Source organism: Thamnophis sirtalis, unplaced genomic scaffold (genome assembly GCF_051295495.1).
Source record: "Thamnophis sirtalis isolate CommonGarterSnake01/CBP01778 unplaced genomic scaffold, rThaSir2_p1.2 scaffold_4, whole genome shotgun sequence".
Classification (NCBI taxonomy): Eukaryota; Metazoa; Chordata; class Lepidosauria; order Squamata; family Natricidae; genus Thamnophis; species Thamnophis sirtalis.
In genome coordinates, this window is record NW_028261384.1 from 77927416 (window position 1) to 77999504 (window position 72089).

A 72089-nucleotide genomic window follows, 5' to 3' on the forward strand; every position below is an offset into this window, starting at 1 on the left:
TCCGGAGGACTAAAAAGGACCCTCTGAGCAAACCGGAAGTCACTTAAGCTCGGAGGGTCCTTTTTAGTTCTCCGGAGGCTTCAGGGAAGCCTCCTGAAGGCCCCTGAAGCCTGCAGAGGGCTTAAACCGACCCTCCAAGCAAACTGGAAGTCCAGAGGGTCTCCGGGGGGGGAGGCTGTTTTCACCCTCCCCAGGCTCTTATAATGCCTCTGGAGCCTAAGGAGGGCAAAAAAAGCATGGAAAAATGGGGGGGGGGACTCATGCATGCACACTGGGGGATCGCACATTGCAGTATGGGTTTAGGTTTAGGTTTTAGGTTTTATTAGGATTTGTATGCCGCCCACTCCCTAGAGACTCTGGGCGGCTTACAGATAAAAATGGGGGGGGGGGAACATATAAAAATTAAAAAGAACAAACATTAAAATTTCACAACATGCATACAGCTTAGAGTGGGGCTGGATAAACTCAACAGCCCCAGGCCTGCCGGAACAGCCAAGTCTTAATCGCTTTGCGGAAGGCCGGAAGAGTAGTAAGGGTCTGGATCTCCACGGGGAGATCGTTCCATAGGGCTGGAGCAGCTACAGAGAAGGCCCTCCCCCGGGGAGTCGCCAGCCGACATTGACCGGCAGATGGAATCCGGAGGAGGCCTAATCTATGTGACCTTATTGGTCTCTGGGAGGTAAATGGCAGGAGGCGGTCTCTCAGGTAGCCAGGTCCTAAACCATGTAGGGCTTTAAAAGTAACGACTAACACCTTGAAGCGTGTCCGGAAACCAATGGGGAGCCAGTGCAGCTCGCGGAGGATAGGTGTAACGTGGGTGTACCTAAGCACCCCCACTATCACTCGCGTGGCTGCATTCTGGACCAACTGCAGTCTTTGAACACTCTTCAAGGGCAGCCCCATGTAGAGCGCGTTACAGTAATCCAGTCTTGAGGTGACGAGGGCGTGAATGACCATCCAAAGGGCCTCCCGGTCCAGATAGGATCACAACTGGTGCACCAGGCGAACCTGGGCAAAGGCCCCCCTGGTCACAGCCGACAGATGATGTTCTAATGTCAGCTGTGGATCCAGGAGGACACCCAAGTTGCGAACCCTCTCGGACAGGTCACACCGACTGCAATCTGTCCAAGAGGTAGGAGGAGAACCACCGTAAAATGGTGCCTCCCACTCCCACCTCCCATAACCGTCGCAGAAGGATACCATGGTCAATGGTATCGAAGACCACTGAGAGGTCAAGAAGCTCTGGCTCGCCAGAGAGCATCGATCAGCGCGACCAAAGCAGTTTCCGTGCTGTAACCAGCCTGAAACCCGACTGAAAAGGATCCAGATAATCTGCTTCATCCAAGGTCCGTCAGAATTGCGAGGCCACCACCTTCTCCGCAACCTTCCCTATAAAAGGGAGGTTGGAGACTGGATGGTAGTTGTTCAAAATGGCTGGGTCCAGGGACGGTTTTTTAAGGAGGGGTCTCACCACCGCATCCTTTAAGGGGTGCGGGAAGGATCCCTCCTGAAGAGAGGTGTTAACTATCCTCTGGAGCCAGCCACGTGTCACCTCCCTGCTGGTTGAGACCAGCCAGGAGGGGCACGGGTCAGGTATACAGGTGGAGGTACTCACCGCTCCCATGGTCTTGTCCACTTCCTCAGGAGTAACAAGTTGAAACTTGCTCCATAAAATCCGTTCAAGACCTTCCCCCGGTACCTCGGCTGGTACCGTCCAAGTGGAGTCCAGGTCCGTCTGAATCCGAGCAATTTTATCCGACAGAAACTGGACAAATTCCTCAGCTCTGCCATGTAAAAGGTCGTCCGCATCCCTCCCTTTCACGAGGGAGCGGACTATTCTAAACAGGGCGGCTGGGCGAGATTCTGCAGATGCAATAAGAGCGGAAAAATGCGCACATAAGTCCTAATGAAGGCTCTTAATTGTGTTCGGTCAGATTCAGAGTTACTGGCCCTCCACCGTCGCTCTAGGCGTCTCTTTTGGTGCTTCATCTCCCGGAGTTCCTCGGTGAACCAAGGAGCCCTCCTGGATCCACTGCCGCGGAGAGGCCATAAAGGCGCAATCCGGTCTAGAGCCTCCGCCGCCACCGAATTCCAAGCAGCGACCAAGGACTCCGCCGGACTGTGGACGTGAGAGTCAGGTATCTCCCCAAGTGCCGTCTGAAGTCCCATAGGGTCCATCAGACACCTGGGACGGAACCATCTAATAGGTTCCCCCTCCCTACAGTGGAGGATTGGTTTCCGAAAATCAAGCCTCAGTAGGAAGTGATCAGACCTTGACAAGGGCAAGGTCTTAATGCCCTTCAGACCTAGATCACGACTCCACTGCTCCGAGAGAAATACGAGGTCAAGCGTGTGACCTGCTGTATGAGTCGGACCCCGAATTACCTGAGTCAAGTCCATGGTTGTCATGGAAGCCATGAACTCCTGCGCCCCATCAGAACGTTCACCGAGCGAAGGTAGGTTGAAATCCCCCAGCACTATAAGCCTGGGGAACTCAATCGTCAGCTCGGCTATTCGAGGAGCACAGGGAGGGCTGTTGTAATGCTGTTGGGAGGTAGGTACATTAACAACAAACCCACTTGACCCCCAAGGTCCAACTTCACCAACAGGGACTCACACCCGACAAGCTCCGGAGCAGGGATCCTACGAGGAACTAATGACCTTCGGATGATGGCAGCCATTCCCCCACCCCTTCTCTGGTGTTGCGGCTGATGGAGCACCTGAAACCCTTCTGGGCACATTTCAGTGAGGGGGACTCCTCCCTCCTGGCCCAGCCAGGTTTCAATAATACATGCCAGGTCTGCCCCCTCGTCTAATATTAGGTCCCGGACGAGGGGAGTTTTGTAAACCACAGACCTGGCATTTAGCAACAGCAGCCTGAGACCAGGGCCCTGACAACTCTCGCCATCTGGTCCTGGAGTGGAGCTAACAGAGCCGGAAGGAGGAATCGCTGTGACATAGCGAACCCTCCTTCCCCGGTAATGGCTAGCCCTGAAGCTCCCGTCGTATCTGCCCCTCCCGTAATGCTCTGGCCCAACCCCGCGCCCGTAGACTCCCCTCTCTCTTCCAAAGCCCCCGTTCTCCTCGGCAGGCCATACAAATCATACACTCCGGACTGGGAGGCAGAGCCGGGCCCCCATCCACTTCTGCTTGTGCACTCAGTGGAGGGGGCACCAGGCTGCACTCTCAGTCCACTCATATACACCCCACAAACACTCTGTCAAGCATATCCCACTGTAATCATTAAAACATATAAAATACAGTAATACAATAATATAATTAAAATTAAAAGTGGGTACATTCATCTTCATTCGCACCAAACACACTCCATGCCCGTGCACTAACCCCCTGCGCTCCCCCCCCCTTATGGCACACCAGCCAAAAAAGGTTCGCCATCACTGGGCTATGACAATCCCCCGGAGGCCGGTACTGAAATTGAAAGTGAGGCTTTCTGCAGGCTTTCCTGAAGCCTGGGGAGGGTGAAAATGGTCTCCCCCAGCCCTCTGGAAGGTCGAAAATCAGTTGGCTGACTCATGCATGCCCGCTGGAGCTGATGGCTTGTGTGCCAGCAGATATGGCACATGTGCCATAGATTCACCATCACGGTTCTATACAAACCTGACTGCTGTTAACAGTTTTTCCTTTGATCTAATTCTACTATTCAGTATAGGGGGGAAATGTGCTAGCAAAGAAGTCCAATTTACGAATGAAGAATAACCAGTTATAGGAGCTGATGCAAGAATTCAGGAATTCTGCTTTTACTCACTCTATCACATCCCATTGACAAAAAGCTAAACTTTATAGGATGATGTTTATGAAAGGTAATCTTTATAGATTTGATATTGCAATAATGTTCAATCAGTTGATTTTCTGGGTAGTATCTGTGAAAATGGGATACTGTTTAAGGATAGTAGTACAATTATATAGGCGTACATAACTTTTGCAATCACAAAGAATTTAATATTTGCTGGCTTCATATATATTACAGTAAACAATGTATCACAGTATGTATCTTCTTTTTGGCTTTACTTACATTTACCTCCACTTTTAAATAAGGTCCTGAATAGTATCTACAAAGGGTTTGCTAGTTATTTGAGCAATTTAATAAAATCCAGATTGCACTATGTTTTTTGAACATCCAATTATTTTCCTTCTACTTTATGAATTTGTTGTTTCTAGAATATTTTACAAGACCTTTCATTCTGTGTAATAAAAGTTATAAAGTCACTAAATAATAGTTTTCCTTTACAGTGTCTGCTATATAGTGTTATCACTCATATTCTTAAATAATCCCTTGGAGGGTCTCTGGGCTGATATCTAATTCTTGACAGATATTAAAATACTTCTCTGCTATTGGATTTTTTTGCCTATTTATACAGATTAATAAAAGGATGTCCCTAAATTGATGTTTTTGTTTTCTTGTAAGACTAAACACAACATACTTTATAATGGCTTTTCTTCTGTTTTATTTAGCTATGGATTATGCTTATATGATTTCTTTTCCATAATTTAGCCAACTGTTGCTTGGCATGATACTTTAACAAGGTGAGCTTTAGAATAAATAACATATTGTTCCTTAAGTCATTCTGATTTGCAGCCTGAAGGAACAGATATATGAAAATGAACAAAATTCTCTCATGTTTAACACTTTTTATTATTATTGTTAGTTCTGTCACATTTCCACTTGTGTGGATTTTATCTCACTTTTTGTAAGAGTAGAGTTTATATTTCAATGTAATGTTTTTTTATTTTTCTAGGAAAAATAATCCAATTTTCCAAATTTGGTGTTGCTTGCTATTGCTTCGCAGATAAATGTTTTATTTTCAAATCATGAGAAAAATAAAAGTATATTGATTTCATTGATCGTCCACATATGATACTAACACAATATATATTTTATCTTTGTGTGTTCTGTGAATTCAGTCAATTGTGTGCTTTATTCAAACCACAGTTAAGCTAACACAGGCTTAATTTTATGTGTTTGTCATGTGACATGTAAATGCAATATTGTCTTGGTGGTTTGGACAATTAATTCCTTTTATACAATTAAAATACACCAATAAGTAAAGAGAAATTTTACATTTATTTTAGTTTCTTAACAACAGCCATTGATCTGTCCAATGGAGCAAGTACCAGCATTTAAAATCTCTGAAACCTTCTGAATATGTATAATATAAAATCATTATATGCACTAATGAACTAAAGTATTCATATCAAATGGAATGAAAGCTGTTAAAAAATAATGCAGAGTTTCTTTAACCACTATTCTTTGGCCTTAATTTTATATATGACTGATTCTTTTAATTATATGGGACCAAACACATATGGGTGTAAATTATTGTACAACCTGGGACCAGAAAAAAGTATTATTTCAGTTGCAATTGTTAATATAGGATTTTTATATCCTCTCTTTCAAAAATACATCCCTTAAACATGTAATTTTCTCTTAAACATGTAATTTTGCTTGAAATTCAAAACCTGAAGATAAAATGTATTCATTAACATGATCAAAGGAATGTTTATACTGTGTTTCCCAAAAAATAAGACCGGGACTTATTTTCTTTTGACTGCCGAAATAAGTGCTTGGATTTATTTTCAGGGAGGTCTTATTATTTTTGAGGTGTAGAAGGAGGTGAGCGTACTCACTTCATGGCTGCTGCTGTGTTGTAATATTTTCATGTAGGGCTTATTTTCAGGTGAGGCTTATTTTAAGCACATGCACTCAAAAGCCCAATTGGGCTTATCCAAGGTCTTATTTTGGGGGAAATAGGATAGAATTTGCAACTAGAAGCTTTCTGGGTTGGATAATAATATCATTCCTGTTTAAATATTAAAATTATAAATTTAAAAAAGAACTACTCCAGAAATCAAAAAAACTAAACCCAATTGTTTAGAGTATGTGATCTGGCTCATCAATTTTTAATATATATCTTATTATTAGGGCCTCTATTCACATTGATCCCAGTCATTACCAAAGAGAAAAGAATTCAGTATGTTAGATATATTTTATTTCAGCTGTGACAAAATTGTTTTTAATGCAAGTGAAATGAGATACATTTACCATTGTCTAGTCAAAATTTCTGAGCACTTGTTTCTACATCTAAGACAATCATAGAGCATTTTGAGTAGCAATCTCATTGAGCAAAACATCATAATCATGCAATGTAATGTGTATTAATATTGCAACAATCCATGCAAAATATAACATTAAACCACGATCTTGAGCACATTCAATATACTAATTATAATAGCATTTAAAATAATGGTTAGGATCTAAATAGTAGCTTTTATGGGAAAAACTGTTATCAGAACAATTTCTAGTTTGATCCATACTGTATACAACAATACTTTGCTCAATAGTTTCATTAGTATATCCCCTACAAGATGGATAATTAAACTGTAAGCACAGTATCCATTTGAGAGAAATTATTTCAGATACACAGTAGAATATCTCTTACTATCATTTCGCTCTTCTGTGTTATTAACTTTCAAAATTAAAAAAGATAAGATCTAAAGGTGCATACTTAAATATTAAGCAAGTTCTTGAGATACAATCTTCAATTATATCTTGCAATCTGAAAACAGAAGCACACCAAAAACAATAGTCATACATTTTAAATATATATTTGGAGTATATAGAGATGCTTTACTTGGTTTTAAACAATATAAATAAATATAGCAGTTTAATGTATTCAGTAGAAATTCTTCATTTGCTGAACAATATCACACTGCAAATTTACTCTTACTGCTGACAGATGGATAATGATACAAGAATAATCATCATCTCCGTGGTAACAGTGTAAAATATGTCAGAGGAATATTGCACATGGAGCTGTTGCTGCTTTTATTACAGTCCTGCCTCGGCTTCCTCAGTTGTATACTCTTTGCAAACCCAATATGCCCAGAGTACAAGTCAACTAAGGGCAATTTCAAGGCTGCAGACTTAAAAAGAACCAACAAATTAATTGTATCAAGTTCTAAAATTGCTGATTAAATAGGATATTGCCTACAAAAATGTAGATCACACAAGACACAATCTTGACTGTCTCGCAAACATCCATTGTTTTTCTTGTAGATCACTAGTTACCTTTTTAGAATTTTGAGGAAACATCTTTTTTCTTAAAAAAAAACAAACCTCTGTTGTGAGGTTGGAATTTGAACATTTTTTATAGAAAAAATCATGCTGTGATGCTTGTTCTCAATATCAACCTATGATTATAATTTTTTTACCTGCATTCTCAGCAGCAATAATTATTGAAATAAGTCCTCCCCCTGAAATAATATTACTATTTAAATACAGGTAATCCTCAACAGTTTGTTTAGTGCTATTCAAAATTACAACAGTACTGATAAATGTGACATGACCACTTTCCATAGTTACCTTTGCAGTATCCCCATGTTCATGTGATCAAAATTCAGATGCTTGGCAACTATGGTAGTTCATATTTATGACGGTTGCAGTGCCCCAAGGTCATGTCATCACCTTTTGCGACCTTCTGACAAGCAAAATCATTGGGAAAGCCAGATTCAGTTAACTTTCAGGTTACTAAATTATCAACTGCAGTGATTCACTTAATTGTGTCAAAAAAGTAGTAAAGCGGAACAAAAGTCACTTAACAAATAAGGTAAGCAAATACCTGTATTTTTCTTTAGAACACATAATTTTATTATCCCATTTTTCCAATCCACTTATGGCATCTCATTGCTAATTCCAGTATAAATAAGTCATGAGACAGACCATCTTCTAATGGTAGTGTAGCAGTGTCTAAGTTCACTGTAGTCATGTTTAAGTCACATTAATATATGCATTCTCAAATCATAGGAATTTAATAACCCCAATAACTGTTATGTGTTCAGAATTATGAATTTTGAACATATAACATGTGACTCTTGAATTTTTTTCCCATGCCAAACTTTACTGTCTAATGCTAGTTTTTGCAGGTATCTGCTCCAGCATGATATGTTTAGCCTTGAGATAAAATGATTGAGTAAATATAACAAACTCAGGAAGAACATCTAGATATATACAGAAGACAAAGACAGCATTTAAACTATAAGACTGGCTTCATGATGCTAATATGTATGATTAAATGGACACTGCAAAATTGTGATACTGCCCTTTTGGACTTGTGAACTTTTACACAAATACTAAAGAAGTGAATTTGTATCATGTTCCTTATCTCTGGTAGATGTTTGTATCATCATCATTGTGACCATTATCTATGCACTGCAGGATGGAGGCCTCTTCCTCTTGATTACAAACAACACGGCCCTGAGCTTTCTTTTGCCAATTGGGCCCGCAATACTTGCTATATACATGGCTATTAAACAGGGGTGGGTTGCTCCCGGTTCGCACTGGTACGCCAGAAGGGGTTCGTCAATTTTACAGTACCTTTTAGAACCCCTTCGTCTGGTGGGACAGTACCGGAACACTCCCTCTTGCCTGCTCCCCCTCGCTCACTCCCCCTGCCCGCCTGGTCACTGTTCGCTCTCTCGCTTGCCCTGCTCATCCACACAATGGTTGCCCTGCCTACCCACTTCCTTTGCCCGTCCAGCCAAGGCTCCGAGGCTGCAGGCTGCCGGGGAGGTGGGGGGGGGAGGAATGCTGCCTGTCTGCCTGCCCCTCCAGAAGAAACCGGGTGGGCCCTGGGACAGTCAGCAGGCCATGCGCCACTGCCATGTGACCGCTCTGGGGACGCAGCACCTGCTCGGACGTGGCTGCAGACAGCAACAGGACATGAAGGAGAGGCCATCTAGAATGTTCTGAGGTCAGTTTGGTTTATTAAATTATATGCCGCCATTCACCCAAGGACTCTCCTTCAGCACTCCTCCAGGCCAGGTATAAGAGAACACCTATAGCCGAACGCGTTTGTATATGTGGTAAAGGAGAAGTGGAAGATAATTCACATGTACTATTACACTGCGAGCTATACAGAGCTTGTAGATCTGCATATATTCTCCCCTTATTAGAGAGATTGCCAGGGAGGGCAGACAATTTTTATCTAGGCTTTCTCCTCCAGGACACTAACCCGGTTACCACGTATGCAGTGGCAAAGTTCTGTGCTGCTGCAATGTCCATAAGAAAAAAATTGGCTACAGTATAGTACCATCTTGTTATCTGGACATACCTTTAACAATCTTTGGACCATAATGTTATTATCCACTTTTAATGTAAATACTTTTAATTATATTTTAATGTTAGTATTTTTAATATAGTGTAAAGACAAATGTATATTGCTGGTCTTTGACCATAATAAGGATCTTACTTACACCCAAGGACTCAGGTTGTGCGGGACTGAAAGCAGCAGGAAGGCGGGACATCGAGGCCACCCTGGGTATCTGCAATGGGACGCAGCAGCTGCTGGGCGGCTGCTCCTTTGTGCCCTATTGCCAGCAACAGTTGGCTTTCTCCTGCCAATCCTTCCTCTCCGGGAGTCCAGGCGGGCCCTGAGTCGGCCCCCGCACCGCAACCATGTGATGCTCTGGGGTGCAACCAGGTAGGATTGCTAGGAGAATGCCAACTGCAGCTGGGAGTGTCCCCAGGTCGGTGGGTAGATTGCACGGGGCTGGACTGGAGGCAGCAGGAAGGCAGGGGTTAAGGCTACGCCCCTGTACCAGTGAGAAAAAGAATATCCTGCCATCCCGGAACTGCGCCGCGAGATAAGGGAAGCAGGTCTTGGGAGAGACCTTCCGTACCCCTCCAGAGAACTCATGCCAAAAGAGAGAAGGCGGGCTGGTTTGAATGTGGGCGAGTGGGCAGTTTGGTAGCCTGCTTTCTTTGCTAGTTTGGGCAGGTAGAGAAAGGAGGCATGCAATAGCCGAGGGCGAAGGTGCTCCCCTTCGTCCTTGGTGGCAGGGGTGCTTTATCACAAGCTTCCTTTCTTTCTCTGCTTGCCCGAATGAGTGAAGGAGGTGCTGGCCCCAAACCGCCCACTCCTCTGCATTCAAACCACCTGCCCCCTTTTCTCTCCTGGGATGGGCTCTCTGGAGGTGGAGGGAAGGTTCTTTCCAAAGACCAGCTTCTTTCCGGCGTGGCAGCGATGGCAAGAAGTGGCTGCCAGTGAAGTTCCCAGCGATGGCAAGAATCCTGCTGCCACGCTGGATTCAGCAAAAACGGCTCCAGCAACAATGGGACATGCTTGGGGAAGGGAGAGCTGGAACTGATTGCCTGGGATTGTTCTTCAGCCGCTGCTGTGAAAATGTCTGTTTTCCAGCTGCAGGAGGCAAGGAAAGAACCTTCCTTCCCCCTCCAGAGAGCCCATGCTGAAAGACAGGAGGGGGCGGGCTGGTTTGAATGCGGGTGACTGGATAGTTTAGTGGCCACCTTCTTTGCTCAGGCAGGCACAGAAAGAAAGGAGGCATATGATAGCCAAGAGCATGGGCTGTCTGGAGGGGGAGGGAAGGTTCTTTCCAAAGACCGGCTTCTTTCCTTCCCTCCTGCAGCTGGAAAACAGACATTTTCACAGCGGCGGCAGAAGCACAATCCTGGACAGTCAGTTATGGCTCTCCCTTCCCCAAGCATGACCCGTTGTGCTGGGGCCACTTTTGCTGAATCTGGTGTGGCGGCGATGGCAAGAAGCGGCTGCCAGAGAAGCTCTCAGCGATGGCAAGAGTCCTGCCGTCGCGCTGCATTCAGCAAAAACTACTCTAGCAACAACAGGAATTGGCTGTTTTCCACCCGCAGCAGGAAAGGAAAGAAGCCAGTCTTTGGAAAGAACCTTTCCTCGTCCTCCAGAGAGCTCATGCCCTTGGCTATTGCATGCCTTCTTTCTTTCTCCATTCACCTGAGCAAAGAAGGCGGGCCACTAAACCGCTTGCTCGCCCGCATTCAAACCAGCCCATCCCCTCCTGACTTTCGGCACGGGCTCTCTGGAGGGAAAGGGAAAGAGGAATTCTGGGAGTTGAAGTCCACAACACGACTTTCTGCCCAAAGCCTGTAATTTGACTGCTCGGGATTGTGTTTCAGTCGCCACAGCCACATCTGCTGCTGCAGTCACCACGTCGCTTTGTTTCGGGAAGCGAAAAAAAAGAACAGCTCCCCTCTCCCCTGTCACTTTCCTCAGCCTACGTGCTATTCGGGAGGTGGGGGAAAGTGGCCCTTGGTTCCCCTCCAGGAGGATCACCATGTATCCTCCACGGATGGGAGGTTGAAGGGGTGACCACAGGTGAAGCGCGCCGAGGGTTTTGTCGGAGCGAGAGAAAGACTTCAAGGTCAGTGGAGGTGGTGTGTTGCTGGTGTGCCTTGTTCTGACTTTCCCTGGGTGCAAAATGCTTTAAAAAATAAAGTTTTAGGGGTTTTGGGGGGGGGTTGTAAAGGGTTAGGGGTGCAAGGGTCTTGTAACTTGACAGCTTTAAGATTTGCGTGCTTCAAATGTCAGAGTTCCTCAGCCAACATGACTGGAGGAGGAATTCTGGGAGTTGAAGTCCACAAGTCTTAAAGCTGTCAAGTTTGAACATCCCAGGAGTTTTTTTCTTAAGGGTAGGGGTGCAAGGGTAACTTGGCAGTTTTAAGACTCGCACACTTCAAATGCCAGAGTTTCTGAGCCAACATTTTGGTTGCTAAGTAAGAACGTTGTTAAGTGAGTTTCACCACATTTTATAAGTTGGCCATGCCCACCCAATCACATGACCCCCAAGCCACTCCCACCTGGTCACATGACCCCCAAGCCACTCCCACAAAGCAGGCCACACCTACAGAATAGGTTCTAAAAAAATTGAAGCCCACCACTGCTATTAAACTTAAAATTAATCAGCTCCACAACAGAAGAAATATATAGGCCTGCTGCTTAACCTGATATAATCCTTTACTTTGAAACTGGAAAATTTGGCGATATCCATTAGGTAAGCCGTTTATAGAAACCTGGGAGTTGGGAGCCAGACTGCAGTTAAAGAGTCCCCGTTCCTCTTCTAAAATTCAATTCCATCCCAAGCAAACCCTAATAAAGAGTAACGCCGAGTTACAGTATCAAGATGCCCTTGATCTTATACAGACGACAATTATGATTCATCTTAATGCACGCTACCTTTCTGTTAGTTCAATATCTGCCCGGCATGCAAAGGAAAGTGCCTCCTTATCATTCTTCTTTGGAGCAGAATTTCAAAAAAATATGTTGTCAGCTTCACATTTCAAGATCCTAACTCGCTCTATCTCCTTGCTTACTTACTGCACACGCCAAAGAAAGACCCTCGCGCCCATTCCTTCACAGTCGAAAAAAACCCGCAAGGATGCTTTTACAGTAAAATATTTTAAAGGCCCGACCCACAGTGCTGCAATTGGAGCTTGAGTTCAGCTAATCGCAATGTAGAAGCGTAACTTGGTTCCACCAGATTGGTCCACAGCGCAGGGCTAAAGTGTAGGCAGCCTTTCATAGCTGCTGCCAATATCTTGAAAAGTGATTGACACCAACTTCTACCTTTCATAGAACTACTTTGACAAGCGGGCGGGACCAACTGTCCCAACCAGTGCTTCTGGGTGGTCCCAAGCGTGGAAGGTCGCTCCAGAGGAAGACGCTTCGGCAAAGTCGAGGAGGCGACCCCTGTGGTGGTCATGATTGGGTCACTTTGCCGGTTACCTGTAGCCTTGCGGCTGGCTGGACGCTCACGACCCTCGGGATATCTTGTGCAGCAGCTGAGTCAGGGGGGGCCGAGCTCCAGTGGCGGGGGCGATGGGTCGAAGGAGGCGGTTGAGCGACTGGTGCGCGCACATCCGGTGGTGGTGTTCATGAAGGGGAGCCCGGCCCAGCCCCAGTGCGGCTTCAGCAACGCGGTGGTGCAGATTCTGCGCCTTCATGGTGTTAATGATTATCGTGCTTACGATGTCCTCCAGGATCCCGACCTCCGGCAAGGTAGGCGTTGCCCTTGCTCAGCCTTCCTTTCCAACTGACTTGAGCCCCACAGAGCTCCAGATCTATTCAGCCATTGAGAGCCCCCCTTTTAGCCCCCTTCCTGCATTTCGTTAATAGTTTTTAGGTTACATGCATCACTTTTATTTTCCTCCTAAGCATTTGTTGTTTTCGCCTCCGGTCCAATCTTTTGTTTTTCCTCAGTTATCTTAAGAAGCAAGTTAGACTTACTTGATGACTGGACAGGGGACATCCATTCTTGCTGATCACACCAAGAATGTTAAATTGCAAACAGTTTTCTGTTGCAAGACTTAACCATGCAGGGAATGGGGAGTGGGGGATGTTGGACAATGGCAGTAATGGTCTCTGTTCAGGCCTGTCTTTTCACAAGAGAACATGCTCATTTGTGCTCCGCTTGCTTGCCTTCATCATGACTAAGACTATCAGAAGAAAAATGCAGACAACTGCTAGGTGAAGGCAGATACATTGCTACTATAGATGTAGCCCACATTTTGGGGGCTTAAATCTGAGATACAAAGCATTCTAGGCAGCTTGTGGTCTTTTCTGCCTGATTAAAACAATCATTTTTGTTCTCCTTTTTACCTAATTTTACACTAATTCAGAAAATAGAATCACATAAACAAAATAGCATCCATGCAATTTGGCTTACTAAATATTAGGACTCAGAAAGTGCATGCTATGTTCGATTTTGGTCTTTCTTAAATAGATCACCTCTCTCACCTCTCTCAGGCTTAAGCAGGCTGGAACAAGTGCCATCTCATTGCACTGGCAGATTGCCACTGCTACTGTTCTGGTGAGATTGTTAAAGTATTTTCTTGTTTTCTGAAGAGAGTGAGGGTTTGTTTGTGTGGGAGAGAATATATTAACACTTAAGCTTAGCAAGACAGATAACTCTGTTAGGTTGCTCAGGAAATTCCATTGGTGATTTGATATGGAATACTATCTATGAAAGGGTAGGTCTGCAACTTGAGAGTCCTCCTTTACTACCTGGAGCATATTATACCTGTTATATTACACCTTTACATTAGGTTTGTATAAGCTGCCAAGCCCAATTTAAAATGTGTAAATTTAAAAGGTTATTTATGATTTTGCAGTATGCTACCATGAGGACCATATTTGCTCATTTGAATTGGCCTGACCTTGCTGGAAAAAATAGCTATGGTTCCCTGTTTTGAGGGGAAAATATTAAAACATTGCTTTATAATTCCCTGGATTGGCTTCGCAGTACTCCCTTAACTATTCCCAAATTTACTTGCCTGAAGATGGAGTTCTTCCAGAAGATGCTTTAGAAACTCTATACAAGATCTGAATTGGCAAGTGATTTAAGGCATCTTTCATTTCATAAAATTATAAAGATTAGTTTATATAATTCAGGTTTACATTAATAAAGTAGAAACCTAAAATACAATCTGTCCTGTGCTAACTTAAATATGGTTTTGTTTTTACTTATGTGTATCAAAGAATTCTTCCTTGTTTGTTTTCTCCTCTCTGCTTTTTAGCATAATATCCAATTACACACATATACAGTGTGTGTACATGTATGTATGTACAACAAACACACATATATATGGTAACTACGAATTAAAGTTACACTGCATTATTTATAATTAATTTGTGAACTTATGGCATAGTACCATACTTAAGAGGTTTATAGTTAAGAATGCCATTTCTTGACTTTCTGTGCTTTGTGAAATGAGAAAAATTATGCCATACATACGTAACAAGCTACACCACACTGAACTATCCAGGACCTGTTAGAAAGAGATAAGAATTTGGATGAAAATAGATTGGCAAATAGAACTGAAGGCTTCAGCAGGGCATGGTGACAAAAAACACTCCTTTTGCAGCTTTTTTTAAATTAGTACATAGTGAAAAATTTTAGAGTTCCAGTGGGTACCATAATATTTAAATATTTCAAAATATTTAATGTAAAAACTTAGATTTAATTTTAAGATATAGATTTTTGAAAATGTTTTTTACACATAGCATGATTTTTTAAATAATTCTGTAGTTCTTTGACAAAGCAACTCTGCTGGAATTTTAATTGATAGCCAAATATTGTTTCTAAAATTAAGATCAGTTACGAATGTTAATAAGTTCATGCACCAGTAAATAGGGCAAATAGGTATTGTATTGGTTTTTTAAAAATGGGAGAGATCATACAAGGAATAAGAGTAGTAGATTATTGTGCTTGAACGAAATAGTTTGTGGAATCTAAAATAAAAATATTCTTTTTGGAAAGAGAAATACAGTAAAATATTTTATTAATCTTACTATTTGTATATTATTATTTAAAACCTAGATTTTTCATATGTGATTCCCAGTTTTAGAATTTTTTGAGTCTGTATATTACAACAAATGCTAAAAACAAAATGATTATTAGTGTGTAATGTAGCTGCTTGGAATGGGTACACCTTTGTTCAGACTGTAATTAACTATCTAACTGGTTTAGCCACTTTATACTGCCATCTTTCAGTATAACAGATGAAAAACATACTAATTGTTGTTTTATGAAATTATGTAAATTATAACAAAAAATATAATAAACAAGGGGGATAAAAGTGGGCATTCTTATTCTGCGCATGGAGATCTCTTCTCTTTTAGTTTTCCTACGTAAACATTTCCCCACTGTTAGACTCATAAATGTTTTGTTTTATATATACAATGTCAGCTCCTGTATTCTTACATTATCCATTTCCCTATGCTGCTTCCATTCTAATCTGAAGCTACTCTCTTTGCAACATATGTTATTTAACTTCCTTTTACTTTTTCATTTAGGAATTAAAAATTATTCCAACTGGCCTACTATTCCTCAAGTGTACCTCAATGGTGAATTTGTGGGAGGTTGCGACATACTACTACAGATGCATCAAAGTGGAGACCTAGTGGAAGAGCTTAAGAAATTAGGAATTCAATCTGCACTTCTGGAATCTGAAAAAGATCATGGCAAAAAATAAAATTACTGTGACTTTGACAAAGACATGTTTTGATAATTGGTACCAGAAAAGCCTTCTGTACTTTAGTTTTAAAAAAAAAAGGGGGGGGGGAGGTTGAATTAGTGAGGTTTATCATTAAGCATTCTGTTGTCTGTTGCATAGTATGATCAACTGATATATGAATATTTTTCTTTTTGCCACCCATTTACAATACTATCAAAGTAAAAAACTAATTCCCTTCTATTTGCACTGCTTCATATTTGATTAATCATATTTAATCCCCTTCGTGCTAAGAATTTATTCCAGAATAGCTGAGATCATTTGTCTTTTTTTAAAAAAAATTCTTTATGAAACATTTCCTTGGAATTAGTTCTGTGGACTTTAGGATCTTTAATTACATTTCTTTCACATTGCAGATAGTGTAACTTCTTCACAGAAACACCTGATAATAGTGGTGCTCTTCCAACTTGTTAAAGAAACAGTTTTTGACGTACACACAGTGATTCTTTGGGAGGCTAGGTTCTCTTCACTCATCTTAATTTTTCTTTATGTTAACATAATTATTCATATTAATATTGACATTGTTTCTATTAAGAGATAATGTACTAAAAGTTGATAGCAATATTTCAAATGAAAGGAAAACAGGCAATTTGTTAAGATTTCCAGAATCATCTAAAGAATAAAGAGTGCAGGTTAAGAGTACATTTTTTCATAAATATTTGAGTTTAACATTTGTTCCCTCGATACTTTTATCTGGTAGGTTGCTCTTTTCCTTGTATTATTCACTACTATTAAGAGTTATAGATTACCTCTTCATTTTGACAATAAAAAATATGTAGGTTTTAAAAACAGCTTTGAATGTTGTATTAATGTGCTGATTATAAGAGGAAAAAGTTAAAGATGTTAAAGATGAAAGTAAGAGAAAGCAACCTCTTTAAACTTCAAAACTTTAAGACTTTGCTAGCTTAGTTTTCCCTTTAAGAAAGTGAAGTGGAAAGAGAAAGAAATGTTTAGAATTCATTTTCATTCCAAGGGAAAGCATCCTTGAGACATTAAGTAAACTTAAGATAATAGTAGAGGCTTATCAATTATTTTACTGTTCTTATCCTAATTTTCTCTAGTTTGCTTAAACAGTGCTACCCAAAGAATAATTTATTGAACTCAGCATGGTTTTCCTGAATTAACACAAACAGGGATTATGGCTATTAGTGCCACAAATTCATTGATGTATTCTTGCCAATAAGAATTAAAAATGTAATGGTGAGAAACACTTCATTTTTTTAATTTGGAAAACTATTTGCTAAACATATATATTCTTTGATAAATATTTGAACTCTGTGTCTCTTAAATAACTGTAAAACTTTTATTCTGATAATCAGTCTGTTTATATATATATGCAATAACACTTGTATATATATAAAATTATTAACTCTTTATTTTGTTAGAAAATAACAAAACTATTATTTTGTTGCTCAAATGTTTTAATGGGAGTTGATTATTGTTGACAAGTTTTGAAATAAAAGCTTCTACCCAAAAGATTGCAAATAATCATGTTAAGCTTTACTTTTGTTTATTTTCATAAAATAAAATAAGAGGATTTGTTTTGGAATTAAAAAGTGTTGTATCTCTGAATTTCTGCATTAGTACACAAACCACTTGGATATCGGTTGCAAAATAGTTTTTAGTTTTAAGATTCTGAAATTGTGACAAAGACACATATAGAAACACGTTTTCAAACGCATCTATTCTCATTTTGCATTGATAGGCTAAACATATTTTAAAATAAAAGTTGGATACAAGGTCCACTGATTTTTTTACTTTACCCAAGTTTATGCACAGCCCTAAAGGTGCCCCACTTTTTGGTGTTCCATAGAAATTGAACATTGTGATTGATAATTTATTATACCTTCTATTATGTTTACTGTAAAGTTTATTGGTCAATATTATTTATATAAATATTCTCTTTTATAGACTATTATTTATTTGAACATGTTTTATGTAGTTTGTAACTCACTCAGATCAAGCTTATAATAATTATAATTAAAGATATAAACTATTCTTTAAAAATAATTTACTATGATGAAGATTTGACAGTAAGGATAGGCCTATGTTTTATCAGCATAAATTAATGTTTACAAAAAGTATAAAGTACCCATTTTATACAATGTGCCAGTTTAATGCATTCAAATGATTTAAAAAAATGTAAAGCATGTGTATCTGATCATGTCATTGATCATTGGAATTCAGTCATGCTATTTATGATCCTAATGGCAATATATAGCTAATGTGACCAATAATGTCAAGAAAAGATATTATGAAAGCCTTTTTATTTATTTATTTTGCATACCCTCTGATTCCCAAAGACACTCAGCATATAGAATAGAATAGAATAGAATAGAATAGAGTTCTTTATTGGCCAAGTGTGATTGGACACACGAGGAATTTGTCTTTGGTGCATATGCTCTCAGTTTACATAAAAAGAAAAATACATTCATCAAAAATCATAAGATACAACACTTAGTGATAGTCATGTTACTAAATAAGCAATCAAATCATATTAGGAAACAAACCAATATAAATCAGATACAAGGAACAAGATTATAGAGATACAAAAAACAAGGTATTTTTGGAACCTTGACAAGGAGTTAGGTAAGAAGAAGGATGAGAATAATAATAGTAATGCAGTAAATAGTTTGACAGTGTCGTGGGAATTGTTTAGCAGAATGATGGCATTTGGAGAAAAACTGTCTTTGTGTCTAGTTGTTCTGGTGTGCAGCTATAGTGTCATTTTGTGAGTAGAAGTTAAAATAATTTATTTTACTATCAAATTACAATAAAACTTTTTGAAAATGTGGCAAGCATATCTTGCAGCTCTTAATGGCTCTTCTAAACAATTCAAACGAGTTTCCTCAAAATTTCAGGGGGCACCTCATTTTTTAAAAGCAGGCTCTACTTTTTAGACAACTTCAGGAGCCTTGAGAGATCACAATGTACAATCAAAGGAAACGAGCATACAAATCATGCAGGATTAAATCAGTGTCATGTTTTGTCACTTTAAATTGTTTCAGTTTTCACAGCTGTGCACGGATAGTAAGTGATGTCTTTTTCTCCAAGGATTTAAAACATGGATGGGCTTATGCTGTCAACCACCAATGGTTCAGTAAACTAGGCATATTCCACACACATTTCAACGCATAGCTTATTTAATTTCTAACCACAGTATCTAAACATAACTAGTTGAACAAAGATAAAAGATTAGACGAATCTCCTTTCAAATTATGGTAGTTTTTTTTAATTTTTTACTTCAAAAATTAATAGCAAAAGACAAAATACAATTCCAAGTAAATAATTACACTTTTTTTTTTAAAATGGAAAAGGAAACATCTGAAAATTAAAGCTATCGAGTTTTTTAAGCTTGGATTTTTTCCTGCTTGAAGCAAAAGTCTTCCAGCCTATGCACAAAATATTGAATACTGTATGGTGCAGTATCGTCTACTCTTGTACAATAGTCTTGTTTCTATGGTAAAGGCAGTTCAGTGATACGCATAATTGTCCAGCGTGCAAAGTCATGTGCAAAGGTAAATTGCTTTATTCTTTCTAGGGAATGAAATGATCATAAACAATCAAGGATTCAGGTAGATAATCAGAATTTAACACATGATCTGAACAGAACAACAGGCTGTTAAAATTGTAGCAGTTTACAAGAAGTAAATCTTGAGATAAGATTACAAAATGTATTTTCCTTCACAAAGAAAAGCACAAACAACTTTATAATCAATAAGAAAATAAAAAAATCATGATAGCCTACAAAACTATCAAAGAAAGAAAAATACAATGTCCATTACGGGAATGTAAAGTACATAAACCTACACGTTATTTGAATTGCATATACAAATTCATACCTTCACCCTTTCTACCCTTCCCTTCAAAACATTGTGAAGCATTTTAGATAATCTAATTTTGCTCATAATTTCAACTGGCTTTATTAATGGCCTTTCCTATATTTCAGTGCTCATATAAGCTTTGATAAATATTTTAAGCCATTATGTAAATTGTATTTAGTTTAAATCCTGATCTTCTGCTTGTTATACGGAAATATGTCTAACAAGCAGGATGTGACTTGCTTTCAAATATATTAGGGCTGCTATCTGTCTTAATAGCTACATTAGCTATCCTATGTAACTGTACTTCAATGAAATATGCGAAACTGCTGCTTCACATTTGTATCAGGAAAAGTGAAATGGTGCACACCCAGCAGGTTTTTCTGATTCCGCTGGACAAGCCTAGTTTTTGATATTGCTTTATGTTTCCCTGGTTGTTTTATAAACTTTCTAAAACTTACTGTCCTATAGTTGCTATTTTGTAATTAAAATGTAAAGCTATTTTTTAAAAGATAGCATGTATAGTAAACTAATGTTATCAAAAGTATTAAAAGGAAACCATGAAATTAGAAAAATTGCATAGGATAGTTTGCTTCACAAAAGAAACTTTCATTGTCGGCAAAACTGACTAGTAACATTTGGAAGAGAATATGCAAATAAAGAGAAATCCAGAATATATTTTGGTAATAGCTCTTTTATAAGTTCTCTTGGAGTATTACACATGTAATAATGCAGAGTTTCAGGACTTATAGGCTTATACCATGCTTGCCGTTCTGGGAAATGTATAAAGGATGGTGCTTGTATTCTTTCAAGAACAAAATTGGCATCTTCTTCAAGTCTCCCATAGGATCCTATGAAATCATACTTTATAGCACAGGGTTGACACAGGTTGTAAATTGGCATCCAATGTTCATTCATTTTTTCTGTTTCTTCATCTATGAGATACTGGAGAAATTCAGAAAAGGTGACATCATCACCCATGCTTTTTCCAGAATTTTTCCTATACCTTTTGACTATTTCTATACCATATTTTAACTGATATTCTTTAATCTCACCAAATTTATTCCTATAAGCAGACAAAAGTCTTTCCATTGGGTCTCTGACAAACACAAATTTGAAATAGTGGTTTAATCGATAACGAATCTCATCTGGTTTCATGTCATTTAAAAAAACTAAGTCCTTTTTATGATCCATCTTAAGTTTAACATCTACATTCTCCAACACACCATCTAAAACTTTCAAAATTCGTTTCCAGTTGGAGCAAGCCACTTTGGGAACATAACAGTATAAAAAGCGATGTTTGTCACTAACCAGGATATGTTTGAGCACTGTCCTCCTCTGGCCTGCTGCTAGATCCCAAATGGTGCGAGGCATGTTTTTTTGTCTGCAAATGGTATGGATGGTCCTATTTCGGATGTCCTGCAGCACTTGATAATCCATATCTCCTGCTGTTCTCCTACTGCCAGTTCTCCAAAACATTTCTTTAGCAGAGGGGTGGAGGGGTGGAGGCTTCATCTCAGCCAAAATTCCCTTCTCAATCATAAGGAGTAAGCCACTAGATGCCACAATTACACCAAACATCAACATGGAAGGCAGCAGCATAGAGTTACTGGTACCACGAGAACGATTCTTGACAGACAAGGTCGTCCGACGCACTGAAGACACCATCTCTTTAGCTCTTGTCACTAAAGAAATAGGGGCTGTGGAAACATGACCTGGAATCTCAGTTGGTGGCAGCAGAAATTTGAGGCTGACTATGCTATTGCCACTGACGTTGCTTTGGATGGATTGGAGACAAAGGGTCCCGGCTTTATATCAATAATAGGGCTGTTGCCAACTGCCTTAATTAGTCTGGCCCAGTTCAGCTCAACAGATGTCTTTCATGGAGCAGCAGTAGGGCCCCAAAATTGTTGAGCTGGCATATTCCATGAGACAAAAGAAAGACAATGGGAAATTCTAGGCTTCTTTCTTTGCGCCTGCAGGGCAGCTGTCGAAAAAGATTGGATGGTCTTATTTTTTTTGCAATACCAGGAAGGGCGGCTGCCGGCAGTGACGGCTTCGTAGGGAGGACCTACTTCTGCAAACGGAGCCTCATTTACCCCTCCTCTTTCTCTTGTAGCTGCTGCATTTGCAGACTTCCTGGGGAGAACATTCAAAGAATGAGTGAGCAGGCAAAAGACAAACTCAAATAACTGCCTCCCTCCTTTCATATGCTTTCCTGCAGAATCTCTCTGGGCAGCAGAATGAGATGCCAATTCCAGTTTATTTTAGATTTTCCAGAGAAAAGAGAAAGAAAGAGGCAAAGATCAAAACAAGTTAATGTAGTCTCAGCACAATATCCACAATTTCCTATAAAAGATAATTCACGATAGGGAAGTACAATCATAAATGGGGACAATTTGCATTCCAGAAAGTATGCAACTCTTTTGCAAGGGGGAGAAACAAGAGTCACTATTAAATGAGTATTTCTTAATGCATACAAATTATCCTCAGCTTAATCTATATCCAAATTCAATCCTAACACCACCATCTTTTGGTGATAACATGCCTATGTGTTTAAAATTGCTTATTGTTACACAAATATAAATACAGTGTTTATATGATGGTATCTTGCTGCTAATGGGAAGTTAAGTTAAGTAGGATGTAATTGAGTGGCTTTCACTGACTTCCCAATAAACATTTGGAAATATACCATTATAGTTTATCTAACATAACCAGCTAGCAGTGTTCAACATAGGACAAATGGGACAAACTTTGAGCAAAAGGATTAATGAATAATTAAATTTTAAATGAGGACCAAAAACAAGACTATCAGAGCATTTCAACATCCTTGGATACTCCATAGACCTAGGAGTGATTGTATCATTAGTTTGCTGATAAGAGCAAGAACAGTGTTCTCGTGGAAGCCTTTTGAACAGTCTGCCTGAATGCTTGTAAAATTCTATTTTTCTTGTATCCGTTTTATCAGGATACCAAAATGGCAGAAATAAAGTGCTAAGTGGCAGAGAGAACAGAAGGAATCAAACACATGGGGAACAGCTGGATAAAGAAGTTACCAAAAACAAAAAAGCTACAGTGCAGAATCTTGGACTATAGGCTGCTGATAATAACAGGCATAATAAAACAACTGCCTCAATTCTTGGCATTTCTATAGTAATACACTTCTGAACATATTCCATAAATATTTTGAGATAAAATATGCTGGGCACTGCTGAAAAAAATTATAAGAATTTGAATATTTTAGATAATTATAATGCTATCATAAAGTCTGTACTGCTGGCTTTGAAAAAAATAGAAAAGGGCACAAAATAATCTGAATAACAGCCATCTGGGCAGAAAGAAGTTCTGGATTATCTAAGACTATTACTTCTTCAAGGAATTAAATGAATTTGAAAACCTAGGAACAAGGAAATGGAGCGTTATATTTTTCAGTGTGTGAAACAATGTGATAAAGAGCATTCTTGAATTCAATTCTTGGAAATAAGATTGCTCAAGATAAGAGTATTAAAATGTAGACTTATTTAAATGAATATTTGGTTTGATCAGAGATTTAGAGATTTATTAACATTTATAGGCCGCCCTTTTCCCTGAGGGGACTCAGGGCGGCTTACATAAAATCAAGGGAGGGGTATACAAACAATAACGCAGACAACATAAAATAAAATAATGAGCAACATTCATTCATCATTCGGGAGGGGTAATTATCTTTGTCCCCAGGCCTGACGGGCTAGCCAGGTCTTAAGGGCTATGCGGAAGGCCTGGACGGTGGTGAGAGTACGAATCTCCACGGGGAGATCGTTCCAAAGGGTCGGAGCTACTACTGAGAAGGCTCTCCTCCTTGTAATTGCCAGCCGGCACTGGCTGGCAGATGGAACTCGGAGGAGGCCCAATCTATGAGATCTAATTGGTCGCAGGGAGGTAATTGGCAGAAGGCGGTCTCTCAAGTACGCAGACCCACTACCATGGAGGGCTTTATGGGTGACTAGTAGCACCTTGAAGCGCACCCGGAGATCAACAGGTAGCCAGCGCAGCTCGCAGAGGATAGGTGTTATGTGGGTGAACCGAGGTGCACCCACGATCACTCGCGCGGCCGCGTTCTGGACTAGCTGAAGTTGCCGGATGCTCTTCAAGGGCAGCCCCATGTAGAGCACATTGCAGTATTCCAGCCTAGAGGTCACAAGGGCCCGAGTGACTGTTGTGAGAGCCTCCCGATTCAGGTAGGGTCGCAACTGGCGCACCAGGCGAACCTGGGCAAATGCCCCCCTGGTCACAGCCGTCAGATGGTGGTCAAAGGACAGCTGTGGATCCAGGAGGACCCCCAAGTTGCGAACCCTCTCTGAGGGGTGTAGAATTTTACCCCCCAGCCTGAGCGATGGAGTACTGGTCGAATTGTTGGGAGGAAAGCACAACAGCCACTCGGTCTTTTCCGGGTTGAGTACAAGCTTGTTAGCCCTCATCCAGTCCATAACGGCCTCAAGACCTCGGTTCATCACGTCCACCGCTTCATTGAGTTGGCACGGGGCGGACAGATACAACTGGGTATCGTCCGCATATTGATGGTATCTTATCCCGTGCCTGATCAAATGGCTTGATGGTATGATATCAACTGAAATCTGTGATTAAAAGTAATATTTGAATTTTAAAGAAACAGTCTAAGAATTCTGAAAAGGAATACAAATTACCAAGTTTGTTTAAGATAATAATTTGCTGAAAAATATATTTGTGTGATTTATCATCATGTTTATAAAAATTAGTCAGCTGAGGAAATTGCTTGAGGGAAATCTAGAAAGAAAATTGTATACTTTGTGGAAAGTTCTTTTGGTAAGAAAAATTCTTTTTATACTTTGTCCAATTAATATATATATATATACATTGTATACATCCATCATGACTGTTCTCCAGCCAAAGGAACATTAAAGCTCCAGAATACCTTGCTCCTGAAATGGAGACTCTACCATATTTTTGAACAAGTCTGCTTCCTTTATTTAGCTAACTGGCACAAAAAGGAGAAAGACCACTATGCGATTTCACTATATGATTTCACAATAAATTGAAAAAAGTTTTTTTTTAAAAAAAATGAAGAAAGGAAGTTCCTCACTTAGTACCTTGTCCCATCCCAACTTTTGTAGTGTGAAGTCACCCAGAGTCGCTTGACTGAGTTGGGAAGCATATAAATTAAATAACTAAGTCAAGAGTTCTGTGGCCTGGTCCTGGTATGATGACTGGCTTGGATGAGGTCATAAGCATAAATTCTAAAATCAATAATGATACAACTGAGGAGATTCCCCTCTCCCCATTTAGTGGCTACCCATATGGGCAGGAAAGAGTTAAGACTTTACCTTAAGTATGTCTATATGACTATTAGTTTACACTTGCTTTCTTTGTGCTAACATAATTTCTAGTATCTGTAAAACAATTATCTTATCAAAAGTCATGTCCTTAAATCTCTGGCTTTAAGTTCCAATATTGGAGTGGCGAAGCCTGAACATTCATATCTCTTGTTCCTCTTTTCAAAACACAGGGGTCTCTTCCTGTAAGCAGGGAGATTCTCAAGACACAAAACTAATATCTAACAATATAAATGTTTCCTTCATCAGCATCCAGCATCAGCTCAGATTTTGCTCCCTTCCTTCTGCTTACTTTTATCAACCCCCCCTCCTGCTTTCCAGACCCTCAAATGGAAGAATTTGTTGAGATAAAATTGTTGTGACCTATATAATGACAAAGAAAGGAAAAAATGGTGAGAATATAATCCAATAGTTTGAGGAACAAAGTTGAATTTAAAGTTTTGAGGAAGGCTATCCTACCTAATCCACAAGAATCTGGATGAGTATTGTATGGCAGCAAAGACAGAGAGAAAACTCTTAATGTATGTTGCCACTTAGTGGTCATCTGAATATTTGCCATCTGATATGGGAACTAGTTTTAGAAACCTGGTACTTAATACATTTACGGAAAAATGATAATGAACAGAAACCATACAAAAATTGCAGACTAATAAGAACTATGATGTCACAATTATTTCCGAGAGTATTTGGGAAGGAATACTTCAGTGTCACTTTTGTATTGCAGTGTTCAATTTTTATTTTTTGAAGTGAGATCTATATTTTAAACAATTTAAATGGCCATCTATTTCACTTCTTTGAGTGGGAAATAGAAGATTATATTCAGAAATAAAAATTATGCAATATATCAAAAAAGTATAATCCACAAATTATCATGTGCCAAAGGTCCAAACAAAATCATTCCATTTTACCAACCCCCAAAAATAATAACCACAATGCTTGCAATTCCTTTCATGCTAAAGTAGAAAATAACATTCCCATTGTTATTTTTTTAAGTTCAACATGGAACTGAAATGAATTTTAAAAATTGCTAAAAACAATTTTCCATTAATACACAAATCAGCGTGTATGTATTGTCTGGAACCATTTCTCAATTTGGACTTAGAACTTTATGACAATACACATTTTATTACCTTTAGCTCCTGCCTCCTCCTCACACAAATTGAGCTTTTAAAGCTCCTCAGCTATCAGCCTCTGTATCTTTTTCTTCTGTAAGATAGACCGGGAAAACTGGCTATTCAAGTCGACGCATATTTTCTACAGGATGTCACATCCGGAGGCTTCTAAAAAGGCAAGAGAAAAACCAAGCAATCATCAGATTCCCCAGCAAGCGACAAGACTTTTTTCCCTCTCGGGCTAATTGAGGGTTAATACCATAGATATGATCCTAAAGCACGTAGAAAGGGGAAGTCTGGGTAGAATAAAAAGTTTTAGATTGCAATTTGATAGGAAAAGAGCAAGGAAGGATAAAGAGAAACAACTTTCTGAAAACGTTGATCTATGCTGGAATGACACACCTCCAATAAGAAAAGAAACTTTTTTTGGAATATAAGAAAAATCCCGGCCAGACAATGGCGATAATTACATACCAAAAGCTTCCTTCCAAAATATCTTCTCAAAGATTGGTTTTCATTGCCCACGTGATCCAGCAGAGGCTTATGACTGGTTACTTTTTGCGCGGCTATGAAGACCATTCACAAAGGGCAAATGGGAGTGGGACAGACGGTTGGTTGAGGCGATAACGCTGAGAGACGCGCGGGGGGGGGATGAGGGTGGGAGACCGCCTGACTCAGAAAGTTCCCGCCTACAGTTGACTGCGGAATTGCGTTGTGGCCTTTGATTGGGTTTAGAAATGTCAGGATGTAATTGTATGTGAGTGACTGACAAAGATTAGAGCTGTCGCCATAGGAGTGGTTTGCATCGCCAGGAGTTTCGTTTCCTCTTGAAAACGACTCGGTTGTGGGCGAGAAACGGTAGGCGCCTTTTCATTTCCCTTTCTGATTGAGACAGGGGAACTCAAAGAGATTTCTTCCGTGCTGGCAGAAAGGGGTATCGTTTCGCTGTCAAAACTGGGATTCCACAAGAGTTGATAGTGGTAGGGTTCTGTGGAGCCGTTCATAAATTGCCTTTGTGTAAATACCTTTACCCGTTTTCTTTTTGAGATTAGCTCAGCAACACCGTATGTATGTGAGCTAAATACATGAGTCTAAACTAAAAAGATAGGTTGGCTTTCGTGATCCAGTTCTATCATAGGCGTGTACTCCAGAGGCCTGCCTTAATTTGGGTAACCCTGTCTGAATAAGCTTCATTGAATACAGTGCTTCTAAAGCTTCATTTTAATTCATAGGTGTATGATTTTCATTCCTACAACCCCTCTCATATTGCAGATATGACTGTACAAGTAGTCCTCGACTTATGACCACAATTGAGCCCAGAATTTCTGTTGCTAAGTGCAACATTCGTTAAGTGAATTTTGCCCCACTTTACGATCTTTCTTGCCACAGTTGTTAAGTGAATTATTGCAGTTGATAATTAGTAACTTGACTGATAAGTGAATCTAGCTTCCCATTGATTTTGCTTGTCCAAAGGTTTCAAAAGGTGATCAGATGCCCTGGGACACAGCACATGTCATAAGAATGAACCAATTGCCAAGCATCTGAATTTTGATCATGTGACCAAGAGGATGCGGCAATGGTTCATAAGTGTGAAAAACTAATGACATTAGTCAACTTTTTTTAGTGCGTTGTAACTTCAAACAATCACTAAATGAACTGTTGTAACTCAAAAACTATCTGTACTTGATTGTGTAATTATGTGTAGGATTGCATTATAAAATGTTATTCCTTTCAAAGTGATAATTCCTATAGTGAAACACTTTTTGTCTTAATGTGTGGATTTTTCTCCATCTAGGAATTTCCTTTTCAAAGTGAATGGTGTTTACATGGACTAATTATTAATTAATATGGCCTGTAGAAGAGAAGAAACTCAAGAACAGCTTCTCTCTTCCATCATTTCAACTATGAATTCTCATAATCATCCAGCATGTGCCAGTCAAGTTCATAGAATATGTATGGTGTCTGACTTTTTTTATCCAAACATGGGTGGAGTGGAAAGCCATATTTACCAGTTGTCACAGTGCCTAATTGAAAGAGGGCACAAAGTTATTGTAATCACCCATGCTTATGATGATCGCAAAGGCATTCGATACCTCACCAATGGACTAAAGGTCTATTATTTACCATTAAGAGTAATGTATAACCAATCTACAGCCACTACTCTTTTTCACAGTCTGCCTCTTCTCAGGTACATATTTATTCGAGAAAGAATCACCATTGTCCATGCACATAGTTCATTTTCTTCTATGGCTCATGATGCACTGTTTCACGCTAAGACAATGCAGCTACGGACAATTTTTACAGATCACTCACTTTTTGGATTTGCTGATGTCAGTTCGGTGCTTACAAATAAACTATTGACTGTATCACTATGTGATACAAACCACATAATATGTGTTTCTTACACAAGCAAAGAGAATACTGTATTGAGAGCAGCACTTAATCCAGAAATAGTTTCTGTCATCCCTAATGCTGTTGATCCTACTGACTTCACTCCAGATGCATCTGAACGTGACGACAACACAATAACTATTGTTGTGGTTAGCAGACTTGTATATAGAAAAGGTAATAAGGTTGGAAGGGTAAGATGTATTTAAATGCTTTTTTATGTGTATGGATCAGAAATTACTGATTTTGCATTTTAAATATAATTAAATATTTTGCATGACATAAGGAGTAATTTTTTTAAAGCCCTATGATGTTTCTATCTTGTCTGAACTTGATTTTAGACCCATGACTGATGTAATTTAATTCTGGATTAATATGTAATGTGACATGAATTGAATCTATAAACTGGATCAACTGTAACCAACTTGAGAGAGGGAGGAAAGAGATGGTGTTACTTGGCATGGTCTTTAAATTTTAAGCAAAGGTCTTAAATGTAATTTAAATGTAGGTGACCTCTGTGAAAGGGGAGGTAATATATCATCTGACTTACTGCTCCAGGATGCCATTGCCATTAACAGCTCTCATTAGTAGCTGGATGATGTAAGGAGTTGAGCCCCTGAATGGTACCTAAAATTTTTAGGAACTCCTGCCAAAATCACAAAATTCAGGACTCCACAATCTGAGATTGTTCTTTCTCACCATGCAGCTGGTAGACTTGCTGCATGAATAATTTAGCCAAAGTGCACACAGGAAATTCTTTGACATAATGTAAAGTGCACTTGCTTGTAAACCAAATTGATTATCACCCAAATTACCATATTACCTGAGCTTTTGGGCAGTTCTAAGATAGTCTATTGCTATATCTTTCCATGGGGTTTTAAGTACGGCTACTGGCTGGAGAAGCCCAGGTGTTTTTCCTTGGCAGAGGCACAAGTGGGGCTAACCACACAAGTCTCTATATCCTTTTTCAGTGATGGCCACCACTTGATTAGGTGCAGAGTTTTTATAAAACCAAAATGCCCCGCCATTTTTGAATCAGCTTTTTTGTAGAACCATTGGCTTTGTGGGACATATAGTTTGACTCCCACCAAGCTAGCTATACATTCCCCTTGTGGCTTTGGAATCACTTATCCTCCTCCAAAGCTGCTTTCAGGGCTCTCTTTAAATCATCAGCTTGTTGGGTTTTCATTTTGGCTTGTGCCTTTCTCTGCTATTTAAAATAAGATACAATAGCACTGGGCCTCTTCAGATCAAGCATTTATTTTAAAAAGCTTCATTTTGTTAAATTGTCTAGAATAATAATAAAGCAGTCTTTAAAAAATAAGTCTAATAATTTGAACATTCTATAGGCATTTATAGTTACTGACTTAACTCCTTGCAGCAAACAGCCTAATTAGCACAAGAAAAAAAAATCTGCCTCTGCCTCAGCAATTTGCCTCTGTGCAGCAACCAACAACTTTCACTTTCAATTTCAGCAGGGACCTCCCGATCATCAGCTATTTCAGGCTGCAGGGATTGCCATAGCCTATTGCCAATTCTACAAGCCCATTTTCCCTGTTTGTTGCAAGGAGGTAAATTGCTGGGAGGCAAAGGGTGGAGGTAGGTGGGTTGGGCTACATTTGGTATATAAGCCGCATCCAAATTTTCACCCTCTTTTAGCGGGGGGGGGGGAGTGTTTCTTATACTCTGAAAAATATGGTAATTAAAAGATGTCCACTAACTACTAACTTCCAAAATTAAAATGATCTCTTGCATGACATTCTTGATATTCAGTACATTTTAAGCGTTTAAATAATAAATGCTTTATTTCTTTTTAAATATAAGGCATAGTGGTGTTTTTACCTTAAAAATTGCCAGCCATTAATCTGAAGCTTTAGGATTTTTATTTAATTCTAAATGAAATGAAGAGTGTTATTGAAAATAAGATTGTTTTTTTATAAAAAGAGTAAGTTGTATACCCTTGACCTCAGAATTTTGCTCATACCTTGTTACAATTCAGCGGGTCACTGTGTTACTTGACTCAATTTTATTATGTTTTTACGATAGTTATAGAACAAACCACCTCAGTCATTAAGCAAATCATGTCATTAAACAAAATCAGCATATCTAATTAACATTTTATGCTGGAAAATAGAAGTTCCCATATTACACTCTCATGACACCAGGATATTACAACTGGTCATAATTGCAAGCTGGTTGTCAAGCACTGAAAATGCAATCACAACTGCAAGGGGTGGTGGTAGTATAAGAATCATAATTTTCAGAAGGGGTTGTAAGTAGTTTTTTCAAAAAATGCAATATTAATATAATATGGGTTAGTAAATTATTAAGGTATCTAATATTTGAAAAATTGTACTTTGGTTTTGAAATTCTAAGATTATTGCTTAATAAATCATTTTATTTAAAACTGAAAAAATATTTTTCCTTTAGGTATTGATTTACTTAGTGGTATAATTCCTGAGCTATGTCAGAAGTATCCAGATTTACATTTCTTAGTTGGAGGAGAAGGACCAAAAAGAATTGTATTAGAAGAAGTACGGGAAAGATATCAACTACATGAGAGGTATGGTATAGTATAATCTTTATTGTTGTATTATTAAATACAACAAAATTGGTATGTTTTCTGCATTGCATTTAATATCGCTAATCGAAGATTTAGCAGGGAAATGAAGAAAGAAATAGGATTTATGATTTTACACAATGGATAATATTGTTTTGTTTATGCATGTATACCTTTCATGTTATTTTATTCCATTTTAAAAATGTAGAAAAGGTATAAAAACTAGTAAATAAAAAAAACTTAAAACATGGAACAGAAAAGAAATTATGGCTAAATCTAGTTTATGTCAGTTGCATTTACAGCATGCCTTTCATACTCATCTTCGAAATATATTTTAGCTTTCTGCAATAATGCTGCCCTGAGATTATATCATTGATTATGGTAATTTTAAATAAACTAGTAAAGTGTTTTGATTGTTTTATAAATTTATATTTCTTTGGAGATGTCGCAGTATTTTCTGTGCATGAACCTGTGTGCTCATTGGTGTCAGTGTATGTCTGTATACTGTAATAAGTCTTATTGGAAAAAGTAGAGAAATTAACTGGATTATCCTTAAATATTCTGGCATTTGTTATTCATAAGCTACTTTTAATTGTTTTCTTATGATTATTTGGAGCAGCTTATCATGCCATGTTTCTTTTTTTTAGATCATTATAAATTATCTTCCTGTTCAGGATGATATCTTCTGAATACAGGTAGTCGTCGACTTACAATTCCCATTGAGCTCAAAACTTCTGTTATTAAATGAGACGTTTGTTGTGAGTTTTGCCCCATTTTATGACCTTTCTTGCCATAGTTAAATGAATCACTGCAGTTAATAAGTAAGTAATCCAATTGTTATGTGAATCTTGCTCCCTCATTGACTTTGTCAGAAGGTCACAAAAAGTGATCACGTGACCTTGGATGCAGCATTGGTCATAAGTATGAACCAGTTGTCAACCATCTGAATTTTGATCACATAATCATGGGGATACTGCACAGGTGGTAACTGTGAAAAATGGTCATAAATCACATTTTTCAGTGCTTTGAACGGTCACTAAATGAACTGTTGTAAGTCAAGGACTACCTATATTTTCAGTGTGAAACTGCAGATGGATATCAATCTAATACTGAAATAATTTTATAAATAACTCAGAAATAAAAACCATGAAGCATCAATAGAAATTATTTTAAATGAGAAAATGTCTGTTTCTCTTGATTATTTTTTCTATTTATTACTTAGAAAATAAAGCAAATATTATTGGTAAAAATATTAAGAATTGCAGTGACATGAGATGTTTAGATGAACTTAGAACTCGCTATTTTGTTTCTTTGTACTTGACTATTGAATAGTTGCAATATAGCTGAACCAATATTTAGCATTTTAGCCTTCTTTGAAGACAAGAGTTGGGAAAAATTGAGAATTGATTTAGCTACATTCCTTATGACATTAAACACTTTGAAAATTCATTGATACCAATAGCATTAGTAGTTTATTCATAATCCAGTTCTATTGGTTTCAGGTTTAGTTGCAAGTATTTATTTTGGATTGTGATTTTCTCAATTGATAAAAATACTTCTATCAATATTTTCTTTACCTGTTTCCCAAAACTTTATAGAGTTCGTCTTCTAGGAGCTTTAGAACACCAGGAAGTTAGAAACATCTTGGTTCAAGGTCATATTTTTCTTAACACCTCTCTCACAGAAGCGTTTTGTATGGCAATTGTGGAAGCTGCCAGTTGTGGTTTACAGGTAAGCTTATTGTTATTCAAAGAAATTAAATGGACCATGTTCTTAAGAATTTAATAAAACTACAATGATAGGAACAAAATCTACATAACACCTCTATGCTAAGACCTGCATTATTTGCCAGTTAGCTTCTGGACATAATTCAGAGTGCTGATTGTCACTTTTAAAGTCTTTTCACTTTTTCGTAGTAACATCTGTTGCTTGATATAGTATGGCAAGCTTTTTAAATATATCTTTGATTAGAGATTGCTATCTTTAGGGGCCAAGGAAGCATTGTCTTCTTAGTTACTCCTACTCCCCTCAACATGGCAGTTCTCGAGGAGTAAATTGCTCTGTTGAGGGTTTCTTTCTTCATGTTATCATTTGTATTATTATAATACATAATTTATTTTAAAGTTAATGTGTATTATTTTAAATCCCTATTTTATTTATGTTTATACACACACACACACACACACACACACACACACACACACAAACATACCATGCTTCCCTGAAAATAAGACAGGGTCTTATTTTCTTTACACAAAAAATATGGCTTGGGCCTTATTATGAGGGGAGGGTTTATTGTTTTGGGATTGCTGGGTGGCTGCTCTCTTGCGAGCGGGCTTCCAAAAAGCTGGGCACAGCCTCATGGGCGAATGGCTGTGTTGCGCTGTCACAGCAGCACAACTCAACAGCCATGAAACAACCACGCTCATGAGCAGCCACCCAGCAAACCCCCTTTCCAGCCAGGCACAGCGCCATTCACTGACCTGGGGGTATCGCCAAACCGTGTGAGTGCCTGTTCACCGCCGCCCGGCTCCCATGGCTTGGCACCTCTGAAATGCCAGTGAATGGCGCTCTGTATGGCTGGAGAGGAGGGTTGCGCGAGCGGTTGTTCCGCTCTTGCTCACACGCCTCCCAGCCTCACAATGTCCTGGCCCAGCTCTCCTTGCAGAGCCAGGACACCTCTGCTGCCACTGCCACCGCCATCCCAGCATGGCTTTTTCAGCGGCTTCCAAACCGAGTCTTTTGGCAGTGGCTGCTCTGGGCATACCCTCTATGGTTGTTTACAGCCATCCCACAACCATGGACCGTACGCCCAGAGCGGCCACTGCCGGAAGACTCAGTTTGGAAGCTGCCGAAAAAGCCATGCTGGGATGGCGGTGGCGGAAGTGCCCTGGCTCTGCAGGGAGAGCTCGGCCAGGGCATCGTGAGGCTAGGAAGCAAGTGAGTGGGAGCGGAACAGCCACTCGCGCAACCCCCTTCTCCAGCCATGCAGAGCGCCATTCACTGGCATTTTGAAGGCGCCAAGCCATGAGAGCTGGGCAGCGGTGAACAGGTGTTCACACGGCTTGGCGATACCCCTAGGTCAGTGAATGGCGCTGTGCCCGGCTGGAAAGGGGGTTTGCCGGGTGTCTGCTGTGCCCAGCTCTGGGAGTGGTATCCCGAAGGCACCAAGCAATGCGATTACCTTTGCCCCCTGGTTCCCGCAGCTTGGCACCTTCGGGATACCACTAGGTTGGTGAGTGGCGCTCTGCCTGGTTGGAGGTGGGAAGTTATCCAGGGGGTTTATTTGCAGGGGAAGGCTTATCTTTTTGCCCGCCAGAAAAATGTGGCATGGCCTTAATATCAGGACATGTCGTATTTTGGGGGAAACATGGTACACACACACACACACACACACACACACACACACACACACACACACACTCACAAACAAAATACCACTCATGCAGGATCATGAAATCTCCAGAACTGTAAAACCCACAAACTTGAAATTTGGCACATATGTTTCTCTTGGTTTCTCAATTCTTTGAGACTGTTAGGATCGAAAGTAGTCAATCAGCAGAGAGCTTTGGCTGACCAATCAAAAAGCACAGAGGCTAAATCTATGAGCCAATCAATGTTGTTATACTCTCTGACTATAAATAGGCATGAAAAGCAGTGAGAAATTTAATTTAGTTCTGGCTGCGGACAAGGATGAAGGCCTTTGATTTCACCAGTGCTAAGCAGCGGCATCACATCATTGTGGTTCATGAAGAGAGTTACTCCTGTACAGAAATAGCCAAGAGAGTGAAATCCCATCGCACCACAATGAGCAGAGTGGTTGAAAAATACCAAATAACTAGTTCAGTTGATGACAGGCTCTGCTCTGGAAGACCAAGAAAGTTGACAAAACAGCAAGATCAGGCTCTGCAATGCATTTCAATGGATGACAGGAAGCTCACCTCACCTCAGGTTATAAGAATTTGGAGTGAAACCTAATGTAAAAATGTGCACAAGCACACTTGCTCAAAGGCTGCAGAGCTCGAAGTAAACCTCACAGACGGTCACTGCTCTCCGTTGATGTGCATGGGCCAAGAAGTATGTCAGGTGGACCAACGAACAGTGGGCCAAGATCATCTTCAGTGACGAGAGCAATTTCTACTTGACTGGGAATCAGAGCAATAAGTATGTCAGAAGATTTCCAGCTGAAGAATTTTGGCCGTACTGCCTGAATTTATCTATGAAGCATCCATTGCATGTGATGATCTGGAGCTGTATCACTGCTTCTGGTATTGGTTGGATACAAATCGTGCAGGGAATCATGAATTCCAAGCAGTATGTTGAAGTCCTGAAAGACCATGCTTCCTTCAGCTCAGCAACTTTTAGGGAAGGACTTTTACTTCCAGGATGACAACGCTCCTTGTCATTGAGCCAAGTCCGTCCAGCAGAGGATGAAGAAGCATTGTGTTCAACTCCTGGATTGGCCAGCTCAGAACCCAGATTTGAACCCAATTGAGAACTTTTGGACCAAGTTTGGTTACAAAATAAGCAAGAAGCATCCTAAGACCAAGCAGGAGCTGATTGAATCCATTATTGCAGCCTGGCACCACATTGTCACCAAAGATCATGTGCAAAGGTTTATACAGTCTATGCTGAAGCGATGCTGCCTGGTGATAAGCAATAAGGGCTGGACAATTTCATATTAGTAACCCTATTTGGTTACCTAAACGGTCCTTTTCAGGGCCACAAACAATCAAAATGTTAACAACACACTAGCATCAGCCTTAGTAATTGCAACATGTATGCCACTGGGTATGCCTCAGTTAATCTGTTTTCATAGTCATTGTAATCTCCATTCAAACAGTACCAAATTGCAAAAAGCTTATGCTTTTCACTTAAAAACCACCAGTATTTATTTAAATATAACAATATTTGCATAGCAGTTAGCATAAAATATAAAATCAATTGCCTATCCAAGAAAGGTTATAAACCGTAAAGCGTGCAGGACTTTTTCACACAGCTGTAGTTAGCCAGTTGACTTTCATGTTTTCTTCTGCCAATTCTTTGATTGTTTTTAAATTTCCCTGTCCATTAATTAAGTCTCTGTATCTTATGACTTTATTAATATCTGTTAGTTTGGGTGCATCACCCTTTCTGTCGGGGATAGCCAATTCGGGATTTTCACATAGTGGGTTTTGAAAATTTTGAGCCAATTTTGCAATAGCGCATTTCTAATTAGATATTTTTGAAAGTATTTGTGGGTTTGTTTTTACTATCCCATAGGAACATGTGCCAACATACTTGCAGATCATAACCTCTAAGGTCAAGATTCTTTTATTTTTTAACTCCATCCAGTCCTTCAACCATGTTAGTGTTACTGCTTGTGCATATAACTCCCAATCTGGTAATGCTAAGCCTCCTATTTGCTGTCTTGCATTGACTTTAGTTTAATCCTCACTTTTCGTCCTTGCCAGATGAACCTAGATGTTAGTTTGTTTAGTTCCTGGAAGAAAGTTTTACCAAGATTTATAGGTGCAGCTTGCAACAAAAATAAAATTCTTGGTAAAATATTCATTTTAACTGTGGATATACAGTGGGGCAAAAAAGTATTTAGTCAGCCACCAATTGTGCAAGTTCTCCCATTTAAAAAGATGAGAGAGGCCTGTAATTGACATCATAGGTAGACCTCAACTATGAGAGACAAAACGAGAAAACAAATCCAGACAATCACATTGTCTGATTTGGAAAGAATTTTTTTGCAAATTATGGTGGAAAATAAGTATTTGGTCAATATCAAAAGTTCATCACAATACTTTGTTATATATCCTTTATTGGCAATGACAGAGGTCAAACGTTTTCTGTAAGTTTTCACAAGGTTGGCACACACTGTTGCTGATATTCCTCCATGCAGATCTCCTCTAGAGCAGTGATATTTTGGGGCTGTTGCTGGGCAACACGGACTTTCAACTCCAAAGGTTTTCTATGGGGTTAAGATCTGGAGACTGGCTAGGCCACTCCAGGACCTTGAAATGCTTCTTACGAAGCAACTCCTTCATTGCCCGGGTGGTGTGTTTGGGATCATCGTCATGCTGAAAGACCCAGCTACGTTTCATCTTCAATGCCCTTGCTGATGGAAGGAGGTTTGCACTCAAAATCTCACAATACATGGCCCCATTCATTCTTTCCTGTACATGGATCAGTCGTCCTGATCCCTTTGCAGAGAAACAGCCCCAAAGCATGATGTTGCCACCCCTGTGCTTCACAGTAGGTATGGTGTTCTTTGGATGCAACTCAACATTCTCTCTCCTCCAAACACGACGAGTTGTGTTTCTACCAAACAGTTCTACTTTGGTTTCATCTGACCATATGACAGTCTCCCAATCCCCTTCTGGATCATCCAAATGCTCTCTAGTAAACTTCAGATGGGCCCAAACATGTACTGGCTTAAGCAGGGGGACACGTCTGGCACTGCAGGATCTGAGTCCCTGGCGGGACTCAGTGTGTGTTACTGATGGTAGCCTTTATTACGTTGGTCCCAGCTTTCTGCAGGTCATTCACAAGGTCCCCCCATGTGGTTCTGGGATTTTTGCTCACCGTTCTTGTGATCATTTTGACCCCATGGGGTGAGATCTTGCGTGGAGCCCCAGATCGAGGGAGATTATCAGTGGTCTTGTATGTCTTCCATTTTCTAATTATTGCTCCCATGGTTGATTTCTTCACACCAAGCTGCTTGCCTATTGCAGATTCAGTCTTCCCAGCCTGGTGCAGGTCTACAATTTTGTTTCCGGTGTCCTTCAACAGCTCTTTGGTCTTCACTATAGTGGAGTTTGGAGTGTGACTGTTTGAGGTTGTAGACAGGTGTCTTTTATACTGCTAACAAGTTCAAACAGGTGCCATTAATACAGGTAATGAGTGGAAGACAGAGGAACCTCTTAAAGAAGAAGTTACAGGTCTGTGAGAGCCAGAAATCTTGCTTGTTTGTAGGTGACCAAATACTTATTTTCCACCATAATTTGCAAAAAAAATTCTTTCCAAATCAGACAATGTGATTGTCTGGATTTGTTTTCTCATTTTGTCTCTCATAGTTGAGATCTATCTATGAGGTCAATTACAGGCCTCTCTCATCTTTTTAAGTGGGAGAACTTGCACAATTGGTGGCTGGCTAAATACTTTTTTGCCCCACTGTATGCGCCATTAGAGATAACTGAATATTTTTCCAATTTTCTAAATCTTTATTTGTGTCATTAGTTTATTATAATTATCATCTTTAATTGTAAAACACTTTGCCGACACCCAAATCCCCAAGTATTTCACTTAATTGTTTGCATTTTAGTCACTAATTCCAATTTTTCTTCTTGTTTTTTTGTCATATTTTTAGTTATCATTTTCTTTTGCTTTTATTAATTTTTAATCCTGCTACCTCCCCATATTCTTCCAATTTTTGAATTAATTTTGGATTAGATTCTAATGGATTCTCTAAAACAAATACTAAATCATCAGCGTAAGCTTGGGTCTTATATTCTTTATTTTTAAGTCTTAAACCTTTTATTCCCTGGTCCTTCCTAATTTCATTTAACAATATTTCCAAAATTAATATAAGCAGCAAAGGAGACAGGACATCCCTGTTTAACTCATTTTTTAATTTCAATTTTATCTGTTAGGTCTCTGTTCATCAGAACTTTGACTGTCTGGGTGTTATACAGTTTTTCTATCATTTTTGTGAATTTTTCTCCGAATTTCATCCTGTCTAATTGAGTTGTTATAAACTTCCAGTTTACATTGTCAAATGCTTTTTGTGCATCAAAGAAAACCAGTACCAATTGTTTTTCTTGATGCATCTCATAATATTCTAATACATCTAAGATGACTCTCGTATTATTTTTAATGTGCCTGTAAGGTAAAAATCCATTTTGATCTGATGTATTCGTTCATTTAGCACTTGTTTAATTCTTCCTGCCATAATTGCTGCATATAATTTATAATCAGAATTCAATAGTGAAATTGGTCTATAGTTTTGAATTTCTTGTAAGTTAGCTTCTTCTTTGGGGATGAGCGATATTATTGCTTCCGCCCATGATTCGGGCATCTTGGCTTTTTCTAAAACTTCATTAAACATTTCCAATCCTAGTTTTTCCAATATTATTTGATTATATTTGTATAACTCCACCAGGATTCTGTCTGGTCCTATAGTTTATTCTTCTTCTGGTTTTTGAGGATTAATTCTACTTCTGCTGTTGTTATTGGTCTGTTTATTGCCTCCTTCGCGATTGGATTTATCTTTTCTGGGTTTAAATATTGTTTTATCTTAGTTTCCTCTATATTACCTTGCGCATATAATTTTGTGAAACATTTTGAATAATTTGCTTCTTTTCTTTCGGTTTATGTTGAATATTTCCTTCGTCATCTTTTAGTTGATACATCATTTTCTCTTTCATTTTTCAATCTATATGCCAGCCATTGTCCGGGTTTGTTGGCTTGTTCAAAGTAATTTTGTTTGGTCACTTTCATTTTCTGCGCTAATTCTTTTTGGGTTATTAAATTAATCTTATGTTTTATCATCTCCCCCCTTTTTTTAGTTTTATTCTTTGGGTCTTTCTATAATTCAGCTTCAGCTTCACTAAGTTCTTTTTGCATATGTTCTTGTTGATCTTTTTGTTTTCTGTTTTTTTCTTGCTATAGAGGCAATCGTGAGGCCTCTTATGTATGCTTTCATGGTATCCCAGAGATTTTGCATTGAGATGGCTTCTTTTTTGTTTGTTCTGAGAAATAACTTTAATTCTTTCTCTAGCATTTGAGTGTATTCTGTTTCTTTTACGATATCTGGGTTCATCATCTATCTTTTTCTTCTTTTTTGGCCTTTCCATTTTAATTTTATTGGGTTATGATCCGCCCACTCATTTGTTTCAATTTCGATTTCCTCTAATTGTTTACATAGTCCAGATGATGTCCAGACCATGTCTATTCTCGACCATGACTGATGCGGATTCGAATAGAAGGTATACTGCTTTCTTGTTTTGTGCATTTGTCTCCAAATATCGTGTAGTTTATATTCTGTTGACATCTCGAAAAAGGATTTAGGTAATGTATTTTTCTTTCTCTTGTTTTTTTTTTTTACTTTCATAGTCCATCTTTTTATCTGCTATTGCGTTATAATCCCCAATTAAGCAAATATTTTCATAATCTAATTCATTCATTTTATTGTGCAATTTCCTACAAAATTCCTCTTGTTTCTGATTTAGTGCATACATCACTATTAATAAGATCGGTTTTTGTATTGTTTCTAATTTAATCATTAGAATCCTGCCTTCTTCATCAGCATAGACTAATTTGGAATTTATTTTTTCTTTTATATGTTGTTATCCCTCTTTTTTATTTGCCAGTGCTGTATATAATTTACTAATTTTGTGTTTTCCAGTAAGTTAAAATGTTCCCTTTTAATGTGCACTTTCTGTATACAGATTATGTCTGCCTTCAGTTTCCTAAGTTTATTAAACATCTGTGCTCTTTTCTTTGGTACATTCAAGCCGTTCAAATATACCGAGATAATTGTTGTTTCTTGGTGCATCGTTAGTTGGGGTGTTTTTTATTACTTCTGGTTTGCATCTGACTTTTCCCTCTGATGTGTTCCCTTTCCTCTCTCTCTCTCTCTCTTTCTTGCTTCTATTCCTCTTCCTTTTTTCTTTCCTCCTCCTCCTCCTCCTCCTCCTCCTCCTCCTCCTCCTCCTCCTCCTCCTCCTCCTCTTCTTCTTCTTCTTCTTCTTCTTCTTCTTCTTCCTCTTCCTTTTTTCTTTCCTCCTCCTCCTCCTCCTCCTCCTCCTCCTCCTCCTCCTCCTCCTCCTCCTCCTCTTCTTCTCCTCCTCCTCCTCCTCCTCCTCCTCCTTCTTGACTTCTACTTTCTAGGTTCTCTTCTTTGTTGTTCTTCCCTTGTGAAATATTTTTTGCAGAATTCTTGAGCTTTTTCTATGTTATCTATTTTATATCCTTTTTCTTGCCAAGAGCCCAATAGTCAGATGCTACTTCATTTAATAATCAGGAAAGAAACCATTCAACTCCATTTGCTTGAAATTAAGTGTACTTTTACTAATTACAAACGAATAGTAGCGAAGCAAAGCTGAATCTGGTTAATTAGGCACGAAAGTAAAGAATATCATGTATAATTCAATCCCCTCCCCTTGCCACCCCAGTCCATAGTCCAATTATAATTCACCCAACTGTCAGGTGGGAGATATCTTTAAAAAACATCACCAGGATGGAATGCTAGACAATTAACCTTGGCGGGAAACTCCCTTCCTCCGCATGCACAATGAGATGGTCAGGCCAGCATCTAGAATCTTCCTCCAGCACATAATGATTCCCTTCCCAAATACCATGCCCCCCCTCCCCATTTCAATGGCAGCCGAAGCAGCAGCAAAGCAGAGCAAATCCCTTCCGGTACCAACCATCTGTGAATTATTCTGTTTTTATTTAACTGATTAGTTAAAAATTGGTACTGTCTTCTTTGTTCCCTGACTCTCCATGGTATCTGTTTAAGAGTAATCAAATCTTTTCCCTTGTATGTTATTGTTTTTCTCTGGGTTTTCTGTACACTTTGTCTCTGGTTGTTCTTTTGGCAAATCTTACATCTGCACTTCTTCCGGTATCTATGTCGTCTGGCATAATTGGTGTGTACATGGTAGACCTCATCAATGTCTCCTCTCATCACTTGTTCCTTTATCTGTAAAATTTCAGCAAAAATTTCGGTCATTTTTTCTTTCAGGTCTTCCTCTTTTTCTTCAATTATGTTTTGAAATCTTAGATAATATAAGGAAGATTATTGATTATTCTAATTCTTTATTAACCTGCGTATATTTCAAATCCATTTTTTCCATCCTCTGATCTGTATGCTCTATTTTTCTTTCAGTGTTCGTTGACTATTATGGCATTCTGCATCTTTTCAATTTTGTCATCCATGTTTTTGATATCTCCTTTCAATCCTCTCATTTCATTTTTAATTTCCTCATGGTTCCTCCCCATCTCTTTCTGATTTGTAGCTATCGCTTCTTGTGTTTTTGTCATTGCCTCTTGTATTTTTCCCCCCCCCCAAGATGGTGGCGCGCTTATACACTGCGGCTTTGAGCTCCTGGTGCCGCAGTAGAGTTAGGCAAAAACTAGTCTACACCCGCAGGGAGTTATTAAAGATTGGATCTTCTAGTCAACTAGATATTACCAGTGACTTCCAGCAGTCTCATAATATATCGAGTGATATAGTAAGACTTCCAGGTTCTCCATGGATCATTGTTGGGCCTAGGAGTCAGCGAAGAGAGCAAAAGGGATGCAGAGCTGGTTTGCTAGTTCGGTTATGGAAGCAGCCTCACAGACCAGCATTACCCAGCATTTTTCTAATCAACTCTAGATCCTTTGTCCACAAAACTGATGAACTAGAGCTATGGATGGCAGCGAATAAGCTCATTCGTGACTGCTGTGTGATGATCATCACAGAGACCTGGCTTCATCCACTTGTATCGGATGCGTCAGTGGAGCTAACTAACCACACCACACACCGCTTTGACAGAAACAGCAACTCTGGTAAAAGAAAGGTGGAGGACTTTGTATTTACACACATAATAACTGTTGTACTAACAGTAGAGTTGCTTATACATACTGTTCTACAGATGTGAAATTCTTAACTGTCATTTGTCAGCCATTTTATTTACCTAGAGAGATTTCTGTTATAGTTATAACTGCTGTCTATATTCCACCTTATGCAAATGTTAGTGCAGCGCTCTAAGTTACATGACGCCATCGAGAAGCAGCAGCAAACTTACCCTTAGGGCGCTTTATCATGACGGGGGATTTTAATCAAGCAGGTCTAAAATTCTCCCTAAATGTGTGCAGTATGTGCAGTGTACCACCAAAGGTAAGAATACTCTAGACCATATGTACTCAAACTTAAGACAGGCATATAGAGCAATCCCCCTCTCCCATGTGGTTATGTCTGACCACATCTCTCTGCTACTGTCCCCAAAGTATATCTCCTTTAGGAAAAGGATACAACCAGTCTTGAAAACTGTCAAAATCTGGCCGGAGGGAGCATTCTGCCAGACTACCGAATGGAGTATATTTAAACATTTGGAGCTGCAAGAATTCACTGACACTGTACTCTCATACATTAAAACATGCACATGCAATGTAACAGTGAATAAGCGCATCAGAGTTTACAGTAATTGTAAACCCTGGATGTCAGCAGAGGTACATTCACTTCTGAGAACCCGAAACTCCACCTTCAAGGCAGAAACAAAGACAAATACAATGAAGCCAGGGCAAACTTGAGAAGAGGCATTAAGGAGGCTAAACAGAAATACAAACAAAAGGTAGAGAAGTATCTGGAAGATAATAACTCAAGACAAGTATGGCAGGGGCTACAACATCTAACCAACTATAAGGGCAATATGAAAAAAATAGCCAATGCTAATGCCCTGCTAGTAAAGGAGCTAAATAGCTTCTTCACCCGCTTTGAGGTCAAAAGATCAGTCTCTGTGGCTCTAGCCCAAAGGCCCTCTGACCTCCAGCCACTCACCCTGGATGAACATGAAGTGAGAGCTGAGCTGAAGGCTGTAAATCCCAACAAGGTCCAGACAGGATGTTGGGCAAAGTGGTAAAAACCTGTGCTGACCAATTAACAGGGGTCATGACAAGGATTTTTAACCTCTCCCTGCAGCAGGTTAGAGTCCCATCATGCTTGAAAGCAGCCACAATTATCCCAGTTCGGAAGAAAGCAGTCATAAAAAGCTTGAATGACTATAGACCCATTGCACTGACGTCTATAGTGATGAAGTGCTTTGAAAGATTGGTCCTACAACACTTTAGGTCCTGTCTACCACCAAATTTTGATCAACACCAATTTGCTTATAGAAGCAACAAGTCAACAGGGGACGCCATCATCACTGCTCTACATATTGCGCTGAGCCACACTGAGAAATCTGGGAATTATGTCAGAATGCTTTTTATAGACTATAGCTTGGCCTTTAACACTATCTTCTTACCAGGCATTGTCATTGAAAAGTTGACTGACTTGAATTTCCCTCCCTCACTTGTGAATGGATCAGAGACTTCCTGACAGATCATCCAAAAACAGGGTTGGGTCCTTTACATCTTCCACGCTTAAGCTCAGCACAGGCTCCCCTCAGGGCTGTGTGCTCAGCCATACCTGTACTCACTGTATACATATGACTGCATATCCTCTGATATGTAGTAAAACAAAGGAGATTGTGCTAGATTTCTGGAAGCACAGAGTGGAACCTGCCCCATTATATCGAGGGTGGCTGTGTGGAGAGGGTTTATTCTTTTAAATTCTTGGGAGTGCATATTAGTCAAGATCTCACCTGGAAAAACAACACGTCTCTGGTGATTGGAAAGGCCCAACAGAGACTTCATTTCCTTAGAGTCCTGTGAAAAAATCAGGTGGAACAATGGCTGATGACCTCTTTCTATCGGTCCACTATAGAAAGTGTCCTCACATATTATATTACAGTACAGTAGGGTGGTTTAACAGCTGCGGACAGGAAGGCACTACAGAGAGTGATCAATTCGGCACAAGAAACTATTGGTTTCCCTCTGACACCACTGGATGACATCTCCAGATCTCGCTGCTTTAGCAGAGTTAGGAAGATACTCAGAGATGATTCACAACCTGGTCCGTGTCTCTTTGCACTTCTACCCTCACGCAGAAGACATCAAAGTATAGCCAGCCGAACAAACAGGTTTAAAGATAGTTTCTATCCTTGGGCTTTCAAACTTTTAAATACAACCACAATCACTCCATGCACACACTACTTTTTTTTCTTTTTCTTTCTTTTTTTGTTTCTGTTATAATTTTGCACCAGTGAGGTTAAAACCAATTTCATTATATTTAAGTACAATGACAATAAAGATTATACTTACTTACTTACTTGTATCATCTGTAGCATTACTTGCATACTTTGCATTGTTTGTGCCGGTCCTGCTGTTCCTGCCGCTGATCCACCTTTCTGCAGCCCCAATGCACGCTCGATAGATCTTTAGTTTGAGGGTGAGGATACTGCTGACGCAGGGTTGGATGTTGGTTTTTTCCCTGTCTTTGTTAAAGTAGTAATAGTTGCCATCTTTATCCCTCTGTTTATACTTGCTCATAGTTGCATACAAGTTTTACCTTATTTCTACCTTATCACAAATATCAGTAATTATCTATCTATCTATCTATCTATCTATCTATCTATCTATCTATCTATCTATCTATCAACAATTAACAATAATTAACATTGTTGTTTCTTTAATATTAAAGAAGTGAGTGGATTTGACAAAATAAAAATGAATTTGGGACAGATTGTATGACTAATTATGGAGAGTCAAAGGAGACTTACCTGTATTTTTTGGAGTATAAGATGCACTGGAGTATAAGACGCATCTTAATTTTGAGGGACTAAAACAAGAAAAAAAAGTTCTGCCTCTGCCTACCAGCATTCATTAGTATTAATCTGGCTAGCATCCTTGCAGCAAAGGGCCTGGTCAGCTTCAGCCCCTTATTGCAGCCTGATTCAGCAGGAACAGCTGATTGGTGGGTGTAAAACCCCCAATCAGCTGATCCAGGCTGCAGGAATTGCCACAGACTATCGCTGCCTTTGTGCCTTGCATTTCCAGTGGTTCGAGGCGGTGGGGATCTTCACTTCCACTCAGATTTTGTTAACTATCTTTTTATCCATTTAAAACAAACCCTATCATCCTAGACATATTTAACTGAATGGGGTGGGGTGGGGTATGATATTCATGGGGGCAGAAGAGGGACTTGGTACCGAAGTCTCCATTCCCGAGATGCCCTGTCTTCCTACCTATGTAGGAAGATGGGGTGTCTTGGGAGTGGAGCCTTCGGTGCTAAATCCCTCCCTCTGCCTCCATGAAAATCATACTCCACCCCACTCCCTCCAGTAAAATACGCGTGGGGTGATAGGTTTGTTTTAAATGGATTAAAAGCTCGTTATCAAAATCCAAGTGGAAGTGAGGATCTCCGCTTCCTGGAATCACCCAAAAATTCAATGAGCAGAGCAGGTGGGTGGTGCTACATTCTGAATATAAGACACACCCAGATTTTCACCCTCTTTGGGGGAAAAAGGTGCAATTTATACACCAAAAAATACGGTATTAAGGATAAAGAAAGGCAAAACAAAAAACAAATGGAGGAAGCCTGTAATTCAGACTTATTTGGTATGCTAGCAAATTTTAAGATTAAGAGTTAGCAGACAGAAATGCTTACAAAAATAAAGGATCAAACAAATGATAAAGAAAATTGGTTTTAGAATTGAGAAAAAAATAAAATATTTGTGTATCACTATCACAAATATTAATTATATGTTATTGCAAAATAAGTATGTAAGATATGGAATGAAATTAAAAGTACATGCTAATGTGGAAGAAAATAAATTTGTCATGATTGGGAAGAATTTGTATGATAAAAATAAATGTTTTGCCTGGAATGATTTTTTTCCCCAGACACTACCTGTTTTGGCAACTGATAGACCATTTAAATAAGACCTAAAAGGTATCTCTAAATTTGCATGCCAAGGAAAAAGCTATGTGTTAAATATGTTATGAAATGCTAAGAAAAGAAGAGGATTGAGTTTACCTAATCTGAAATTGAATTTTACAGTTCATTGTTTTGCTTGGGTATTGTTGAAAATTAAAGACTAAATAAAAAAGTTAGGAGGACATGACCTGATATTTGGCTGTATGGATATTTGTGATATGCCAAAGTCAATGCAGATTTCAAAAATCATTATGTTAGATCCGCTTATAGAGAATGTGGAATAGGTACAAATCCAGGTTGTTCCTGAAAACAGCATAAAGACTGTCAATACAAGTATTTTATGCAGAAGGAAAAATGGGCATTTATAACTACTGTGAAGAAATTGGTAGCAATATATTTACATTCTTCTTTATATTTTTTCTACTTCTACTAAAATATGAAAATTACATTTTAAAAAACGAAATGGGAACAAATGACAGTTGTATCCTTTTGTGTGTGTGTGTGCCTTCAAATCAGGGTTGACTCCCGGCAACTGCCTGGACTAGTTACTGCAGTTTTCTTGGGGGTTTTTTTGGTTTTTTTTTTTGAAAATGATTTAGCATTGCCTTTTTTTTAGGAATGAAAGAGAATGAATGGCTAAAGGTTCCCCAGCTGACTTTGCATATAAGTTGTGTCTAGAACTCGTGGTCTTCTAGTTTCTAGCCTGGTGCCTTAATCTTTACACAAACTGGTACTATTTTAAAGAATGGTAACGGTAAATCAATTGCTTTATTTTCTACTTTGGAGTGGCAGGACAATCTAAACAGACTTATTTAATGCAGGTCCCCATGTAAACGTTTTTCAAAGCACTGGGCTTTTAAATGATTGAAGGTAATAAGTATTTTACAAAGGAAGAGCGGATAAGCAGATTAAGAATGAATACAATACAGTCAAAGCAAGTAATGTGAAATATTTTAATAGAATAATAATAGGCAGAATTATTGAGATAAAGATTCCTACAAACAAATTAAAATAATGCTGGTTATTGTTAGGAAATAGTTCAGAAGTGAGATAAAGGTTTTATGATTATATTAAAAAATTTGTATAGTTGTCAGAAAAACAATAGACCTCTTTTTTACAAAACAAACTATTATATATTATCTGTATAGTATTTGTATTTTGGGGGCAAAAATTGCCTAGCAAAAGCATAATAATTTATCTGTTGTTTCAGGTGGTCAGTACAAGAGTTGGTGGGATTCCTGAAGTACTTCCAGATGATTTTATAATTTTGTGTGAACCTTCAGTGAAATCCCTTTGTAATGGATTGGAAAAGGCTATTAGTCAACTGAAGTCAGGATCATTATTGTCTCCAGAAATTATGCATGACAAAGTTAGAACATTCTACACTTGGAGAAATGTTGCAAAAAGAACTGAAAAAGTGGGTGGACTTTCTTGTTTGGAAACTCTACATTCATTGAAAACATCTTCATGTTTTCTAATAATTTATCTCATTGTGGAAATTTAGTTACGGTATATTGTTTTCTTTATGCACTTAACCTGTGGCCAGCTAGGATCTTACATATAGAGAATTTGGGGTGCCAGAATACGTATAGACAAGGGACTTATCTATTAATGGTGTACTAGTTCACATGGAAAATTTCTGCCTACAGCAGTTTGCAGATCCCTTCATATCCATCTGATAACCTCAGTCTCATTTTTGTGAGCTACTTGTCCAGTATATCTTACTTATTTTAAAAGCTGCTTGCTGTCCTATTAAGATTGGAGTTACTGCATATGGGTAGGAGAAATTTCTTCCATAACCCTTTGCTTTGGAAAAATAATCTTTGGGAGCCAACAATGTGGCACAAAACCATGACCAATTGATGCTGCTGTAAAAGTTATTTTTTTATGGGTTGTTTCTAACATCTGATTTTATATCCAGAGATTTGAGGAAAGAGTTATGATGGTCTGATTAATTCATTGTCCATATTCATTTGAAGATGTAATTATATTCTGTAATTATTTAATAATCATACACTTGTAATCTTAATCCAGTTTGGATTACATGCCCAAACCTACTATATTATGGATAGGAAATGTATAAAATTACTTGAATGACAAATTTTAGGAATCTAGATTATTCTAGGAAAACATCTGGAAAATTAGGGAAATAAATTCTTCTAGCTGACTCCTTTAGATATATCAAAGGATATTCCCTAGAGTATTCTAGTGTTTCATTTATAATATATTTATGATTAAGAATGAGTGTCTCTGAGTTAATACAATTTACATATTGCAAACAAATCTAATAACCTAATTTATGTATTTATCTTCCTGCAGGTGTACAACAGAGTGGCAAAGGAAACTGTGTTGCCAATGGGCAAACGACTTGAGAGACTTATCACTCATTGTGGCCCAGTGACTGGTTGCATTTTTACTCTTTTGGCTATGCTCAGCTTTCTTTTTTTGATATTTCTGAAATGGCTGATACCAGATGATTTTATTGATATTGCAATAGATGCCACGGGTCTAAATGGAGCATGGACTAGAAAATATTTCCACAATAAAAAGAAAAAAGAAAACATTACAAACTCTTAAAGTTGCTGAAAAAGATTTCATTCCCTTACTCGCCTTCACCATTATGCATTTTGCTGTTAAATTTACATTTATCAAGAAAAATTGCTTATATGTTATTGGACAGCTTTCAATAATGAATGGAAAGAAACTAAAATTAAGTTCTACCTCAACATAAATCTAAATTGGTTTGGGAAAGACATTTTCCCAAGATATGTTGTGAAATCTGTTTACATTTATTTCAGCTTGAAATAACCTTATAAATGGCATGGCATGGCATGTCAATTAATTAAAGAGTTCATCTGAGGAAATAAGGGGAAAATAGGTGAGTAGGTAGAAATTTTGTCTATTTTAGAGTTTTTTCTGTTTTTCTCTTCTACCATCATAATATGTTTAAAAATTATATGGAAAAGTAGCAGTATATGTTCCGATCCAGTATAATACAACAAAGAACGTGACCTTTTAAGTATAGATCCTAAGTGTGCTTGTTGAGATGTATGATAATTCAGTAGGTTGATATGATCAACTAAAATTGAGAAATGAAAAACTTCTAAAGTTGGAAGAATATTCTTTGTTTAGTAATCGAGTTATGACACTTAGAGACAGTTTGAAGTTTCAACATAACCTCTCCACCCAAGTACTTACGACACAGTCTCAAAGTTACAAATGTTGCAGCAGTTTTACGAATGATCGCAGAGGCACTGTAACATTTGCCCTGCCTATCCTGCCCCCCGACCAGGTCTCCACAGGCACTGAGTCTGTGGATACTCACCTTGTGAAAATCTAGTGAGCCTTTGGCTTCTTGGCTTGCTTCGGTGTGGTGCTTCAGGCCTTCGATGCATTTGCAAAGAATGGAGGCTTAAAATACCGAACCTTCCCTCCATTTATAAAGCCTTTTACCGTCTTTACAAAAAGCCTTTGCTGCTAAAAACAGAGCCTGGGAAGGGGAACATGTGTTCTTTTGTTCCTCCATTTGCATCCGCAAAGGCCTTTCCTCAAGGCCTTTGCCACCAAGAATGGAGCCCCTCTTGGTCTTTGTTCTCGGCAGCAAAGATTTTTTGTAAAGATGATTGGAGCCTGCAGGGATACAATCTCTCATCTCTTCAGGCCTTGGCAAGCCTTTGCTCAAGGCAAAACCACAGTGGAGAGGCTGGAGAGGAGATAGTTCCCTTGATCATCAAGATGTACGTAAGGTAAGTGACCTGGTCGGGCAGGAAGCATGAAACATCTCCGTGGGTCAGGGCAGGCCTTGTGTGGTGAGAAGCACTAGGCCCCCCATGGCCTTCCCCACCCTGAGATACCTCACGAATGCATGGACGAAATTAGGAAGTGATCACATTCAAGTTATATGGTTCACTCCTATGAATCCTCAAGTTACGAATGTAATTGGCAGGCTCTATTACATTTGTAACTCGGTTACCTGTATCACTCATTTTGATAGTTTGAAAACAAGTATAATTGACATATTCTGAAATCTTCTCTGCCAATACTTTTGAAGCTTTCAGAAGAAGGTTCCATTGTCCTCCAAAATCCAAGAGTAGGTCTTTTGAATCTATAAAGAGCAGGTCTTTATAATTCAGTTGAGACATAATGAAAAAAACTCTTTTTTTACATTAATAAAGCCCAGCATTATGTTTATTTTTCTTTTCTTCCATTTTTAAATAAAATTAAAATACATGTTAAATAAAAATTCCCTTGTAGGTATTAAAACTCATTCCAATCAATACTTCCATGACAAGATAGTTATATTTAAAGTAAAAACAGGTGCTTCAGTCTTTTAGTATATGTTAACTTTGTCTGACCATTTCTGTTATAATATTATATTTCTACTATTTCAAAAACCAGAAAACATGAAAATTATCCTATCATAATTATTTTGAGAAGCAAAAATCACCCACACTGAATTAAAGCAATGACAAAGTATGTACAACTAAGGTTTCTAATTTTTATTTTTATTATTATAAAACACTCCCAATTTGTAAATGAGAGAATAATTTTTAAGTTGAAATTATTTATAAAGATCTAAAAATATTTTGAGGAAGAAAATCTAGGACAAATACAGTTTTCCAACACAAACTTGCCAATGCCAGTAGAGTATGCAGAGAACATAAATATGATAACATGCAGTACAATTTGTGTCAATATTCTTGGATCTCCAACTAACCCACTGCAAATAAACTTAACACCATCTTTGGAGAAATATTAATCATAAACCTGAACTACTTGATAATTTATTTGGCATAATATTAGTTTTAAAAAGAAGACTAACTTACACAAGTAATTTGGATTGCTACTCCATAAGTTGGCAAAGGCAATATCAGCCCTTTGCCATTTATCTAGGAATTATATTTCAGTATTTTTCAGACAAATTCTAAGCATTCTTCTATAAGTTCTTTATATCAGTCTTCTGTGTTTTCAGTCTTCGGTTAATTTCAGGAATCTTTTCTTAAGAGATCAATATCTGTAAAATAGGAATTTTTACAGCTTCTTATGCCTATTCTTCCATTGGCCTAGCCCCAATATTATAGAAATAGATTTATTCTTATGCAATATGACTTTACAGAATTATTTAATCCTGTGGAATCTATATAAAGGGCTACAGGAGAAGGACCAATTATGCTAAAGGTGCTTATTCTTCTGGAAGAAGAATACTATTTCTAAATCTATAAATTGTATATTTGAAGATACTTTGGAACTTTTCTTGAATGTCTAAATATCATAGCCTTAAGTGATTTGCTTTTCTCTACTTACGATATCTCTCTTGTATCAAACAATTAATTTTTTTGGTCTGCCACTGTATATGAGCAACTCCTAATCCTATAGGTGATAGAACTAACCAAAATTGTTATATTTGAAAATAAGAAAACCATTTACATGTTAAAAATAATGGTGATTGTATGCTTTGATTTGGTACTTGTTTCACAATAAATAATGGTTTCTAATGTTCTATACTTATTTCCATTTGTTATGGCTACATTCTGTATTTATGATTTTTTTGAATTGAAGCTATTGTAGCCTTGGCTATTTAAAAGAAATCATAAATTGAATAATGTCCTCAATCATGGCTAATCAATTAAAATGTATTGCAATAAAATTAATGCAACTTTTTCTATTACATACATATTGCTATTTTCAAAGTTAAAAATTAGGTGATTTAAAAATCTTTGCAAGATAGAACTTCAATTCTTTAATGGACTTCATAACAATTATGGAATGTAGCAGTATTCTTGCTTACACCAAAGACTGCATTCTATGATGATGGTAGTTCTATTATATAAAGTCATGTGTTTATCTACAAATAAAACTGTTTTTAATACTCTGTTGATATGGTTGTAAATGGTTATTTTCAAATAATTTATCATGAAAAAGTAATTTGCAGGAAATTTGTTAGGCAATGCCTTAAAGAACATTTTTGAATATTATTTCACCTTACAGGAAACATTTAAGAAGTTTAAAAAAAAACATTTTGAAATTGTGTGCTGAGTGATAGATGGGAACTATCAATACAGAAATATTGCTCAACTTACAAACTTTTGGGTTGCAAACTTTCAGTGATATGAACAAATTGGTTCACAAGTCCATCCTAGAAGGTTCCAGAAGTCAGGAGAAGGTGGGAAAGAGTTAGTTTCTATCACATGCATATGTGGCCTGCTGAAAATTAACCTTTTCTCAACTTCCTTTCCTGCTTTCTCTCAACTTCGCCAATCTCTCATGTACTGTTCTCAGATCCACTCGGACACAGATCAGTACTGTTGCTGCTAAGTTGTATGTGGTGTCTGGCAACTGAATGTCTGCAGTGAAGCACCGGGGTGGGTGGGTGGGGGAGGGAGAGCAGGGAGTTTCAATTCGACTTGGAGATAAGCAATTAGTCGCACACATGGAAGAAATCTCCAACAAAGATCTCATGGAATTTGAAAGCTAGTAAAAACAAGAGGAAAAATTGCCCCGCCAAAGCAGTTCTAGGGTTAGGGTCATTGTCCAAAACACAAGACTACTGTCAAACGCTTCACGAAAATGTGTGCAGCTGTCCATGATACAGTCCACTGCTATAATCTCATCTATGAGGAAAAGAGGAAAGATATTATCCAAAATTCATTGGATTGCTTCTTCTGGAAGATGTAGAAAAGAGCCACCATATTTTTAGTGGGATAAGCCAACACCATCACCATCAGGTTTTACTGCAAGCTTGCCACTCAGGCTGTTCCATAGGTCAATTATTCTCACTGTCAGGAAATTTCTCCTTAGTTCTAAGTTGCCTCTCTCCTTGATTAGTTTCCATACAGTCCTTCTTTTCACTAGACTAGACATACCCAATTCTTGCAACTGTTCTTCAGCCACCAATCATCTTTGTTGCTTTTCTCTGCATTCTTTCCTGATTCTCAATATCTTTTTTTTATTGTGGTGACCAAAACAGGATACAGTATTCAAAGTGTGAAGGAATCATAAAGCAATATTGACATTTCACATGATCTTGATTCTATTCCTTTGTTAATGCAACCTCAGATTGCCTTGGCTTTTTTGGTGACTGCAGCACCCTGCCGGCTCATATTTAAGTGACTGTCCATTAGGACTACAAGATCCCTCTCACAGTTACTGCTATTAAGCTAGGTTGTTCCTAATCTATACTTGTACCTATGGTTTTTCCTGTCTAACCTTACATTTCTCTCCATCGAATTTCCTTTTTTTTAGCTAGGCCCAGTATTCAAGTATATTAAGCCTATCTTTTGGGGTATTGGCTATTCCTTGGACCTGTGTTGGACCTCAAGGGTCAAGTGGGTCTACTGCTAACGTACCTGCCTCCCAACAGCGTTGCAGCAGCCCTCCCCTCGCTCCTCGAGTCGGTAGCCGAGCTGGCAATTGAGTTCCCTAGGTTGATGGTCCTGGGGGACTTTAATTTGCCGTCGCTCGGTGAAAACTCTGATGGGGCGCAGGAGTTCATGGCTTCCATGACAGCCATGGGCTTGACCCAAGTAATTCGAGGCCCAACCCATTCAGCGGGACACATGCTTGACCTTGTATTTCTCTCGGAGCAGTGGATTTGTGATCTTGGTCTGAGGGGGAGTGACATCATACCCCTGTCGTGGTCAGACCATAGCCTACTGAGGCTCGACTTCCGGAGGCCAAACCCCCACTGTAGGGAGGAGGAACCGACCAGGTGGTTCCGCCCCAGGCGTCTTATGGAACCGTCAAGGTTCCAGACAGAGCTTGGGGTTATTCCTGACACTTTCGCCCACAGTCCGGTGGAGACTCTGGCTGCTGCGTCGCACTCGGCAGCGTCGGAGGCCCTCGACCGGATTGCGCCACTGCGGCTCCTCCGAGGCGGATCCCGGAGACCCCCTTGGTTCACCGAGGAACTCCGGGAGATGAAGCGCCGGAGGAGATGCCTAGAGCACCGTTGGAGGTCCGATAAGTCCGAATCGAACCGGGCAATGGTAACCACCTGCACCAGGGAATACACCAGGGCACTTAGGGCAGCAAAAAGATCGCACATAGCCACCCTGGTAGCATCCGCTGAGTCCCGTCCAGCCGCCCTGTTTAGGATAACCCGCTCCCTATTGAACAAAAGGGAGGCGGGGGAACCCTTGCAGGGCAGAGCTGAAGAGTATGCCCAATTCTTAGCGGACAAAATTGCTCGGTTTCGGTCGGACTTGGACTCCGCCCCCGCAGTTCCAGCCGAGGCACAGGGGGACCAAGTAGAACAGCTCTGGGTTGAGTTTCAGGACGTTACCCCCGGGGATGTGGACAAGGCCATGAGAGCTGTAAGTACCTCCACCTGCGTCCTGGATCCGTGTCCCTCATGGCTGGTTACTAACTGCAGTGAGGTGACACGAGGCTGGATCCAGGCGGTTGTAACCGCCTCCCTTCGGGAGGGGAACTTCCCCGCCACACTGAAAGCGGCGGTGGTAAGACCCCTCCTGAAGAAACCATCCTTGGATCCAGCTGTTCTTAATAGCTATCGTCCAGTCTCCAACCTTCCCTTTCTGGGGAAGGTTGTTGAGAAGGTGGTGGCCTTCCAGCTCCAACGGTCCTTGGAAGAAGCAAACTACCTAGACCCCTTCCAGTCAGGCTTCAGGCCCGGTTACAGCACAGAAACCGCTTTGGTCGCATTGATGGATGATCTCTGGAGAGCCAGAGATGAAGGACGTTCCTCCATCCTGGTCCTCCTTGACCTCTCAGCGGCTTTCGATACCATCGACCATGGTATCCTTCTGCGACGACTGCGGGAGGTGGGAGTGGGAGGCACCGTGTTACGGTGGTTCTCCTCCTACCTCTCGGACAGGTCACAGTCGGTGTTAGTGGGGGGGCAGAGATCGTCCCCTAGGCCCCTAAATTATGGGGTGCCTCAGGGCTCGGTCTTATCCCCCCTACTATTCAACATCTACATGAAACCGCTGGGAGAGATCATCCGCAGGCACGGGATTAGATACCATCAATATGCGGACGATACTCAATTGTATCTGTCCGCCCCGTGCCAACTCAATGAAGCGGTAGACGTGATGAGCCGGGGCCTTGAGGCCGTTATGGACTGGATGAGGGTTAACAAGCTTGTGCTCAACCCAGAAAAGACCGAGTGGCTGTTGTGTTTTCCTCCCAAAGATTTGGCTACTATTCCACCACTCAGGCTGGGGGGTCAAATTTTATACCCCTCAGAGAGGGTTCGCAACTTGGGAGTCCTCCTGGATCCACAGCTGTCATTTGACCACCACTTAACGGCTGTGACCAGGGGGGCATTCGCCCAGGTTCGCCTGGTGCGCCAGTTGCGACCCTACCTGAATCGGGAGGCTCTCACAACAGTCACTCGGGCCCTTGTGACCTCTAGGCTGGAATACTGCAATGTGCTCTACATGGGGCTGCCCTTGAGGAGCATCCGGCGACTTCAGCTAGTGCAGAATGCAGCCGCGCGAGTGATTGCGGGTGCACCCCGATTCACCCGCATAACACCTATCCTCCGCGAGCTGCGCTGGCTACCTGTTGATCTCCGGATGCGCTTCAAGGTGCTATTAATCACCCATAAAGCCCTACATGGCGGTGGATCTGGATACTTGAGAGACCGCCTTCTGCCAATTACATCCCTGCGACCGATAAGATCTCATAGATTAGGCCTCCTCCGTATTCCATCGGCCAGCCAGTGTCGGCTGGCAACTACAAGGAGGAGGGCCTTCTCAGCAGTAGCCCCGACCCTTTGGAACGAGCTCCCCGTGGAGATTCGTACCCTCTCCACCGTCCAAGCCTTCCGCATAGCCTTGAAGAACTGGCTCGCCCGTCAGGCCTGGGGTTAGGATAGTTACCCCTCCCGAATGATGAATGTATGTTGCTTACTATTTTATTACATGTTTCTGTCTTAATGTCTGTATTCCCCCTTCCCAGTTTTGTGTGAGCCGCCCTGAGTCCCCTCAGGGAAAAGGGCGGCCTACAAATACTAATAAAATTCTCAAAATTCTCAAAAATTCTCCTGCCAGCTTGGTGTCTTCTGCAAATTTGATGAGTTCCCTTTCTATTCCCCCATTTAAATTGTTTATGAAATATTGAAGAGTACTGGACCTAAAACAGTACTCCACTGTTTACTTCTCTGCACGTAGATATAATGTCAGATCTGCCACCAAACCTCAGCATTGTTTCACTTCACTCTGATGGCAGCCTGCCATAAAATGTGGGGAGGTGGAATGAGAAGACAGGAAGGGGGTTGACAGGAATCAGAGCTGGCCATCCACAGACAATGTTTGAAAGATCCAAGGACACAAGCTTGGGAATGGAATGAGAAATGCCCATCTAAAGAGGTGCCAAAATGTGGAACTGTTACTAAAAAACCTAATTTGAAACTTATTGGACATCACCAAGGTGATCAAGGGAGGGATGGCCTGGGAGAAGGGGAAATAACTAGAGTTATGTGGGAAATCCTCAGATCTGGCTTTGCTATGCTGTAACCATGGTTTCCGTAAAAGCACATCTTTCATTACAAATAGAGTTGATGATATTTCTTTCCTAAACATGCAAGCTAGGACAAGTCTGGCAAATAGTTTCATTAAAGACTAAATGTTGTGATCTGTCAGCCAGTTACAAATCCATCTGGTGCTGATCTGGCTATACCGCATTTTTCTAGATTACCAAGAAGAAGGCCGAGATCTACATTGTCAAATGCCTTACTGAAATCCAAGTGTACTATGTCCAAAGCATTTTTCAGGCTATGAAATTGAGTGCTCAGTTCCAGTGGTGCTGAACTGAATTGGGTTGAACTAGATAGACAACAGGAGCATTGTTCTTAGAACATAAAACATAGAAAAGTAGAGTTGGAAAAGATCTTGCAGGTCTTCTAATCCAACACCCTCCTTGAACCCTCCTGTACATTTCAGATAGATGATTGTCCAGTCTCTTTTTGAAAGCCCCCAGTGATGGAACACCCACAATTTATGAAGTTTTTGAACTTCTGAAGATTGCTGTTTTCTTCTATGAGTGACATGTTTCCATCAGTTTTCCTCCAAAGGTTCATATACAGTCATTTCTGTTAGAAACTATTTGTTCTTTAGTATATTCAATTTGGATATAGTTTTCTTGCTTAGATTAGGCTTTCGTAGGCTGAGTTTCACAGTGGCTAGAGTTGTCTTTAGGCCTTTTATTTTTTTCTTCCAATAATTCATTTTAGTCTACATATGGTACATTTGTAATTTTGGTTCTCTATGGCATAAGCACATACATGGAAGATATTTTGCAAATCACAAGTGTCAATCTCTTTTTCCTTTATTTTTTAAAATTTTTTAGACAGACATAGACAAACAAGACATAAAACATAAAACCATTTTCCATTAGGTACAGTGTGTCATTTGGTGACAAGGTTTTTGTGCATCCTTTCCATAGTCATCACTTTCAATTTATATGAAATCACATATTATCAAATCAAATATGTTTATGTACATTATTATCATTATATTATCATTACCTTATTTATTTAACTATCACTATTCCTTCATTTTCAATGATATATATTAAATATTGGGATCATTTATATTATAAAAATTCGTTACATCATCTTCAATTTATTCAATAATAATATATCTTTATATTATTTTCAATATCATTCTATTATTCTTGTATTGATAACATTCTCTAGTATCTTTCATTTCCATGTTTTATAAAATTGGTTATCTTCTTGTTCTCTAATTTCAAATGTCAATTTACTCATTTCTGCACATTCCATTATTTTGTGAATAACTTCCTCCTAAATTGGTATTTTCTTATTTTTCCAATTTTTAGCAAATACAATTCTAGCTGCCATTAACACATTTACAATCAAATATTTCAATTCTCTATTGTATGTTTCCGGTATAATTCCCAATAAAAAGATTTATGATTTAAAGTCTATATGTTTTTGTATCATTTTTCCCAACCAGTGTGGATTTTAGTCCAATATCTTTTAGCTTCTATGCAAGTCCATCACATATGGTAATATGAATCCAGTATATAATGATATTTCCAACACTTTTCCGATTTATTCTTGAACATTCTTGCTATTCTCGTTGGGATAGGTGTCACCTGTAAAACATCTTATACAAATTTTCTTTATAGGCTGTTGACATTGTCATTTTATAATTTTGAGACCACAATTTCTGCCAATTCTCTAAGTCCCTTAGCATTCAATATTTCATCATATCTAACTGTTTGTTCCTTTTTGTATGTTATTGGATATGAAAAAGCTTCAATAGTTGATAACCAGACTGGAATTTTTAAATAATGTTGCCTTTTAATCTTCTCCCAATTTAATAGCAAAGCCTCACATATGAAATGTCTTCTAAAATACCCCTGCATTTTAGTTCCCTTGTACCATAGGAAAGTGTGCCATCCCAACAACAAATCATGTCCGTCTACAGTCAATAATCTAGAATTTCTTAATGTTATCCATTCCTTAACTCAAATCAATCTTGTTGCCTGATAATATAACTCCCAGTTAGGTAGACCAAATCTTCCTCTTATTCTAACACCTTGTAACAATTTTAATTTTATTCTCACTTTCTTTCCCTGCCAAATATACTTCAACACTATTTTGTTTAAATTGTCAAAATAATCTTTCGCTAATCTAATTGGGATTGTCTGGAACAAATATAAACTACTGGGTAGTATGTTCATCTTGATTGTTGATATTCTCCTTATTATTGATAATTGTAAATTTCCCCATTTAGCCAAATCTGTCGCAATCTGTTGTTTGAGTTTATGGTAATTGTTCTCTTTAAGTGTACTACATCTTGCTGTCAAATATATCCCCAAATACTTGACATTATTTGTGACTTGGATCTTCAAAGCTTCCGTCAATTCTTCCTTTTGTCTTAATAACATGTTCTTTGCCAAAATCTTCATTTTGTCTTTATTTATTTTCAAACCTGCTACTTTTTCATATTCCTCCAATTTTTCTATCAATTTAGGTTCAGTTTCTAGTGGGTCCTTTAAGATGAAGACCAGGTCATCTGCAAATGCCTGCAATTTATATTCTTCTTTTTTAATTTTCATTCCTTTTATGTCTTTTTCTTCTCTGATGTTTATATTTAGGACTTCTAATGTTAAGACGAACAACAGAGGCAATAGTGGACAACCTTGTCTCATCCCTTTCTTTATTTCAATAGAGTCTGTAAATTCTCCATTTATCTTTGCTGGTTGTTTATGACATATAATTTGTATGGCTTACCAAAACCCATCTGTTCCACCTGTAACAACATAAATTGCCAGTTCACATTGTCAAAGGCTTTCTGTGCATCTAAAAATATCAAAGCCATTTGTTTTTCAGGATGTGCCTCATAGTATTCCAAAGTGTCCAGAATTATTCTCATATTATCTTTAATTTGTCTCCTTGGTAGAAACCCATTTTGATCAGGATGAATAAAATTGTTTAAGTATTTTTGAGTCATTCTGCCAATATTGAAGCAAATATCTTATAGCCCGAGTTTAGCAGAGAAATAGGTCTATAGTTCTTAATTTGAAGTGGTTCGGCCTCCTCTTTTGGTACAAGTGTAATATATGCTTCTGACTACGATTTGGGTATCCTCATGTTTGACATAATCTCATTCATAACTTCTAGTAATGGAAGACACAATGATTCCTGCAATGTCTTATAAAATTCCACTGGCAGTCCATCCGGGCCGGAGCCTTTCCATTGTTTTGTTTTTTAAGTGCTTCAGTTAACTCCATCATCGTTATATTGCCTTCAAGCATCATTTCAGTTTCTTTAGGTAGCTGGGGTAAATTCACTTTCTGCAAATACAGTTTAACTTCTCCCTCTTCTGTATTCTTTTGTTCATACAATTTTCCATAATAATCTTGTATAATTTTTTTCTTCCTTCATTTCCATAACAAATTTGCCCTTGATCATCTATTAATTGCATTATTTTTCTTTATTCTCTTTTTTCAGTTTGTATGCTAACCATCTGCCTGGTTTGTTTGCATTTTCAAAATAATTCTGTTTAGCACCTCTAATTTTTTGTGCTAATTCCTCCTTTTCCATTAACCCCATTTTATGTTTAATTGTGTCCATTTTTATTTTAATGTCCTTTTTTGTGGAGTTTTCTGTAACTCTTTTTCAAGTCTCTTGTAATCATCGTCTAATATTTTAAAGGCTTGTCTTTTCTTTATATTTCTTTTCCTTGTATAGTCTATTATAGAGCCTCTGGCGTAGGCCTTCATTGTATCCCAATTATTCTGCATTGATTGTCTTCTTTTCTGTTTTCTTTGAAGAAGAGTGCCAGTTCTTTCTCCATTTTCTGTACAAAGTCCTTTTTTAAATATAGTGTTGTTTAGCATCCATCTAGATCTTCTCCTTTGTCCTTTCCATTTAATTGTCATTGGGTTGTGGTCCGCCCAAGTACTTGTTTCTATGTCAATTTCCTATATGTTACAGATCAAATATATTGAAATCATATCATATCTAATCTGGACCATGATAAATATCTATTTGAGTAAAAGTTATATTGTCTATTTGTGAGATTTCTTTCTCTCCATGCATGTTTTAAGTCTATTTCATCAGTCATTTAAAAAAAAAAGATTTTAGAAGAGTCTTTCTATTTAGTTTTGTTGTTTTTTGTGTTTTATAGTCCATGTTCTGATCTACAATGCCATTAAAATATCCCATCATACAAATATTAGCATAGTCCAATTCAATTATTTTCATATGTAATTTCTTACAGAATTCATTTTGATTGTTATTAGGAACATAAATTACTATTAAAAGTATTTTCTTATTATTGTCCATAATTTCCACCATCAAGATTCTTCTGTCATCTGTATAAATTTGTTCCCCTGGAATTGTATTTTTGATATAAAAAACACTCCTCTTTTCTTGCATCTTGGCAATGCAGTAAATATTTTTCCTAACTTGGGCTTCACCAATATTTGTTCATGTTGCTTTTTAATATGTATTTCTTGTAGGCAGATTATGTCCCATTTTAGTTTCTCTAATTTATGAAATGTTTTCCTTCTTTTAATAACTGAATTAAGTCCTTTTATATTTATTGTAATCATTTTTTTTCCTCTTCCATGTTTATACTTTATAAGTAGGATTTATTGCTCTAGTAGATCTTGGTTCTCATTGTTCTCTAGGGTCAATGCCGCCTACTGCACCTTCTTCTTTCTCAGTCGCAACTGTATACTCCTTTTGGAGTTCAATTAGTTATTCTTCCTTTTCTGTCTCCTCATCTTTCCCTCTCAAATGTTCTGCATAGAATAGTTCTGCTTTCACAGTTGAATCTATTCTGTATCTTTGTCCTTGCCAAACAAACATGAGACCTTCTGGTATCAGCCATCTATAATTAACACTTTTTAAAAGTAGGATTTTGGTCAAAATTGGTATTCTCTTCTCATCTCTCTCACTCTTCTTGGCATTTGTTTCAAAATTACAAACTCCTAGTCTTTATATTCCAGTTTTTTTTACTCTTGCCTTCTGTAATATTTGTGTCTTAATTGCTTTCTTAGTGAATTTTATATGAACTTCCTTTGGGAGATTGTTTCTCGCTGTATATCTTGTATATACTCGAAACACCTTGTCCATACCATCCATCATATCTCTTTGGTTATCTCCAAGGTGTCTGACAGAATTTCTATCATTATTTCTGCCAGATTTTCTCCCTTTTCCTCTTCTATGTTTTGAAATCTGTGATAAAATTTGGATCTATCTATCTCCCATCCCAGTATTCCACTGTTATCTTTCTCCACCACATTTAATTGGCTGTCAATATCTCCAATTTTCTTACGTATCTCTTCGCTCACCTTTTTCTTCAATTTTTTGAAGTCTGTCCTCATATTTCATCATCATTTGGTGAATATTCTCAATTTTTTGCCTGTTTTCCCTGTTTTTTGTTCTCTGTTGTCTGTTTTCTATTATCTTCTCAATATTCTCTGTTCTCACTTGTATTTTTTGTATTCCTTGCCTAATCATCTGGAGTGTCACTTCCTTCTCCTTGTCCTTTTCCTGTTGCAACATCATTTGTATTAATCTTTGTCTTCCAGATGGTAAAGAAGAGGAAGTTGGGAGAGGGGGCTAGGCTGACGTCATGACGACACGACATGCAATCTTGGAGCTCCAAGATTGCTATCGATATCTCTGCTACTGGACCATCCTTTTGGACCTAAACTGTCATTTAGAGACGATAATATAGAAGGGCATGTCCTACTGATCTCAGGGACATCGCAAAGTCCCTGATTGATTCAGGAGAAGCTCTTTTTTCCAGCAACAGAGAAGCAGGCATTAAGCTACATAAGGTTGGGACAGCCCCTGAATGGAAGAAAAGCAGGAGAGTGTGTCAAAATGATGAGTTAAATTTTTACTATTAGAGAACACCCAAAAAGACTTAGAGTAAAATTAAAATTGAAGACAGAGGAGAGCAAGTGGCAAATTAAGCCTGTATTAAACTTGTGGTGTTATCCTTTTTAAAACTTTTTTAAATGGATATTTTCCCATATGGGAAAACGAGGAAAATGAGGGAACCCCACCCCCATGGATGGGCTCTGGAGTCATTGCCAGCTGTGCAGAGCCTTGCCGCAGCTCCATGCTGTGAAAAACATAGGCATGCGCACACACCCCGTACAATTACAGCTGCAAAGACTTTGTAACAGCGGGAACTTGTTCTCACTCATCTGGGCTTCTACAGAAGCTTCCCTTCAAAGCCCTCCAAGGGAGGAAGGGCCAGTTGGGAGAGGGGCTTTGGTCCGTCTCTAGGCTGTAATTGTGCGGGGCGTGTACACACCTATGTTTTCTATGGTGTGGAGCCACAGCCAAAAGAGGAGGAATGCTAGAGGACCAGTGGGGCCTTGTCTGTCTGAAGAGGATCTGTCCCCAAAGAGGGCAGATGTGGTGACATCAGTCTTGGGATGTTCTGCCTCTGGAAGAACGGGTACCAAAAAACACCCTAAATTTGATGAACGGGTATATGCGTACTGGCGTGTACACCCTGAAACCCACCCCTGGTTCGTCCATTTTTTCACTGCTATTCTTAGGGGTGGAAAACAAACAATCCCATCTCCTCTTCTTTGAGTCCCACTTTCTCCTTGACTTTTTAAAGGGGTAAATTCCACAACAGGAGTTGAAAAAGTTGCACCCAGATCTATCATACTGTTTCTCAATTTATTGCATTGGTTGGCTGTCACAGCTTTGGTCAGGCATGCAATGGTCATTTTTTCTTCCTGATGGATTGAGAGCTCTTCCATGTCAAAGAAGGAGTGTGCCATCTCCTTATCAGTGACGTGCGGTGAGCTTCATGGCCGGTGAGGCAAGTGCGAAAGCCCTGCCGAAGCCCTGCTGCCGCATCCGCCATAGAGCGGGACACGTCTTGCTCTATGGTGGACATGGCGCCGGGACTTTAAAGCCCTGCCACCAGGGCCCTGCCTCCGGGGCCCTGCTGCCACTTTAAAGCCATGCCACCATGTCTGCCATAAAGCGGGATGTGGCGGCAGGACTTTAAAGTGGCAGCAGGGCCCCAGTGGCAGGGCTTTAGAGTCCTGGTGCTGCGTCCTGCTCTATGGCGGACACATCGGCAGGGCTTTAAAGCCCTGATGCCAGGGCCTGAGCAGCCATGATTCCCCCTCCCCAGCCAGCCAGCCCACTCAGCCCATTCTTTCCCTGATGCGGTGAGCTCCAGTGGGCTGGACGTGGTGTGAGGGGCCTGGCAAAAGAAAGCACGTGCCATCCCGCCACCGCTGTATCCAACAGGCCAGGCAGCTCACATTTATGGCGGACATAAACGTGAGATGCCTGGCCTGTTGGACACAGCAGTGAGAACGTCCCTGCCGCTGCCGCACTCCACCACCTCACCCCCCACCTCCTCCGACCCCACCGCTGTGAAGAAAGAAATACACGCACGCACACACACACACACACAAATTCCTCACAATAAAAAATTACAAATTAAATTACAATAATTTTGAATCCCCTGCCCCCGCTCTCTGTCCAATCCACATACCTTTTCCAGCTGTGGATTTCAACTCTCCTCTTGTCTGCCCGCCATGATGAAAATGTAAAAAATTAAATAAAAAGCAACTTACTTAGGTTAGGCACGATTTGCTGCTCCCAGATCAGGAGGCAGGAGAATCACGTGTCTCCTTTGCATAAGGAATGTTTCACCTTTTAACCCTTGCTTAACTCTGAGCAAGGGTTAAAAGGCGAAAAATTCCTTATGCAAAGGAGGCCCATAGTTCTCTCGCCTCCCACTGCAGTTAGCACTAAGCAGACTCAGAGTCACTGTGACTCCGGAGTCTGGCAGCAACTACCTTAGCCTTTTTAATCATTTTAACTATTCTTTTCTTTTCCTCATGACACTGGTGAGGCCCCACCTCCCCTGCCTCCCCTGACTGCACGTCCCTTTTCCTTATGATCAGCAGAGTGTTCTCTCTGTCTTCATCACCCATCCAGGGTGATTTGGGTCCCTCAAAACCTCGTGGCAAGTCAAATTCGGTGCAATTCCACGGAGCATCATGGAGATGCGTCATATCTCGATGAGGTCAGCCACATCTCTCCCTTAATATGGTATATTTTTTGTTAGATTGGAAGGAAAAGCTAAATGATGGTGATGAGAGTGTTTGAGAACGTTGCTGAGAATTTTAGTTTAGAATGTTCTAAGCACTTCTATCAAATTATGATTAAATTATGCAATTAGTTTGGATGAGATAGAATTAACATTACGGAAGTTAGCCATTCCTTTTATTATTATCCACTATCATGCCATTAGCATGCATGGTGCTTCTGGGTATGGGAAGACATTAAAAATCAGGAGCCGGGAAGTTGCATGAAGTTACCCCAGGTGCTAGCATAAACTGCAGACTCATGAATAGCAAAGAGTGTGATTGACACTGTGGATAAAAGATTCCATGGCTGTAATTCTAGATGCAACAAGGCAAGAGAATAATACTGCATACTTTCCCCCCACTATAGGATTATCTTTCCTTATTCTTCCTAAAAAAATAATAATGAATGTAATCAGTATGTAATCACAGGTCAATATATCATGACTTGCCATCCTAATAACATTTGTAAAAGTTATTAATGATTAAAATATTTTTCCATGATGGGTAGATTAATTTTTGTCAGTATATCAATGTCTCACCATGAGGCCAATAGTAACTATTGAGTAAGCCTTTTCTGGAGCAGAACTTGGTTCTGTATTCAATGTAAAGACATGAGGGGCGGGGAGTAAAAATAACAATGCAGTGTTAAATTACTGCATCAACCTTTATATAATTAATTACCTCAGTTCCAGATTAACCTTTAGGCCGTGTAAATGTGACAGTAATTGTATCATTTACCATTCAATTGGTGGGCTACTGCTGGGAGCCAAGGTGGCGCAGTGGTTAAAAGCAGCACTGCAGCACTGCAGGCTACTGCTAGATCAGCAGGTCAGCGGTTCAAATCTCACCGGCTCAGGGTTGACTCAGCCTTCCATCCTTCAGAGGTGGGTAAAATGAGGACCCAGATTGTTGGGGGCAATATGCTGACTCTCTGTAAACCGCTTAGAGAGGCCTGAAAGGCCTATGAAGCGGTATATAAGTCTACTGCTATTGGTTTGGAATGGTTCAGGTGAACGGGTGGGATTGAGCTAAATCTCAGATTATTATATGTAATTGCTTTTTACCTAAATGGAGCAATTAAAAAAAAGTTAATATCACTTGATTGCCAACAACATAAATACAACATTATAATTTCTGAAATATCGTATTTTGTTGAACAGAATGTTATCTAGAAATATGTTGAATTTTAACTGTATTTTTATTGGTTAAATAAAGTATTTTAAGCAAAAAAGGGCAAAAGAAAAAAGAAAAGATACACACGTATCCTTAAAGAAATGTGAAGAAGTTGGAGGAGGGAAGATGGCAGCCTTGGAAACTGAGAAGTCAGTCCCAGAAGAAAATAAACTTTCTTATAGGTGCTAGAAGCGGAAATGAAGCCTAGGAGAATTAAAAACTCTTTGGTTATGCTTTCTTCACTGAACTCTTGACAGATGTTTCAGAATTAATAAAAATACTACAAATTCCAAAGCAAGACAAGATAAACTTGAATAGACAAACTAACCTAATTCATCCCCAAAAATTAACATTTTGTAAGTGAATCAACTGACCAAGATAACAGGCTATACTAGGTTTTGAACGTTTAAATAGATTAAAAATGCTTAAATTTGCATATCTTTGCATAATAATTAGGCACAGTGGAATATAACCAAAAATGTGGGCTTCAAGTTTAAAATTTTTCACATCTTTATTTTTGGAACTAAATTCTTCTATGCAGCTGTATTTACTTTTGAATTAATGTGCACATGATAAAAAATCAAATTGATCCATAGGATAGTTCCTGGAAGCAGTTTTCAAAGAATACAGTGTACAGATGTATAATTAAATTGAAGATTGCAGTCAATGACATTGAACATAACATTATGTTTACAGCATAAGAAGAATATAGATAAATTGATCTACTAGAAAGAACAAACTAATTGCAGGCTATCTTATCCTGGAAAAAGATGGGTATGGGGGAAATGAGATTAAAATTGTGAAGATTTGAAATATGGTTTTCTATGAGAGTTAAAAGATTAAAATGTTTGTCAAATACACACTATGTTCTTTAAAAAGAACATTGCTGGTATGTTGATTTTATTAAAATGTTTCATGGTATCATTTACATGCTAGGTAGTGATTATTAGTCACAATATAATGAAAGATTAGCACTTTGAGTAACTGCTGACCATTAGGTCTGGCATGAAATGGCATGAAACAAAACTGTTTCTGCTCTTTCAATGGAGAATTGATATGCAGCAATGCAGTATGAAATAGTGAGGCATGATATTGGTACTCAAAATGGAGAATACAAGCAAAAACAAATATTACATATTAAAAGTAGTCCTTCAGGTTTGCTTATGGAATGGTCTTATCCAATTATCTGGGAACAGTTTGATCCTGTTCAACTAGGTGAAGTTGACAGGTTCTCTATCTTGTCAATGCAACTACCTGTCTATTGAAACCAGCCTTATCCTCCTTGCTGGTGAAAATCTAGCAGACAATGACCAGGTATGTTCGGGCAATAATAAATTCATCACAGCAGGAGGGGATATTCCCCAAACCATTAAGGAGATCCAGGTTTACTCTCTCCTTAAACAAAATATCTAGATCCCAATTGCCTGAATCATTTTCATCCAGTTTTCACCTTCCCTTTCCAGGCCACTGAGAGATCAAGGAGAAGAAGGAGGGATTCAATACCCCTATGCTGCTTTCACAAGAGGTTATCACCCAGTGCAACCAGGGCTATTTTTATCCCATGACCAGGCCTGAAATCCAACTGGAAGGCATCCAGATAACCCATTTCATTGAGGACACTGCCACATAATCATTTTTTATCCCCTCTTCTAGAAAGGAAATTCTTTTCATCCATCTATACACACAAATACATATTTTATTCATTTAAAAAAAGTCTCAGGTGTTACTTTGCCTCCTACAAACTTTCTATTTTGCCCATTACCTATTTCAGCCTTGGATGTTAAAAAGTGGATGACTGAAAATGGACAGTTAGGGCAAATACCAGGTTACAATGACAATTGGGACAGGAGTTTTGACTGCTAAATGACATCATAAAACAGGACACAATGTAATCTCATTACTAAGCAACAGCAATCTCAGTGGTGGAAAGAGGTGGGAGACAGCTACAAATGAGAGTTATTTATGGGGGTGGGCAGGTGCCATAGATGGGAAGCTGGTAGGTGCTGCACAGAGGTGTGTTCCTACCAGTTCGCACCTATTCGGTAGAACCGGTTCGTCAAATCTACCAAACCGGTTAGAAGAGTTTCCATGAGTGGACCCGGAAAGCAGGCCACACCTACAGAAGAGGTTCCAAAAATTTTTGAAACCCACCACTGGCAAGGATCTTGTAACTTGACAGCTTTAAGACTTGCATGCTTCAACGCCAGAGTTTCTGAATAGCTACTTGGACCGACCTAAGTACTAATTCATAATTTCATATCCCGTCACATGGGTGGCAAGCCACGCCCACAAAGGAGGCCACACTTAAGCTTCCCGCTTAAACTCTTTATTTTACGCGCTTGCTCAGAATGTGACACTCCTCCCTCCTAAGCTTGCGCAAGCGTAGTCTTGCAAATATGCTGGACACCGCCTGATTCGGCCGGACGCGCGAGGCCCTCCGGCGCTGCCTGGCGACTCTGGATGCTCGGCCGAGGACTCTGCTTCGGAGGATGGTGATAGCGCGGGCCGTCGAAGAGCTAAGGATGGTGCTGGCCCACCAAGTAAGTCGCTGCTTCGGGTTGGGGCACTGGCTGCTTGTTCTTCCGCGGCCTCCTTGTTTCTGGACCCTGCATCGCTCGCTTGAGGTTGTGGCTCGGTCGGTGACTGCTGGTCGGTTGGTGGTTGGTGTCTGCTCCACAGCTGGTCGCAATGGCGTCTCCAAGTTCTGCCGTCGTCGAGCCTGACCCTGTAGGAGCAGGGCCCGGTCTGGTCAATCACAATGCCCGGTAGCCACAAGGGATGCCCTCCGTAATTCCGGGCATACACTGCCTCCCCCTGGGCGAAGGATCGGGCACCCCCATGGGAGTCTAGGGGAGTTGGGGTGGCATAAGCAGGGTGCATGCGGTCGAGGGTCGTTCGCAACTGATAACCCATAAGTAACTCAGCCGGGCTGGTATTGGAGGATGGGGTAGAATGGTGGGTGAGTAGGAAGGCGTCTATGTGCTCCTGCCAGGGAAGGTGAGCCATTTTGGCGAGGGCTTCTTTGACGGAGCGCACAGCGTGCTCCGCCAGTCTGTTGCTGGCCGGGTGGAAGGGGGAGGTGAGGGCGTGTCGGATGCCCCAGGAAGCCAGGAACGCCTCAAATTTGGCGGACGTTAACTGTGGTCCGTTATCGGACACCAGAACGTCAGGAAGGCCATGAGTGGCAAATAGGTGGCAAAGGGCCGCTACGAGTGCGTCTGCAGTGGTTATGGCATGTGGACGACCTCAACCCATTTCGAGAAGGCGTCCACGGTGATCAACAGCATGCGGCCCTGAATAGGGCCCGCAAAATCGACGTGCACTCGGGACCAGGGTGTGGACGGTGTTTCCCATGTACAGGGCTCCGCTTTGGGAGGCAGGGCCTGAGCGCCCTGGCACTGCGGGCAGCCTGCAACATGGGTTGCTATGTCTTGGTCGAGCTTTGGCCACCACACATAGCTACAGCCCAGGGCCTTCATCCAGACGATGCCCGGGTGGGCTTGATGCAGCTGCTGTAGGACAGTAGTCCTCAGTGAGGTCGGCACCACTACGCGGCGGCCCCAGAGCAAGCAGCCACGCTGGACGGAGAGCTCCGCCAGGCGGGACTTGAAAGGTAGGAAAACAGGATCCACGGGGTCTTTTGGCCACCCTCACCTAACCCAGTCTAGCACCCGGGAAAGTACCTGATCCCTTGCGGATAACCGGGCGATGTTGGCAGCAGAAGTTGGTAGGTTGAGGTCGTCGATCAGGAATACTGGAGCGATGGCAGCAGGGTCTTCCGGAGCACCTGGCAGGGGGCAACGGCTGAGTGTGTCGGCATGGGCGATCTGCTTTCCCGGGTGGTGCTGCAGCTGGTATTTGTAGGATGCGAGGAAGACAAACCAGCGTGTCATTCATGGGGACAGGACCTGCGGGGCAGGGCGGTCACCGGCCAGCAACCCGAGAAGCGGCTTGTGGTCGTTGACAATCAGGAAACTGCGGCCATATAAATAGTGATGGAAGTGCCGTACCCTGGCCATAATAGCGAGAGCCTCTTTATCGATTTGGGCGTAGTTGCATTCAGAGGCAGACAGGATACGGGAGAAAAAGGCTACAGGTACCTCCACCCCACTGGGTAGCTGGTGGCAGAGGACGGCTCCCACCCCGTAAGGTGAAGCATGTTTGTGTTTAATATTATAGACAGTAGCAGAATTTTCATTATGCAAATTACATAGACCTTCAGCCAACTTCCAGGAATAGATATTTAGTTTACTTCTAAGCATCCCAACTCAGAAATAAGTCCTACATGATTTACCTAAAACCCATTTCTTCTAAATGCATTTAGAATGTGTTTCCCGAGGCTTCACTTTCAATTTTATCGTCTATAAATAATAAATGTCATCCATGTTTTAAGTAATACGGCATTCTAAAAGCAGGAGTTGTAACCCTGGGTATAGATAGTTTGGAAACCAATGGCATTTTGTGTTGATTAAATGTGGTTGGGGTTATACTGTCAACTGCAGTGTTTTATAGTTGATAGAAATTCAGAGTGCTGATGCCAGAAGTCACTGAACTGGCACAGGATTACTGTAATAAATAGTCAAAAGATCCACGCAGAGGAATCATATCTGCTTTGTAGGAGAGGGCAATCAAATCTCAAAGTTATTACTTATCTTTTCTGCTTTTTGCTATACTAATGAACATTAATAACTGTAGTTGTCAGCCAGTCTTCACTTACAAATGTTGATTGTAAAATTATTTGCACTGTCATATTTTATTCCAGTAAATTTCTATGTTATAGAGGCTAAATTGATACCCCCCAAAAAATTCCAATGAATTAGATGTGGGTTTTTTGATATCTTTTGTTATCATTGCCTGAAATAAAATGACTGACTATAGTTTTATTTTAAAAAGCATGAAAGTGTGTATACAATCAGAGCCCTCAACATGGTACTGCTGAGCTGTCTACTGTCTACTAATACTCATTTTAATCAACATATAAGAATGGTATTCTTATATTATTCAGATTTTTAATTTTTATTTTAATCAAAAAAAAAGGGAAAACTACCATAGCAATGTTTTTATATGATTAGCCATACTCTGGTAGTCATTTGATCAGATAGCCTTTCCTAGATGGTGATGCCTGTGTTCAATCACTCATGGCCAGGTTATCTTGCACTCAGACTATTGCAATATGGTCTATCTTTGAAGAGTATTTACAAGCTACAGCTGGCACAAAATGCAACAGTACAAATATTCTTAGAAATTCCTATGATGGCCCATGTAATACCACTGATGTGTGAACTACACTGGTTACCAGTTTGCTTCTGGGTCCAATTCAAAGTGTTAGTTATTACCTTTAAAGTCCTTTATGGCAAGGGTCCAGGCTAACTGAGGAACTATTTCATCCCAGTGGAACTGGCCAGTCCCACTTCTTCCAGCAGAAGAGGTATACTGTGAACTCCACCTGTCAAAGAATTGCAAGTGGCCGGGTCCAGAAGAGCCATTGCCCTTGCCTCTCAAGGTGAGATTCATCCTCATGGCTTTCCAAAAGAAGCTGAAAATCTGATTCTGCGTGTTAGTTTCTGGGCCCTAAAGGATCATTTTATTCTGGAGAAGGCTAGTAGATTAGGAGAAAATCCCTCCAGCCCATTCATACACTGGTCCTTTAATCCGATTTTAATGTTTTAATTTTCAATGCTTAACGTTTTTAACTTTCTGGTGACAAAAGGACTACAGGGCTCAGGACT

General features: G+C 39.6%; 3 protein-coding genes, 1 long non-coding RNA gene and 1 other non-coding gene across 6 annotated transcripts; 2 read left to right on the top strand and 3 right to left on the bottom strand.

Annotated features, from left to right (window-relative positions):
- Positions 1-3985: 3985 nt before the first annotated feature.
- On the bottom strand, positions 3986-12226 carry LOC148045930 (uncharacterized). Its single transcript, XR_015696254.1, has 3 exons — positions 12024-12226; positions 7382-7496; positions 3986-6575 (listed from the first exon to the last, which is right to left on the bottom strand). It is a non-coding gene; the product is annotated as an uncharacterized LOC148045930 (long non-coding RNA).
- Positions 6672-6944, bottom strand: LOC148045931 (small Cajal body-specific RNA 13). The gene has a single exon (XR_015696530.1).
- Positions 12227-12462: 236 nt separating the features above from the next.
- On the top strand, positions 12463-17415 carry GLRX5 (glutaredoxin 5). Its single transcript, XM_014064044.2, has 2 exons — positions 12463-12845; positions 15642-17415. Exons 1-2 carry the CDS (start codon positions 12548-12550, stop codon positions 15818-15820), a joined length of 477 nt encoding a protein of 158 aa, XP_013919519.2. The 5' UTR covers positions 12463-12547; the 3' UTR covers positions 15821-17415.
- Positions 17416-18189: 774 nt separating this feature from the next.
- On the bottom strand, positions 18190-26377 carry CHST14 (carbohydrate sulfotransferase 14). Its single transcript, XM_014064049.2, has 2 exons — positions 26159-26377; positions 18190-21819 (listed from the first exon to the last, which is right to left on the bottom strand). Exon 2 carries the CDS (start codon positions 21346-21348, stop codon positions 20290-20292), a length of 1059 nt encoding a protein of 352 aa, XP_013919524.2. The 5' UTR covers positions 21349-21819; positions 26159-26377; the 3' UTR covers positions 18190-20289.
- Positions 26378-26809: 432 nt separating this feature from the next.
- Positions 26810-52474, top strand: PIGA (phosphatidylinositol glycan anchor biosynthesis class A). 2 transcript variants are annotated; one of them, XM_014064047.2, is made up of 6 exons: positions 26810-26998; positions 27936-28705; positions 30959-31091; positions 32687-32819; positions 47813-48019; positions 48922-52474. In XM_014064047.2, the coding sequence occupies exons 2-6, from the start codon at positions 27988-27990 to the stop codon at positions 49177-49179; spliced, it is 1449 nt and encodes a 482-aa protein (XP_013919522.2). In that variant the 5' UTR covers positions 26810-26998; positions 27936-27987; the 3' UTR covers positions 49180-52474. The 2 variants fall into 2 exon arrangements, with proteins under 2 accessions (XP_013919522.2, XP_013919523.2); XM_014064048.2 differs by lacking the exon at positions 47813-48019.
- Positions 52475-72089: the final 19615 nt, after the last annotated feature.

What these genes read in the sequence shown, in the direction of transcription:
- CHST14 (XM_014064049.2), bottom strand. Translation starts at nt 21,348, where the DNA reads ATGGTGTCTTCAGTGCGTCGGACGACCTTGTCTGTCAAGAATCGTTCT.
- PIGA (XM_014064047.2), top strand. Translation starts at nt 27,988, where the DNA reads ATGGCCTGTAGAAGAGAAGAAACTCAAGAACAGCTTCTCTCTTCCATC. An exon ending in CAGACTTGTATATAGAAAAG is followed by an intron (nt 28,706 to 30,958) that starts GTAATAAGGTTG and finishes TTTTTCCTTTAG; the next exon opens with GTATTGATTTACTTAGTGGT. An exon ending in CTGCCAGTTGTGGTTTACAG is followed by an intron (nt 32,820 to 47,812) that starts GTAAGCTTATTG and finishes CTGTTGTTTCAG; the next exon opens with GTGGTCAGTACAAGAGTTGG.
- GLRX5 (XM_014064044.2), top strand. Translation starts at nt 12,548, where the DNA reads ATGATTGGGTCACTTTGCCGGTTACCTGTAGCCTTGCGGCTGGCTGGA. An exon ending in GGATCCCGACCTCCGGCAAG is followed by an intron (nt 12,846 to 15,641) that starts GTAGGCGTTGCC and finishes TTTTTCATTTAG; the next exon opens with GAATTAAAAATTATTCCAAC.